The sequence below is a fragment of the Lactuca serriola genome, chromosome 2 (genome assembly GCF_051521515.1).
Source record: "Lactuca serriola cultivar US96UC23 chromosome 2, Lser_US96UC23_V15, whole genome shotgun sequence".
Classification (NCBI taxonomy): Eukaryota; Viridiplantae; Streptophyta; class Magnoliopsida; order Asterales; family Asteraceae; genus Lactuca; species Lactuca serriola.
This window is the reverse complement of record NC_136409.1, coordinates 150,471,184-150,542,226: the sequence shown is the minus strand read 5'-3', so window position 1 is coordinate 150,542,226 and position 71,043 is coordinate 150,471,184. Positions and strand designations below refer to the sequence as shown.

General features: G+C 35.8%; 7 protein-coding genes across 10 annotated transcripts in view; 5 read left to right on the top strand and 2 right to left on the bottom strand.

Annotated features, from left to right (window-relative positions):
- Positions 1 to 1,896, top strand: part of LOC145087005 (glycoside hydrolase family 2 protein) — a 6,472-nt gene extending 4,576 nt beyond the window's left edge. For both annotated transcript variants that reach the window (XM_079024895.1, XM_079024896.1), the window contains 3 exons: positions 486 to 605; positions 691 to 1,374; positions 1,512 to 1,896. In XM_079024895.1, coding sequence (XP_078881021.1) covers positions 486 to 605; positions 691 to 1,374; positions 1,512 to 1,676 — 969 coding nt within the window. In that variant the 3' untranslated portion in view covers positions 1,677 to 1,896. The remainder of the gene's footprint in view (positions 1 to 485; positions 606 to 690; positions 1,375 to 1,511) is intronic.
- Positions 1,897 to 16,551: 14,655 nt separating this feature from the next.
- Positions 16,552 to 18,646, top strand: LOC145090494 (mevalonate kinase-like). The gene is made up of 5 exons (XM_079028673.1): positions 16,552 to 16,761; positions 17,092 to 17,335; positions 17,409 to 17,662; positions 17,755 to 18,168; positions 18,266 to 18,646. Exons 1-5 carry the CDS (start codon positions 16,605 to 16,607, stop codon positions 18,382 to 18,384), a joined length of 1,188 nt encoding a protein of 395 aa, XP_078884799.1. The 5' UTR covers positions 16,552 to 16,604; the 3' UTR covers positions 18,385 to 18,646.
- A 2,455-nt stretch (positions 18,647 to 21,101) lies between these two features.
- GSH2 (glutathione synthetase 2) lies at positions 21,102 to 24,453 on the top strand. The gene is made up of 12 exons (XM_079024894.1): positions 21,102 to 21,473; positions 21,586 to 21,755; positions 21,847 to 21,922; positions 22,056 to 22,186; positions 22,283 to 22,405; positions 22,494 to 22,575; positions 22,831 to 22,910; positions 22,994 to 23,063; positions 23,149 to 23,270; positions 23,357 to 23,496; positions 23,859 to 24,054; positions 24,149 to 24,453. The coding sequence occupies exons 1-12, from the start codon at positions 21,123 to 21,125 to the stop codon at positions 24,270 to 24,272; spliced, it is 1,665 nt and encodes a 554-aa protein (XP_078881020.1). The 5' UTR covers positions 21,102 to 21,122; the 3' UTR covers positions 24,273 to 24,453.
- A 2,211-nt stretch (positions 24,454 to 26,664) lies between these two features.
- On the bottom strand, positions 26,665 to 29,210 carry AMI1 (amidase 1). The gene is made up of 9 exons (XM_079024892.1): positions 29,040 to 29,210; positions 28,410 to 28,562; positions 28,183 to 28,307; positions 27,984 to 28,109; positions 27,689 to 27,871; positions 27,478 to 27,628; positions 27,234 to 27,402; positions 27,021 to 27,155; positions 26,665 to 26,955 (listed from the first exon to the last, which is right to left on the bottom strand). Exons 1-9 carry the CDS (start codon positions 29,153 to 29,155, stop codon positions 26,803 to 26,805), a joined length of 1,311 nt encoding a protein of 436 aa, XP_078881018.1. The 5' UTR covers positions 29,156 to 29,210; the 3' UTR covers positions 26,665 to 26,802.
- Positions 29,211 to 30,303: 1,093 nt separating this feature from the next.
- On the bottom strand, positions 30,304 to 32,626 carry LOC145087002 (RING/U-box superfamily protein). Of its 2 annotated transcripts, none has more exons than XM_079024890.1 (7): positions 32,485 to 32,626; positions 31,647 to 31,741; positions 31,452 to 31,531; positions 31,302 to 31,357; positions 31,011 to 31,123; positions 30,852 to 30,910; positions 30,304 to 30,787 (listed from the first exon to the last, which is right to left on the bottom strand). In XM_079024890.1, the coding sequence occupies exons 1-7, from the start codon at positions 32,576 to 32,578 to the stop codon at positions 30,472 to 30,474; spliced, it is 813 nt and encodes a 270-aa protein (XP_078881016.1). In that variant the 5' UTR covers positions 32,579 to 32,626; the 3' UTR covers positions 30,304 to 30,471. The 2 variants fall into 2 exon arrangements, with proteins under 2 accessions (XP_078881016.1, XP_078881017.1); XM_079024891.1 differs by having other exon boundaries at positions 30,304 to 30,784.
- A 22,762-nt stretch (positions 32,627 to 55,388) lies between these two features.
- LOC145087001 (gamma aminobutyrate transaminase 1, mitochondrial-like) lies at positions 55,389 to 59,358 on the top strand. The gene is made up of 19 exons (XM_079024889.1): positions 55,389 to 55,557; positions 56,160 to 56,263; positions 56,355 to 56,439; positions 56,537 to 56,609; positions 56,692 to 56,789; positions 56,877 to 56,969; positions 57,049 to 57,122; positions 57,217 to 57,255; positions 57,345 to 57,433; positions 57,520 to 57,596; positions 57,699 to 57,773; positions 57,873 to 57,920; positions 58,011 to 58,094; positions 58,175 to 58,262; positions 58,349 to 58,427; positions 58,533 to 58,623; positions 58,714 to 58,792; positions 58,886 to 59,001; positions 59,077 to 59,358. Exons 1-19 carry the CDS (start codon positions 55,525 to 55,527, stop codon positions 59,149 to 59,151), a joined length of 1,500 nt encoding a protein of 499 aa, XP_078881015.1. The 5' UTR covers positions 55,389 to 55,524; the 3' UTR covers positions 59,152 to 59,358.
- Positions 59,359 to 65,138: 5,780 nt separating this feature from the next.
- On the top strand, positions 65,139 to 67,590 carry LOC145087000 (increased DNA methylation 2-like). 2 transcript variants are annotated; one of them, XM_079024887.1, is made up of 3 exons: positions 65,139 to 65,314; positions 65,905 to 66,933; positions 67,075 to 67,590. In XM_079024887.1, the coding sequence occupies exons 2-3, from the start codon at positions 65,919 to 65,921 to the stop codon at positions 67,326 to 67,328; spliced, it is 1,269 nt and encodes a 422-aa protein (XP_078881013.1). In that variant the 5' UTR covers positions 65,139 to 65,314; positions 65,905 to 65,918; the 3' UTR covers positions 67,329 to 67,590. The 2 variants fall into 2 exon arrangements, with proteins under 2 accessions (XP_078881013.1, XP_078881014.1); XM_079024888.1 differs by having other exon boundaries at positions 65,827 to 66,933.
- The last annotated feature ends 3,453 nt before the right edge of the window (positions 67,591 to 71,043 follow it).

The window sequence follows — 71,043 nt, the reverse complement described above, 5'->3', positions numbered from 1 at the left end:
GTTCTTGAAATCTTGTTTAAAGACCATCTTAGGTTTTGTTTCTCTTCCTTTTCATTAAGTGTTGTCTGGATAAAGGATGTTTAATAAATATTGGAGAAAATGAAGGAATGGAATTGTAAAAAGTTAGCACTTAATTAATGGGAAAGCCTCCTTTCCAATACTTTCTCTTTTAACTATTAAGTTCTTTCTGCATTAAGTAAAGAAACACTCATATATAGCTTACTGGATTAAGGGCTTTGTTTCTTTCTTTTTCCCATTAAGTGCTGTGTGTATAAAGTGATGAATGGTTATAAAATGTGTGTATGAGTAAGTTTTGCATAGACAAAATCTGTTTCGTGGACCGAATGCACTATCGGAATGCGAGTAAATGACCATTTTATTCTTTTGTTTACCCATTAAGTAAAAAATTAAGTCGTGTTACCATTAAGTCCATAAAGTTAAAAAGAAATAAAATAGCACCTTACACTCTCTTATTGGAGTTACAGGTCCCCAAGACAAAAGAAATCACATTGAATTGGGAAACTGTAGACCACAAACTTATCATCCACCAAAACGTCTCAGAAATAACTTTCAACATTCAATCTGGTGCAATAGAGAGCTGGAAGGTAATCACTTCTTCTATGTTATATCTCCATGAAACACGCAAATTTGTTTAAATTTTTAACTAATGGTTATAATATAAACAAACAGGTTGAAGGAGTTCCAGTGATGCTTAAAGGCATAACACCATGCTTCTGGCGTGCTCCCACAGACAATGACAAAGGAGGAGAAGCCAATAGTTATTTCTCTAAATGGAAAGCAGCTAATTTGGATAACATTTGTTTCACTAAAGAAAACTCAAGTGTTACAAAGATCTCAGATCATCTTCTTGAAGTAAACATTGTGTATCATGGTGATAATACTCCGGAAGGATCATCATCATCATCATCAAACAATCTTTTCAAAGTTGACATGAAATACTCGTTCCATGGTTCAGGAGATGTTGTGTTGTTTTGCAATGTAAAACCCAGATCAGATCTTCCACCTTTGCCACGTGTTGGTGTGGAATTCCATTTGGAGAAATCGATGAATAATGTTAAATGGTATGGGAGGGGCCCGTTTGAATGTTATCCAGATCGTAAGGCGTCTGCTCATGTAGGGTTATATGAGAAGAAAGTTGATGAGATGCATGTTCCTTATATAGTTCCTGGAGAATGCTCAGGTCGAGCAGATGTTAGATGGGTCACTTTCCAAAACGATAAAGGTTCCGGAATCTATGCTTCTATTTATGGCAACTCTTCTTCACCAATGCAATTGAATGCAAGTTATTATAGCACAAAGGAGCTTGATCGTGCAACACACAATGAGGAACTTGTTAAGGGAGATGACATTGAGGTAACTTTTTGCTTTCATGCATAATGCATACATACACATCTACTATATATATATATATGCATGCAACAATGTTTCATTCACCTTTTTTTGGATATATGCAACTGATATTAATGTTTGCTTTTATTGGTCAACCACAGGTGCATCTTGACCACAAGCATATGGGTATAGGTGGTGATGATAGTTGGTCTCCTTGTGTTCATGATAAGTACATGCTTCCTCCTTTGCCTTGCGCTTTTTCCATCAGGTTTTTTCCAATAACTGCTGCAACCTCTCCCCATGATATCTATATGCCCAGGAATTGAGATGGTCAACAAGTCAACTCTCTCTCTCTGTGTTTTATAAGTATAGCTTTGGTTGAATAACAGATGATGGTTTGTAACCAAACCAGCTGTGTGTAGTAACTGACGCAGTTCACTGTTTGTGTGCTCGGTTTATATTTGGATTTTGGGTTTTTGATGTTGGAAACAATAATTCATTCCACATTTAATTTAAATATAGAAATAAAATCATCTTGCGATAAAATCATCTTGCAATGTTAGCTATATAGTTATATTGAGAGAAACAGACGTAAATAGTCATATTTGGGGAACGCTTTCCAGAAAAAAGTTCAAACATCCCCTAGTAACATGAATTTATTAGATCGCGCATAAGTGCAACTCAAATTTCTTTCTTAAATGCCAAAACACACTCGTTCAAGAATACTTGATTTCTCCGGTGTTTAAAACACAATGGTAATGATTAGTTTAGAATAGAAGTGCAAATACATCCATGATGCTACTAATTACTAAAGGTTGAATTTAACGTAATTGTTCATCAGAATAATGATGACCATGGAGCATATATTGATTATGATTTAATTAAACAAACAAACACGAAAAAAGCATGTCATAAACTAGGAAGATCAATAACAATAGAAGCCAAGCTTGTAGAGTTTATTTGGCAATCCGAAAGTCTTTATAGCAAACATAGAAACATTGACAAACATCCTTATTGCGATCATCGCATTTTCCCCATCCTTTATCATGCAATTTTGCACACAATTGGTCGCATGACTTTGGTGAGCATGAAAGAGGTGGCTTTGACACTTGTTCATCTTTACATATCAAAGTCAGCTTGCAGTTCACACCTATTTGATCATCAAATATATGTAAATCTCGTTATGAATGGACTTTGAAGGCCAAAGTTCAAAATTTCGTTCACAAAACCAGTATGCATGCCTTAGTTTTCTTTTAGTTTTTTTTTAAAAGAAATATATCAAAATATATACTAAATACATGACATATAGAAAAATATATATTGATGTGATCATGAACTAGACTGTTTCAAACTTGTATACACATTCTATATATCTTTGTAATTTCTTTATTGAAATATACCACCATACACTAAATTTACAAGAGAGAAACATTGGCTTTATTGTAAATGAACCATATCACATTTTATTTCGTAATGCGACATGTTTGACCTTAAAAACCCCTTAACCCATAAGTTACTTTTCAAGGTCAAACATATAGAAAAACTGGCCATGAAATTTGATACACATTAGTATAAAAGCTGTTTAATTTTTTAACAGTATCTCATAAGATATACTAAACATAGAATAGGATGTGCAATGTTGTCATGATTTTTACAGAAAATAGATAAATTTTGAAATTCTAAGGGGGTGTTTGGCAAAAAAAGTTTATTGCTTGTTATCTTATTAGCTTATAAGCTAATAAGTTAGAGTGAAGTTACTTATGAAAAAATAACTTATTAGCGGTTTCCCACCGCAATAAGTTATTTTTATCCAAACACTTTCTTAGCTTATAGCGGTGTGGAACCGTTAATAAGCTAATAAGTTTTTTATAAATAAACTTAGCAAAACACCTCTAAATAAAGATTTTTGACTTCAAGAAGCCAGCCACATGTTAATGTAACCAAGAAGATCTCTAAACATGTTTACCACGAAATGGGTCAAATAGCATGAGGATTGCCAAAAATGCTACAGATAACTTCATCATCTTCATTAATGAAGGTTTTAAGTTTTGTTTATCACTTCAAAGATATGGAGATTGGGTGCTTCTCTATCCGATGAGCTTTTAAAAGTTGAAAGATTTCAGTTTCTTAATAACCTGAAACTACATTATTTAATGAATAGTTAATTCTTTTGTCTGTCGGTTTTAGTTTATAGCTTAATTAGGTGTTTTAATGCAAAAATTGTATGTACAAAAATTTCAATTTTTTCTTTAATAACAATTTAACCTAGTAAATTTAGAATACGTGAATCTAGTAAATTAGCACACATTCGGGTTAAAATCTTGGAAATAAGCCACTTAAACCCTTGTGTATTAATTCTCAGTTTCAAACGCATTTTGAGTATGGGACAATACTAAATAACACGTTTGGCATGAAGTGACTAAAATTGATTTGTGTTTGGCATGTATTGGATGAGACAAAAGTGACAACTTTTTACCCATCAGGACAACAAAAGACTTGAATGCCCTCTCATTATTATATATATATATATATATATATATATATATATATATATATATATATATATATATATTAAAGTTACGAAAGATTTTAACAGTAAAGTGATATTTTTTTTGTCAATTTTGGTCCTCCAACTTACAACATTGACAATTTACCTTTATTCTTTTGTTCACAAACAACCCTCTCATTTTTGTTTGAATTTTTCATAACCCTCACCTTTTATTACATATTATTAGTATTTAGTCTTTTGGTAGAAATGGTCCCTCATCATCATTATTATTATTGTTAGACAAAATTACACGATTGGTCCCTATGGTTTACCAGATTTAGCATTCTCTTTTTGGTTTTAAATTAATGTTTTATTTATTAGAAAATACTCACCCAATATCATAAACCTACCCACCATCTGCCATGACCACCACCACCACCGCCGCCAAAATTACATAAATGGTCCATATGGTTTACCCATGGTGACAAATTCAGTCCCTACTACCTGAAAAAACCAAATTACCCTCACATTAACAGACAAAAAGCAACGATACATATTTTTCGGATTGGTTTTCTGACCGCTGCCATACATGGTAATAAAGTTCAATTTGTGAGACCATTTCTTTATTTTCCTCATTTATTGCAAGAAATAATGATTTAGATTTCTTTACTTATATAATTAGATGACATTGTTTATCTTCGTTTACTAGATTATTTCAATGCAATTCAACATGCTACTTTACTTTACAAAGCAGTACCTTCCGACCCCGGCAACGCCGGGGAATCTTTTATAGTTATCATTAATATTCTTAGAAAGTTAGTCTAGTTGTATCTTACATCTTACATCTTATATCTTACAACTTACAACTTATAGAAATGCAACAATGGGGACCATAACATGAAATGATAGCCGGATAAAAGCAGCGGGCCGAAGCCCCGAAAGGTGCATGGATGGAAAAAAATTTCATGGTAGCTCAGTGTTTTCTTTGACCATGTAAGCGGTGATGACAATGATGAGAATAACCATAATGGTGATATTAACAAAAAGTAGTGTTTATTGAGTTTTCTATTAGAATGAATTCGTTTAATGTTAAATATAAACGGCTTCCCCACTGCACATTGTGGCTTCCAAAACTAGGTTATGCTTTCTTCTCATGGTATCTTTTATTTAAAATCCCTAAAGTTTGAATTTGAGACCTCTTCCGTTTGATGGTAATTATACATTTCTATAATGTTTTGGGTGTATTATTTTCATATTTATTTTTATTATGTGGGAGGATAAGATGAAGATTTTTTTTTGTTTGTTAAAGGTACGCTAAAAGCAACCTTATGGAAATAGATACAAATCTTGTCATCACAGATTAACCTATTTGGGCATAGGCTTGGGTCAAAACTGGCTAACATGAATAAGATTCTGATTGTAGAAAGCTTGGTTTTTCTAGTTTTTTTTAGTGCAACTTTTAAGCAAAACGGAGTTGTTAAACTCCATTTTTAGCAAAGTTTTGACCATTTTACGGTTCTAGGATGTGTGTAAATATAGGTTAAGTTGTTTGGTTGAAACACAATGGCTATAAGATTCTTTTAAATAGTTTTTTCTATAAATCGGCTAATTAAGATCTTAAAACAGGTTACAAAGGCCTAATTATAAACCCAAGTACATATGTTATGGATTTTATGTAGCACCTAGTTCCTATTACGTATGACCTATCTAAGTAATTTACATTTTTAGCCTTGAACTCGGCGAGTTGTAGGCCCAACTCGCCGAGTAGAGCCGAGATACTGAGCACGTTTAAGTTGGTGACTCGGCGAGTCCCCGCTGTCTGGATGAAACCCTAATTTCAAGGGTTTGCACCCTATTTAAACCACCTTATGCGCCCCCAAGCTCGCCCCCTTCACTCTCAGAGAAACCTTAGCCAAACCCTAACCTTCCCCTTTGAGATTTGAGTGTTTGTGTGTGCTTCTTTGAAGTTTTGAAGAAGAGAAGGAAGGAAGATCAAGGAGAAGGAGGAGGACAGAAGTTGTGAGCTCATTTCAGAGAATAGTAAGGTAAAAACTCGACCCTTTCTTCTGTTTCTATGGTTGAACCTTCATTAGAGCATCTTTAAGACTTTTTGGAACCATTTATTGGCTTGGTTGTGGTTTAGAGGACTCCTTGGTTCGTTTAGCCTTCAGATCTGACCACATCTGAGCTCTAGAGGCTCAGATCTACAACCTTTGTGGGCCATTTTCATGAACAAGCCTAGATCTACACTTCTAACCCCATAAAAGTCCTTAAATCGCTTGTTTGAGCATGCATGCACGTAAAGTTGGAAGCTTTACGTGTAAAATCAACCCTAGGAACCCAGGTCTATAAATCGCATGCACTGGATTCAAGCAGAATCGAGTATACAGTTTTTGCATGCATGCGACTCGGCGAGTCGTTCTTCAGACTCGGCGAGTCGAGTCGCGAGTCCCTGATTTTTCCCCCTTTTTGCGTGTATGCTGAGTAACAGTGAGTCATGGGTGAACTTAGTGAGTCGGAAGCCAGACTCATCCGAGGAGAGCCTCGGCGAGTCAATGCCCTAACTCGGCGAGTCCAAGGCAATCTTCTTACCTCAAGAACAGACTCGGCGAGTCTCAGCATAGGGTGTTCATCGGATGAAGATAAACTCGACGAGTTGTTCATACAACTCGATGAGTAGGATGAAGGACTTTTGGTCATCAGTTTAGAAGGAGAACTCGTCGAGTCAATGCCTAACTCGACGAGTAGGGTCGGGATTAAGGACAATCGAATGGGACGGGACTCGACGAGTTGGCAAGCCAACTCGGCGAGTCGGGTCAACTAGAAGTTGACTTTGACTTGTACTTTGACCTGGTCAAGGGTAAAATGGTCATTTTACCCTAAGTTCAGCTAGCAGTGTTTGACTGAATGTTTTGTGGGAATTATAGCCAGAGGACTTCCGGAACAGCAGTAGACAGTCAGTTCTCGCCCAAATCAGCAGCTACTTTGAGGTGAGTTACCTTCCAGTAGCGGTGGGTCTACGACCATAATGCCGACCCACCGGTAGGAATTGTATGTTAGATGATCGTCTTTGTTATATCATCTAGGTTTGCTACTACCTGATATGTTATATGCTGGCAGGATATGTTATATGTGATAGTAGTAAAGTTCGGTTGTTAGGACCGAAGAGTAGGTCAGACTCCCCAGATATGTCTGACAGTATGTGATGATATGTTTGTTGGATTAGTGTCTAAGTCCATAACTATTTTGGTATGTACTTGACCCGATGGTGCATGGTCCTTTTGGGTTGCCTTCACCAAAGCAACTTGATAGGATGAATTATGGAGAGAAAGGATTAAATATTATTTATTAATATATTATGAGAATAATATATTAAAGGAGAAATCATATTGTTTAATTAATATTAGTCAAGAATTAATAAGAATTAAGTTTGTGGCTAAAAGAGATTAATTAAACTTAAGGGACTAGAATTGTAATTATAAGATAATTGCAATTGGGCCATGGATTGCCTTATATTATAAGGTTGGACGAATTCTATGGGGAAACCCATTAGAAATCGTCCAAGGCCTTTAAGGAAAGGAGTCCATGGGTTGCTTAGGGCTTAAGCATCCAAATTAGGGTTTCCTTGTTAGATAACCCTAATAGCCTCACTATATATAGAGCTCTTATGCCCCAAAAATGTAAACAAGCTTCCTTCTAGGGTTTCCACAAGTTTTGGGCAGCCTCCTTCTCTCCTCCTCTTCATCCTCTTGCTCTTGGTGTTTGTGAACCATTAGAGGAGTGACATTTGTGACTCTAAGCTTTCTAAAGCCAATACAAGAAGGATTTGAGATTGTTATTGCTACATAACAATCAAGGTATGATCTAAACCCTAATTATATGTTATATTGATTATCATACACTAGATCTAGGGTTTATAGTCTTGGATGAATTGCATGTACAATAGAGAAACCTAGATCCAAGCATTAGGGTTTGTATGAGCACATAGGATGTTCTTATAGCTAAAACCCATCAGTGGTATCAGAGCCTAGATTGGTTTCTATTGTATTGATGCATTATGTAGCTGAAAAATGCTTTATGGCCTTCTGTTCGACCTGACTCGGCGAGTCACTACCTGGACTCGACGAGTCAGCCCTACTCGGCGAGTTCCAAAGTGTGACTCGGCGAGTCGGAGCGTTAGACAGAGGAAACTTCGGATTTTGTTGCTGTTTTGCTTAAGGATTATTACCATATTCGTTTTAAACCTATAAAATACGAATTTTATTGTTTCTTAAAGAATATCCTTGCCAAAACACAAGATAATTACCAATTGATTAGATAATAACTTCCTTATATGATAAAGATTGGATTATTTGTATTAATTGGGTAACTTATTTTGCAAGAAATTGAAATTAGGTCAAATATAGATAATGATGAAATTAATTGTTTAATTTATATTATTTGTTATTTGATCCTTGTGTTATGAAAAGTTTCAATTTTCCCCTTTAGGTTTTATAGTTTAAATTTGAACTCAAATGTTTAGTTTTGAAATTTAAATAGTTGAAACCCTAATGTTTTGAAAAGGTTTCAACACTTGCCCTCAAGTTTTGGAATTTAAATTTTGATTAAAAGTTTAATTTTGATGTGTATTTAAATTCTAAATCTAAATGTTTTGAAATGTTTCAAAACTTTCCCTCAAGTTTTGGAATTTAAAAGTTGATTAAAAGGTTTAATTTAGGAATGTTAAATTCTAAAACCCTAGTATTGTTTTGAAAAGTTCAAATCACACCCTTATGGTTTTATTAATTAATTAAGGTGTATAATTAAAAGAGGTTTAATAAATCCATAAAAGTTTAGGTTTACAATTTAATTGAATTAAAAATATAATTGTTAAATTTGACCTCCTAGTATTTTAAAAGTGTAAAATACACCCTATACTATATATAACATTAAAAGTCTATCGTTATATATATGTATGAGTAAAAGTCAGTCTTACCGTTAGTAGGCCTCATTCACGAAGCCGGTCTATAAGGGGTGTTTAAGGAAATTGCCTATAAAATGGCGATTGAATGGGTATCCACTCTTACTCACCGCACTCTTGACTAGTGGAGGGTCGTTAGCCGAACGGGTAGGATAGGGCAAAACCTTCCATTATAAGTATAATGAAGTACAAAAGTAACTAAATGTTTTACAAATTCCCAATCTTAGTTACTTAGGCGAAAGTGAATTGATGCAATTCCATGAAATTACACTTTGTGCCCTTGCAAAGACGTTAGTGGAGCGTGTGTGGTTTACCGGCACACTAAATGGTTCTAAGCAAAGGTAGCAAAGGGTGACTCAATGTTTGTCATAGTTCGGTGGAGCGTGTGTGGTTTACCGGCACATCGAATAGGTGACTGTAACATGTGAGGGCACCATGTAAGTTTGCATGGTTATTCACACCCGCTTTGTGATCCTCGGCATCCCAGTCACAAACTAGAGGGGCATATCGAGATTTAAACATGCCATTGAAAAGTTCAATGAATCTCAAAGGATCTAGGAGTTTTCATAGATTTAAAACTTAAATTTCTTTTTCGTTTTTCATAGTGGAAATTAGTGAATCGTCATTCACTTACCTTCAAATATTCTGCAACTAGATTACGGCATCCCTTTTCTAGGTTGTAGCATATTGTGTTGGGTCCTAGCCTTAGTATCTCATTTGGGTGATTTACTAAGGACTCAATCAATCAACTAACTTGAAATCGTTTTCTCCCGTTTTGTAGATGTCAAAGTGCGACAACTATGGTCTTCCCAAATCCCGTGGAACAAGCATTCCGCATGAAGATGATATTCCACGATTCGATCGAGGAACAAGATATTATGCTTCTCTTCCTCCACCTCCTCCAATTATTCTCCCTAACCCACAAGTTCAAAGGCTTGAAAAGTTCAAGCTCACTCAAGCCCTTTTGGCAAGTAAACATAAAGAAGGAGAGTCAGTGTGTGCACACGTCCTAGGGATGAAGTCACACATTGATAGGTTAAGAATGTTGGGATCCGTTGTCTGTGAGGAGATGGCTGTTGATTGGGTTCTTCAGTCACTTCCTAACTCATATAGTGAGTTCGTAAGAGAGTATTATATGATGAACTGCGACGTGACCCTTATAGATCAATACCTATATGCTTATTGCTGCTGAATCAACAATGGTTTGGCACAATAGAAAAGAAAAGTGGATTGGTGAATCTGCCTTCAAGACCTCTATGGATATAGACAATGGCAATGAAAGACATGCTATGATCGAAAAGTTTGATCATAAGAGAAAAGCAATGTCTGAAGTAGTTCCATGTCCTGTTCCAAAAGAGTCAATTTGCTTTTATTGCCAAGAGAAGGGGCATTGGAGACGAAGCTGCCCTATTTACCTAAGAGATCTAAGAGATGGGAGAGTCAAAACGTATGGCTCTGCTTTAGGTAAAATCCATTGACTAACTCTTTTAAGCTCCTATTATATATTCTTAATACATAATGTGATAAGATTACAATTGATGTTTTGTAGGATCAAAGAAAAGAGAGGAAGCTTAAGGGAAGAAGTGAGCAGAATCTAACCGTGAAGAAATGGATTCCGATCGCATTACTTGAAGATTAGATTCTTGAGCTACTACTTAGAGTTAGAATTAGATTGCTAAGAAAGATGTATTAACATAGTTTTTCAATGAATTGCATTGTAAGGACAAATTTTTTCCGCAATAAAATAAATTTTGATTTTATATTATTTATTTATCCTTGCAATGGCGTGTATGAAAAATTAATGTTTGAATGTTTCTAATATTAGCAATAATGGATTTGATTCTTAATTATGTAGTTTGTGGAAATGTTGAAAATTTACCAAATAGGGAGAGTTTCTCATCGCCCAAGTTTCAATTGGACAGAAACTTGGAATCATGCAACTTGGTTGCACAATGAATGAGAAATTTCATATTTGGAAATTAGACTAATTCATTGACAAAGTATCAAGTGAAAGACTAGGAAATCGAGTACACAAAGTTGTGTGTTGATCAAGTCCACCACAAGAATAACAAAGATATTCGTCATGATTTACTAAAGGCTTAGTAAATATGATTATACTTATAAGATTAAGTGTAATTCTGAATTGATTGAAAAGGTTTAAATCAATAGCAGAACGAATAAGAAGAATCAAGTAGGCAGAAAGATAAAAGTTTCTCTATTCTAAGAAGAAGGGAGAGTACCTTTTATGCTTTATGATAGGTCTTAATGATTAAGAACCATATCTCAATTGATCCTCTAAGTGAGTCTCAGTACAATTGCATGTCTAAGAAGGGGAATCAAGAATTGAAGAAATGGTTAAATCAAGAATTCAATCATACTTCGTTCCAAAACAAGTCTTAGAGTTAAGATTGTGACATTGAGTAAAAAGTATTAAGAAGGTTTATAACATTCATCATATGTGAAAAGTTGTGATGTCTTGGACAAGACAAAGATCAACTAGGACCAATTTATGAAGTGTTTTGATAAAAACTACACTAACTCTTGAATATTTGTTTGTCAAGAAATGTTTATTGACAAGAGAATCTTATATGTCAAGGAGTCAGTGGGAGTCTTAATGGTCTTGAAAGGTTTCAAGAACAAATCAAAATAAACCTTATCGATCATCACTAGCACACGAGTTAAGGTTTACAACCTATCGTGTTGACACTATTTTGTTTTTGTGCCGTTCCAATTGAGTTAATTATGCATGTGAGTTCTATGAGTTCTCATTTGAATGCATAAAAGGCAAGGACCTTGATCAATGGAAAGTACATTGATAGGAAAGGGTGAGCTGCTTAACTACTTGGAAGACATGGTGGGCAGCTGTATTACCATAAAGCAAGAAGTCAAGATTAAGAAAGTTCGGTCCATATGAGTTTGAATTTGTCGTAAACTTTGGTTTTGACAAATTCACATGGATAGGAACACATACACCATTAAAATCTAAGTGTCAGAAGATTCCCTCCTTCATGAAAATGACTGTGAGGAAATGTTTTCGCTAATAGAGATTTTAAGAAGATAGTGATTGTGAATTGTATTCTCGAATTCGATTATGGTTACGGTATCCCTTTCCATGATTCAAATTGTGAGATTTGGCAATTAGTCTAAATTGTTGAGACACACATATGAGCTATCTAAGGGAAAGGTGTATAAGCTTAGATAAAGGATTATCAAAGCATTAGGTGTTAGAAACATGAACTTAAGAAATTCAATAAGTATTGTTTTCTGGAAGTTAAGCTGGTTTCTGAGTACATGTCAAAGCTAGTGGGAGCATAAGTGTTATGTTTATAATAATTATCATGATAGTGGGAGCATAAATGTTATGATTACATGATTATTATGGAAAGTATTGCAAGTTAGCAATATTAATTATAGAAAAACAAAAATCATACTTTGCAAAGTTGTAAAGGTTGAATAGTTGTTTTGCTATAATTAAGGAAGAGAATATTATGCTTCATTTCAAATTTAAAGGTTTAGGTTGTGAAAGGTTAATAAATTTAGTCAAGGAAACATAGTGTGTTCTCAAATTTCGATTATGATTACGGCATTCCTCTTCATAGTTCAAATTTTGAGAACGTAGCACATAAAATATTATGGCAGAAGATTGATAAAGTATCAAATCTTTATGTAAGACATTATGCATTGTGTCCCATACGCTTCGGGTATAGGATCGATTGCAAATGCTATAATATTTGACCATTCTAAAGTTTTCCAAATGTCTAGCGCATTTAGAGGGAAAAAGGACAAGAATCGGTTTTGACTAAGATAATTAAACAACTATCAAAGGACAATCCAAAGTTCGCCTAGGATTGGTCGCTTGTGAGTAGTTGGAAGTATAGTATTGGATGGACCATATCGACATTATTATGAATAGATAAGATTCTATTGAGAATGAGTTGTCATATGGTAAGTATGGAAAGTTTTCCATATTGGGAATTGAATATTGAAAATCTATGTCTAGATTAGAAACTTTTATGCAAAAGGATGTTCAAAGGAATGTACTTTGAGTGAGAGACATCATATCTAAGGAATTGTATTGTAACAATCTCTGATGGAGGGCTTTGAAATATCATTAGCAATAGTCACTGTGACTTTTGTGCTATGACATTACGAAAGGATCATTGCATAAAATGTTAGAATCTAGCATATTCCATAAGTGGCAAGAATTTGATATTCTTTCACTTGTGAAAAGGATTGGGAGTTGTGAAATGAGTATGATTGGAAATGTGTTCATTTGAGGCCATATAGGATTAGTATTATTCTTGTGTTTCACTTTGCATGTTTTGACTTCCTGAATAATTTAATTGGTTAAGAACAGTCAAATTATTCGAACGGGCCACAGTCGTTCATATGTTGGAAGTAGGTATGAATAAAGATTGTCGTGAATTGGTGTGTGGATTGTCTAAAGAGTATTAGACATAAGAAAATGTTTGCTGCAACGTTCATGAGTGCTTATGAATATGATTTGAGCATTGGATTAAACCCACGCTCACTTGGATCACTCCATGAATTGTATCACGAGTGATTGGTGAGACGATAACATCTTATATTCTTGAAACCGAGATGTGTGAGTTGTATCTTACAAATCGGTTGCACATTGATAATATGTAAACGCACCAGTAACTTGGTGTCATAAAACATATTGTTGTGTGTGATTTGGTGAGTAAGTACAAGCGAGCATTGAATCAAAGTTTATCCGTTCCTTTTATCCAAAGTAGGATAAAAGCGATATCTTTGGGCCCCTCGATGATTTAGTGATGACAAACGTAAATGTCGGCCGGGCTAGGGCTAATTTGATTTGTTCAATTAGTCAGTCGTCATAAATCAGAAATCGAGAAATAGTACAGAGAAAATTATTAGAAATCATGTCTCATACGATATGTAGAATGGAGGAATATATGATCCCTTATCTAAAGGACACGCGTATCTGATAAGATCAGAGTTGACAGCGGCTTTGGAAAGCTACGATTGCAGATCAGGATCTGAAGTCATACGCATAATAGTTATTAGACTTATCCAAGTGGGAGACTGTTGGATTAGTGTCTAAGTCCATAACTATTTTGGTATGTAATTGACCCGATGGTGCATGGTCCTTTTGGGTTGCCTTCACCAAAACAACTTGATAGGATGAATTATGGAGAGAAAGGATTAAATATGATTTATTAATATATTATGAGAATAATATATTAAAGGAGAAATCATATTGTTTAATTAATATCAGTCAAGAATTAAGTTTGTGGCTAAAAGAGATTAATTAAACTTAAGGGACTAAAATTGTAATTATAAGATAATTGCAATTGGGCCATGGATTGCCTTATATTATAAGGTTGGACGAATTTTATGGGGAAACCCATTAGAAATCGTCCAAGGCCTTTAAGGAAAGGAGTCCATGGGTTGCTTAGGGCTTAAGCATCCAAATTAGGGTTTCCTTGTTAGATAACCCTAATAGCCTCACTATATATAGAGCTCTTATGCCCCAAAAACGTAAACAAGCTTCCTTCTAGGGTTTCCACACGTTTTGGGCAGCCTCCTTCTCTCCTCCTCTTCATCCTCTTGCTCTTGGTGTTTGTGAACCATTAGAGGAGTGACATTTGTAACTCTAAGCTTTCTAAAGTCAATACAAGAAGGATTTGAGATTGTTATTGCTACATAACAATCAAGGTATGATCTAAACCCTAATTATATGTTATATTGATTATCATACACTAGATCTAGGGTTTATAGTCTTGGATGAATTGCATGTACAATAGAGAAACCTAGATCCAAGCATTAGGGTTTGTATGAGCACATAGGATGTTCTTATAGCTAAAACCCATCAATTTTTATATGCTAGCCTGATGTGTTATATGTGATAGTGGTAGTAAGAGGGGAATAGTCCCCGATTTCGGTTGATAGGACCGATGGGTAGTCAGCACCCCAGAATGGCTTGACACGGGTAGGACGGCACCCCAGAATGGCCGCACGGGTAGTCGGCACCCAGAATGACCGCACCGGGTAGTCAGGCACCCCAGAATAGCCTGACAGTATGTATGTTATGTGATCGTATGGTATGTGGTACGATGGGGGAACTCACTAAGCTTCGTGCTTACAGTTTACAGTTTTGGCTTCAGGTACCTCTTCGTCGAAGGGGAAGGAGCTGGCACGGTAGCGGCACATCATACACACACACACACACACACTGTTTTTCCACATTCATGAGATTGTTCTGGGATTCATACTCTGATATTTTGATAGTTCACATGTTTTGGTTTTCAGACGTAGTATATGTTTATGAAATGGTTCGATCGGACAATGTTTATTTGCAAATGATTTTACTAAATATTAATTGAAAAATGAAATTTTTGGACGTGAAAAAATAGGTCGTTACATTTTAAGGACATGGTCTAGTTAAGGTTTTGGATCAGATTTCTCGTCCCAAGGTTAAAGATTTGATATTGGGTATGGACATATGTTATAATGCATTTATATCATTAAAAATTATGGGTGTCAAATCGGAAAATCGTGTCGTGTTTTTGTCTGACACGACACAACAATGTTTTATGTAACATGAACACAACATGCTATCGTGTTTATTTTCATTAAAACGAACGAATCTATTAAAAATGAAATACATGATACGACGCAACAAATATAACATAATACAATTATTAGTTTTATTTTTTAATTCAAATCATATATAAAACGGCAAACACGAAAAACACATGCTAATCGTGTTAATTTCATGTGAAATTTTGAACATGGACACGACACGACATCGTGTTTTGATACTTGATACGAAGAACAAGAATTTAAATTTTGATTTCGTTCCAATTTCATTTCATTTCATGTATTTTTTTTTCATCAATTGACACTCTATTAAAAATATGTAACAAACTATACATAATGTAATAATATTAACTAATAATCAAATATCTTAATGCCTTGAAACAAGTAAAAAAAAGATCAAACCCTTGGTCATTAGATATGGTAATAGTTATTAATTTTAATAAAATTTTATTTTAATTCATATCCATTTGAATAACACAAAATAAATGTTATATTTTTTTATATAACTAAAAAAATATAAATAAAATATATAGTATTAAAACTAAAAAGGGTTATATGCTTATGTATATAATAATTATTTTATAGTTTTTTTCAAATTTATACTACCAAATCAAATATGCAAATAACATTTCATTTTGAGATCAAAATATACAACTTTTAATTAGATAAAATTTTACAAATGGTAGTTTTGGTTTTAAATTTGTCCCAAAAATAGTCTTTATAAATTTTTTCTATATTAATAGTTTTTTTGTAGGAAACTTCACACGTAAATTATCTTTATGACTAACATCTGATTAGAGAGACATTAAGTCCTAATAAGATTCCTAAAGTTTCTGAAACTAAAGATCATTCATAAAAGAAAAATCCATATTATTTTGTGAACAAATTTAACCAAAATGACTATTTGTGAAATTTGATCATTTAATTGTAACCTGTGTAATCAAACGTGATCATACAATTCATCTCATGATCGGTTGCATAAATCGGTAAACACATAATAATGTTACAAAATTGATATAAAAATGCATTATATATAGATAAAAAAAAAAAAAAAAAAAAAAAAAAAAATAGTTTTTTTTTTTTTTTTTTTTTTATAAATAAATATGGGAATACATATGTATTTATGAATTATGATAATTAAAAAATGGGAATACATCATATGAAGAGAAAATTTAAGCTCCGGCTCCAACCGTAACAGAAACAGCCATAATCATAATCATAATGAGCAGCATGTTAACCAGGGGTATGGAAGTGAAAGCCAGGGCTCCAGGCAAGATCATACTCTCCGGCGAGCACGCCGTCGTCTATGGATCCGCCGCCGTCGCTGCTGCCATCGACCTCTACACTTACGTCTCTATTACTTTCCCTCCACCTTCCCGTAATGCACTCGCCGTTTCCCTTCTCTACTTGTACATTACGTTTTCACGTACCACTATTTTCTTTTCGAATCTCGCTTTATTTTCTTTTTCTCTCGATTACTGTATCATAATGTCAAATTCATCTTCGTTTTCTTTTACGAATCTCATAAATAAATAAACTGATTAAGATGCGTTCCAGCTGATCGATCGAATGACAATGTTGCATTCTCTGTCTAGGGTTCATATCATGAAATTGAATCTATAGCAATTGTTATTCTGTTTATGAATTAGGTGATCTATTTACAGAGAATCTCATTTCTTCCTTGTATATTTTTTTCTTGTTTGGATAGATAGCTCTGAAATACTATCACTCCAGCTCAGAGATGTCGGCCTGGAATTTTCATGGCCGACTAAAAGAATCAGAGAAACATTATCTCAAACAATCGATAGCCCTGCATCCGCAACAACATCATGTTCTTCAGAGACCATGAAACTCATCACCACACTAGTGGAAGAGCATTCAATTCCAGAGTCAAAAATCGAAATAGCTGCTGGAGTTGTTGCTTTTCTCTGGTTATACACCTCTATCCAAGGGTAAGTCGATGGATCTTATTCTTATAAACCTTCAAACCTGTTGATTAATTGTCTATGCATGTGGTTAATTCAGGGATAAACCAGCAAGGATAGTTGTGAGTTCTGAGCTTCCTCTTGCTTCAGGATTAGGATCATCTGCAGCATACTGTGTTTCACTATCTGGCGCCTTACTTGCTTCATCAGATTCTGTGAATCTTGACTTCAGCAGTGAGGATTGGCTATCACTTGGTGAAAAAGAACAGAAATTGGCCAACGAATGGGCTTTTGAAGGTGAAAAGATTATTCATGGAAAGCCATCTGGGATAGACAATACAGTTAGCACAATGGGTATGTTACTTATGTTTGAGTTTATTATATATGTGTTTATTATCCTTTCTTTTTTCTGATTGTATATCTATAAGATATAAATTGTGGTATAGGAAACTTGATAAAGTTAGAATCTGGTGCTTTAACCTCCATCAAATCCAATATGCCACTGAAAATGCTAATCACAGACACAAGAGTTAGTAGAAACACAAAGGCATTAATCACAAGTGTTGCAGAAAGAAGAGACAGACATCCAGACACAATGACATCTGTTTTCACTGCTGTTGATTACATCAGCAATGAGCTGGCATCCACAATCCAATTATCTTCTTCCAATGATCTTGCAGTTGTTGAAAAAGAAGAGAAAGTTGAAGAGTTGATGGAAATGAATCAAGGTCTGCTTCAATGTATGGGTGTCAGCCATGCTTCTATTGAAACAGTAATTAGCACAACCCATAAATACAAATTGTCTTCCAAATTGACAGGAGCTGGTGGAGGTGGATGTGTTCTCACTTTATTACCAGCATGTATCCTTTTCTTTATTACATGACATGACATGACATGATTGAGATTATATGAGATTATATGTTTATTTATAATTTCCTTAACTATATATTGGAAAAGTGTTGTCTGCTTCTGTTGTTGATGCAGTGACTGCTGAGCTACAGCAATGTGGATTCAGATGTTTCATTGCTGGAATTGGTGGAAAAGGACTTGAGATTCGGTTTGGAGGTCGTTTGTGATATTTTTCTTAACAGTTGCAAAATAACAGTTGTTCATGTGGAGATATAGAAAAGGATGTATGAGAGTACAAAAGGGTCAATGAAGTTTGACATCATTTTGGATGTTTTATTTGTGTAAAGAAACATAATATTTGATTTAAGAGGTATTGACCTCATTAACCACATAGAAAAGATATGTCGTAATGATCATTTTTTCCATGCTTTTTGAAAATGTAGTATGTATTTGGAACGTGCTACAAAGTATTAATATGTTTGAAGTATAGATTTTCAAATATCTTTTTTTTTCTAAGTGGTCCCGTTCTATTCAAGATGATGTCTTTTTCACGATTTTCTCATGACTTCGAAATTTTACCTTCCAAGTTCCAAAATCATTGACTTTTGTTTTCCTGAAGAATATGTTCGAAAATCAGAATATATATCTTCTAAAATATGTGAAGAAACTCCATTTTCGAAATCATTTTGCATAAACAGAAGTAGGTTCTATCTTTGATAACCTAGAACTAGTTTGGAAATTTTCGAAAATCTGACATGAATTTTAGAAATACTCTTTGTAACTGATATTTTTTTCTTTCAAAATTATTGAACTAGTTCGAAAATCATGAAATTTATATCTTCAAAAAATTAGAACCGGTTAACATTAATTTTCGAAATACTTTTGTATCTTTATTCATCTCTTTTTGGCAAAAGAAAAACAAGTTATATGTGATCGAGCGCTTATTAAAACAGGAGAAATGAAGTCAACAAATCAGTATTTATGTTTATGACATGGTGCTTTTAGGCTCCCCTATAATAAGACGTCAACCATTAGATAAAACTTTTATTTAGAGGTTAAAATTAATGGAATAATCGGTGACGATGATTTTAAGTCATAGTATAGTTTGACCATTAGAGATGTTTTTATAAATTAAATTTTAATGTAAAATACGATTATATGATGGTTGTATTGGCTTTCTTTTTTAATAATATTTACTCATAAGTTAAAAATTGAAATGAGAAATCATTAAAACATAAATTATTATTAATGTAATTAATATGTAACCATCACAAATTGAAGCGAATAAGATAATTATTTCTTACAAAGAATTTCCTAATAACAATTTTTTTTAAAAATCTAGGAGTAGATAACTACTTCTTAGACAATGGCAACTCACATAAAAAGATTAGTCTCTGATACACTAGAGTTGTCATGAATTAGTTCGATTTTGATTACACCCCTAGTTGGAGATGCTCTAAGAGCTTTCACTTATGTCTTTGCAAATTTGTCGCATACACACATCGCCTCCATCCTGCTGGCAACTCCTCCGCCCAGCCTCTACAACACGTCGGCCACATCATTGTCTCCCTCAACCACGAACCCTTGTGTCCAACCTCAACGCCGCTTTCACACCTATTGATTACACCCATAATTAGAGATGCTCTAATATATAACATGTTTTAGTGTAGAATTGCTTACAAAACGATCGATTAGGAAACAATTTATAATAAAAATGATAATAAAGAAAAACTGAAAAGAGTTTGGGAACATGTTATTGCATTGATCTTGTTGGATTTTTTCCGTGAGAGAGAGAAAAAAAAAGATTAATTTAAAATCTTAAATAATAGAACATACAACAAAAATAAAAGAATAATAATAAAATGGGATAAATAGTCAAATGAGCAAATGGATCAAGCATGATAGATATAGGGTGTTTGAGATTGCTTATTTACAAGGGTGCATTTTTATTTGTAAAAGTGTTTATTAGTTTATTCGGTGTAAGACAAAGTTAAAAAAACATTTGAATTAGCTTATCCGATACCAAAATATAATAAGTTGATAAGTTGTTTTTTAGTGTTTGATAAATTTTGTTTATTCACATAAAATGACCCAAAAAAAACACTTAGATATATGTATATAAAAGTGTAGAGTTATAATAAGGTTAGCATTTTTTTAAGTAAGTTATAAGATGTTTTGAATAACTTACGATGTATCCATTTATGAAAAACTTTTTGTTTAAGTAAATAATGATTGTATTTTTGCTTTATCCAAAAACTAAAAAATATTTATTAGTGGTGTCAAACTACAATAACTAATAAGCATCTTAAATAAGAAATCATAAATATCTACATAAAATCATAAAAACTAGCCATATAAATTATAAATGATGACCCCATTGCTAAATATACATCTTTTTTTTTAAATCTATTTTAATAAAAGAATAGTTTTATTCTTTTTTTGTCGTGTGTCATAATATTAGGTCTCCTAATTAATATTATAACACTTGTCAACCTGTTAATTCTTTATGTTAAATTTCAAATTTTAAATTTCTCATTCTAATTATATTAAATTAATAACATTATAATAAAACTGATACCGATTATAAGATGATATAATTTCATTTATTTATTTAAATCAACGATTATAATTTTATATAACTAAAAAAATATCTCTTAATTAATCATTTATTTAAAATAATTGATTAATAATTTTGAATTTTTTTCTATAAAAAATTAATTAATTTTATAACCGTAGTTCTCATATATTATAAACTAGTTTTTAATATTTATTTCACTAAACATCTTTAATTACTTATTTACACCTCTTAATTTTTTTATCAAATAAAATGAATAAAAAAAATATATGAATAGACACCCATTCTAAAAGTTAAACCAAAAGAGACAAAATGTTGAACTTAATTCAGACAAATATTATTTGTAAGCACTTATAAAGATGGGATGTGTAAGTGGGACACAAGGTCAAAATGGGTGCTGGCTGCTCTTCCTCTTCTTCATTCTCCCTTTCTTTACCCAATCACCATTGCTTTTCATCCACTCTCCATCACCCCAAATCAACATCAACATTCATTCTCTCCACTCACACTTATTCCCAATTCCACAAATCTTCATCAAAGTTCTCAATAAATTCGCCACCCAATTGCGGCAGCGGCAGCGGCAGCATTCCAGAAATCAAAACCACCCAACAAAAAAGCTTCGTGAAAAACCCCATGTCTGATCCTCACACAATCGACTCGGAATTACTTCAAAAGCTGGTTTATGATGCTCTCGTTTGGAGCTCTCTTCATGGACTCGTTGTTGGAGATAGAAACGTCCAGGTTTGTTCATCCTTTTGTGTAATTTTAGCTTCAACCAAACACTTATCGATTTCAGTCGATTTGAGGACTGATATAATGATATGTATCGTTTTGATTATAACTGAATTTGCAGAGATCAGGATCGATTCCTGGAGTCGGTTTGGTTCACGCCCCAATTGCATTACTACCATATTCGTTTCCAGAAAGCCACTGGAAGCAAGCTTGTGAGTTAGCCCCCATTTTCAACGAGTTAGTAGACCGAGTTAGTTTGGATGGCAAGTTTTTGCAGGACACTCTCTCAAGGTTTCTCTCTGAAATGATTTATGTTAACTGTTAAGCACTTAATCTAAATTCAATTTGGATGAAATTGATCACATTCTCTTTGTAATTTCAGAACAAAGAAAGTGGATGCCTTCACCTCCAGACTTTTAGATATACACTCCAGGATGCTGCAAATCGGCAAGAAGGAGGTATCATTGTAGGGTAATCAACCCTTTAATCTTTATGTTGTAAAACGTTAGGACATTTTCTATTAAGTGAATACATAGTTTACCAAATTAGGTTTTGTGGAAGTTAACTAAATTTTCTAAATCTTGCCCCTAGGATATTCGCTTGGGATTACATCGCTCTGATTATATGCTTGATGAAAATACAAATTTACTTCTCCAAATAGAGCTCAACACAATATCATGTTCATTCTCAGGGTTAAGTTGTCTTGTTAGTGAGCTTCATAGGTAAGTATTTCTATTTTTAATCAACTGTTTTTCTGTTTCTGATTCTAATTCTTAGTTGTTATGAATAAGATTATAAATACATATATCATCTTGCAGGAGCTTACTCTCTCAATATAAAGAACACTTAGGGATTGATTTCGGAAGGATTCCGAAAAATAATTCAGCAACTAAGTTTGCTGAGGTGTTGGCAAAGGCATGGATGGAATATAACAATCCAAGGTTGGATCTTCTTATTGATTTTTTCATGTTAATTTTATTTGTTTTATTATTATATAATGTTGAATGAGAAGTTAATCATGTGATACAGTGCTGTAGTTATGGTGGTTGTTCAACCTGAAGAACGGAATATGTATGACCAACATTGGCTCAGTGCAACCCTCACTGAAAGATATCCTTTTTGCATTACTACAGATTCCAGCGGAATTGGAATTCAAGATTCCATTCCATGGCTTGTTTTGTTGCCATGCCAAATGGACGGAATTCAATTCCATTTGATTCCTTCAAATGGGAAGAAGTTGAATTTTGTTGTTTCTTTTGTTATTAAAGACCATAATACCCTCATTATATATATTGAAATGAAGAAAAATAAAAAAAATTCTTTTAATTTTTGTTAATTGAAATGTGATCCTGAGCTCATCAACACACATAATGTTAGAACTATTCGGAAGACATTGGCGGAAATTGATGCACAAGGGAAGACACTTTCAGATGGAACTCTTGTAGTGTATGTCTAGAGTATAGGGGTATTTCCGTAATCTGGTCAAACTATCTTCAAACACAAGCTAAATGTTGAAAACTAACTTGCAGGGATGGTGAAACTGTTGCAGTCATATATTTTAGAGCCGGATATGCACCTAATGATTATCCATCTGAATCAGTGAGTATATATTTCTTGAAAAAAAAAATTAATCATATTCAATTATTTTCAATTTAATGTTTTAATGGTTTTATGAATCTTGTAGGAGTGGAAAGCTAGGTTGCTTATGGAGGAATCTGTAGCTATCAAGTGTCCTTCAATCTCTTATCATTTAACTGGCACCAAGAAAGTTCAGCAGGAGCTTGCAAAACCTAATGTACTCGAGAGGTAAATATTCTTGATTTCATTGTTGCAGTCATATATATAGGGGTATTTTGGTAATTTGTGTTTGTATTTATTTCATGTGGGAGTAGGTTTCTTGATAATAAAGATGACATAGCAAAGCTTCAGGCATGCTTTGCTGGATTATGGAGTTTGGATGATTCAAATGCTGTCAAGAATGCTATCGAGCAGCCAGGAGCATTTGTCATGAAGCCACAAAGAGAAGGCGGAGGTCACACTCACACCTCACCTGTTATCTGTTATTTGTTATCTGTTATCTGTTTTCTGTCATTGTTTTGTGGGACGGGGACAAATGTCAAATGGACAAAAGTTGTAATCTTTTAGTCCCACTTACAAAAGTGGGACAAGACAGATGCTTCCTCTTGATTTTGTGTGCATGAAAAAGACGTAAATACCCTTATCATCAAAAATAGACGTAGAAAGCTTGTGTAGTCACGTCCAGTGTAACAAAAGCAAACCAAGTGATTGGATCTTGCTCATGAAAGCCTAGATTCTTTATAGTTTGTAAAAAGACGTGAATGCCCTTCTGATCGTCTCTAGTCTAGTAACGAAATATCTTTTCATTGAAATCAGGTAACAACATTTATGGGGATGAAGTGAAGGAAACGCTTGTAAGATTGCAAAAAGAAGGATCCGAAGAAGAAGCAGCAGCATACATTCTCATGCAAAGGATTTTCCCAAAAGATTTCCCGACACTTCTTGTTCGAGAAGGTATCTGCTATAAAGAACAGGCCATTTCTGAACTCGGGATATTTAGTTCATATCTAAGGTATTTATATATATGAATAAATAAATCTAACTTTTATTGCTTTTATCTATACATATTGTGTTTTAGACATATTATGCGATTGTAAATGTGACAGAAACAAGGAGAAGGTGATTGTTAGTGAGCAATGTGGTTACCTGATGCGTACTAAAGTTTCTTCATCAAACGAGGGTGGTGTTGCTGCTGGATTTGCGGTTTTGGACAGTTTGTATTTGACTTGATTTCACCTTTCTTTCCCCTAATAATAATAATAATAATAATAATTGGTGGCTTCATCAAGACCTAATCACTTTCTGTTTTCCATTTTCTCTTATGTAACATACTTGTACTTTATTCTTATTGCAACATTTTGTAGACTGTTTTTTAAAGGAATAGAATCTGTCACAGGAATTGGAATCATAATTTGTCATGCTCATGCTCATGCATTTGGTTGGAGGGAAATAGAATGAAATTCAATAATAATAATAATAATCTTACTTGCTGGTTGCATATACATATACATATAACTGTGTATCTATATGTATGAATCTATTCATAAGTATCAAGCGATTTCAATTACAATTAGGCATTTGAATCTTGTAACTCACTTTCTTAGCAATGGCAACTTGTCATTAAGGATTTCAACAAAGAAACAGATACGAAGTAATTGTAATTAATTATGATTAATGATGGTTTTGGATTTTCAAAGTAATTGTAATTAATTAGTTATTTGTTTAGATTTTAACTTTTAACCTAACTTTTGTTTGGTAATTTTAAAAGCCCTAATTTTTCGTACTTAATAATATCGTTTTGTAATGCTTTATATCTTTATATAAATACATATGATTGTTTTTAAAATTATCTTCTTAAATTTGATTTGTAATAATGTAATATGTGTTCGTAAATAATTAATTATGAAGTCAATTTTGTCTCTTACAAAAAATTATGAAGTCAATTTTTATATGATTTTGTTAAAAATTTGAAATTATATAATTGTTTCAACTTTGAATATAGGTTATGTGATGTTAGATTGGAATGAGATTTTTAATTTGTGGATTACATGCACATCAATTGAGTTTTTGAAACACCTAATTTGAAAAGGTGAATAAATTATTAACAAGACTTATATAAGGGGAGTGAGGTGTGGTTTCTTTACACATGTATTAATTCCTGTGATAAGATATTAAAATGAAAAAAAGTTTATTTGTGTTCATGTTGTTCCTTGCTCTCTTTGCTACAGACATTTTGCTTTATTCGTATTTTATGCCTTTAAGATATATTCTTTTTGTTACAGGTCGATTATTTAAGTTTTGTTTTTAATAATAATTATGGAAAGTAATGATGGTTTTGGATTGTAAAAGTGGATTCATTATTATAGAAACAATATTAATATCGGGCCCTTTATTCATTATATAGAATTATGATGAATAGAAAGGATAAGTATTAAGTATAAGAGATAAAACTATTAGGAGGAAAATGATGAATTTGAGAGAATAAATAAATAAATGGTGATGGATTGTTTTGTTGCATATGAGAGTTTGATGAGTTGGACAGAAGCTAAGAGTTGTACATTGTTAGACTTGGGATTAACTTGTGTATCTGATGCGCATATGCTCTATATCTTTATATAAATACATATAATTTTTTGTAAAATTGTCTTAAATTTGATTTGTGATAATGTAATATGTGTTTGTAAATAATTAATTATGAAGCAAATTTTAAAGTGATTTTGTTAAATTTCTGAAATTATATAATTGTTTCAACTTTGAATATAGATTATGTGATGTTAGTTTGGAATGTGATTTTTAATTTGTGGATTACACGTCCGTCAATTGAGTTTTTGAAACAACTAATTTGAAAAGGTAAATAAATTATTAATATTTGTTGTGTCATCCATAGATGGATGTTTATTATACATAACAAGACTTATATAAGGGGACAGAGTGTGGTTTCTTTACACATGTATTGATTCCTGTGATAAGATATCAAAATGGAAAAAAGTTTATTTGTATTCATGTTGCTCCTTGCTCTCTTTGCTACATACATTTTACTTTATTCCTATTTTACGCTTATATAATGTTAGAGCTTTTATATTCTTTTGTTACATGTTGATACATAGAAGATTTTTCTCATACATGTCGATTCTTTAAGTTTTGTTTTTAATAATAATTATGGAAAGTAATGACGGTTTTGGATTTTCAAAGTTGATTCATTATTATAGAAACAATATTGATATCGAGCCCTTTATTCATTATATAGAATTATGATGAATACAAAGGATAAGTATTAAATATAAGATATAAAACTATTAGGATGAAAATGATGAATTTGAGAGAATAAATAAATAAATGGTGATGGATTGTTTTGTTGCAGATGAGAGTTTGATGAGTTGGACAGAAGCAAAGATTTGCACATCGTTAGACTCGGGATTAACTTGTGTGTGTGTGATGCGCAATGTAATGAACAAAAACCACTTATACTATTTATACACGTACACCACTTACATCACTTAGTTTCGTGTGTATTTAACATCAATAAAAAATTTGTTTGGGACTCAAACTTGGTATTTTATCAGCATCATATATTTTGACATAAAAAACTGGATATCATTTTTTGGAACTAGAAGCATCATAATAATTCTGTAATAGAGTAGATCCATACTTGTATTTTACTCTTACTTGCTGCTTTCATATACATATAACTGTGTATCTACACGTATATTCATACATATCAAGCAATTTCAATTTATCAATTACATTTAGCCTTCTGAATCTAGTAATTCACTTTCTCAGCAATGGAAACTTGTTCTTTCAAAGTGTCATAAATGGTTTCAACAAGATTTAGTAGGAACCCATCTGAACCATGGTTAGCCAACATAGAAACAGACACAGGAAGATCCTCATATTTCCCTAGTGGAATTGTCACCTATAAACCAAACCATGTTTTAAATCTCTTAATAAATAAATAAATAATGGTTTTTAAATGCTGACCTGGCAGAATCCAGATACTCCAGCTATAGACAGCAAGCTGAATGCCCTGGCACGAAAAGTCTCCAATGAAGTTGTCTCTGTTTGCAATTTAGGTGGAGGTCCAGGAACAGTAGGGAAAACAATTATCCCATTTTCCTAATTAAAAAAAAATACTTTTTACTTTTTTTACCCAGAAATAAAATAAATGTATTTCAAGAGGGAGAGGAGTGATACCCCTAAGAGAGAAGAGAGAGCTTCTTGTAGTTGGGTCTTAATGGAGTCAAAGGGGCCTATGTCTTGTTCTGATGTGTTAAGAGCATCAAATACCCTCTCTGATATACCTGGACCCAAGTTAGGTTTAACTGTGGTTACCCACTCACCATGGTTCTTCTTGAATTCAAATCTACACAACAATGGGGGAGTTAAAATGTTATATCACAATGTTAATCTTCTAGAAGATGAAATATTAAAATCACACCTTTGAAGCAATCGCATGGAAGTAGATAGAGCAACCAAAGATTTAATGCTGAATTCTTTGTTTTCTGTAATATCATTCTGCATGAAGTGCTTCAGACTTGGAACTTTGCTTTCGATAATGTCTCCAAGGTTAATAGACTGTAAAATATCACCTGCAATACTGAAGTTAGATATAAATCAGGGGCAAAACGGTCATTTTACATAAGGATTACCTCCGAATAACTTCTCGATTGATGTAGCAACAACTTTGGTCACACGTGTGGTTGGAATACTAAGAAGCTTAAAACAATCTTCAGCAATTAAGACTTTATTAGGGTGCACAAGTTTTTCATTTGGTAACCCTAATAATATCTTCCCAACATGGTTTAAAGTCCCAGGATCCCTAGAAAACCATCCTGTATTGAAATTCCAAATTACAAGTTTTTATAACATATTTTCCACATGATTTAATCATATCATACATTATTTGATTTCCTATCAATGAAAATAACAATTATTAAAACTTACCAACAGTATCAAAAGTCTGTGCCATGGGAATAACTCCTTCAGTGGAAACAATTCCATGAGATGGACGAAACCCAAAGATTCCACAGTATGATCCAGGAACTCTTACACTTCCACCTGTGTCAGTGCCTACACGTATAGACAAAAGGGCAAAATGGTCATTTACTCTCGTTTCATTTACTCCAAAAAAGAACTCACTCACCTAAAGAGAAATCAGCAAGTTTGGCACTAACTGCTACAGCAGAGCCACTTGAAGATCCACCAGGAACACGATCTGGTGCACATGGATTAAGGGGTGTACCATAATGTATATTTTCTCCATTTATGCTGTGCTCCAAAACATTAATTTTAAGATATTTTTCTATTTCATGTAAATTGGACAGATATTATTATGGATGTAATGATGTATTATGGTATCATGTATCTGACCTGTAAGCCATTTCATCCATGGCAGTTCTTCCAATACATGTGGCACCTGCATTCAACATGGCCAAAACAGCAGGAGCTGTGGAGGTTGCAGCAGAATGAGTCTTCAACCAATCTGGATTCCCAAATCCACTCACGTATCCATCCATGTCAAATCTGATTTCCAGTTCAAAAATAACTAAATTGAATCAAGTACAAAGTACAAATGCATTGAGTAATGAATACGTAGGTTTTCAATTAAAGTGGTTTTGACAGAAATCAGTTCAATCAGGCGCAATTGAAACCAATCATTTGATTAGTCAGTTGGCCATTGAAATCGTGTAAGAGAATTAAACCGAAAGGATTAATCGGATAATTTGCGATTTCCTGCTTTTAATCTACATTTGTTCACGTGTTGCAAACAAAATGTAGAAACACTGCATTCGTTTGCTTGACAAACATAAAATAAAAAAAGTAGTACCAGTTAATTAATTAATCACTGTTGTAAATTGATAATGAAACCAGGGGAACCACCGTATCAGACTATCAGTAAACAGTTGTATATAATAAGTACGTTAATAGATAGCATGAGATGATGAGAGGTTGAAAGTCAGCGACCATGAGACATGAGTGGAGGATTAAGAGAAAACTCACATGTCTTTGACAGCAAAAGTGAGGCGATTCAAGGGGAGCTGCGCCGGAGAAGTTGTTGGCAACGGCGGGAGAATAAATTTCTCCATGAACGCTCCGTAATCGGAGCTCACTGCCATGTTATCGTCTGTGTATGCGTAAATTTTTCAGTTGGAGAAGATAAAATAGAGGATTAGGAGTGGAGTACATCAAGTTTTGGATGAAGGATAGGGGTCCACAACTTCTTTATGTCCAAAACATGCATAACAATTAGTATTTTTTTTAACTAATTTGCTCCATTTTAGAGAACTTATTTACCGATCTCTAATAGATGTGAAATAATATATATATATATATATATATATATATATATATATATATATATATATATATATATATATATATATATATATATATAGGAATGAGTTCTATGGAAAACAAATAACTAGGGCAACATCTACCGGAACCAATAATCAAATGTAGGGATGAGCATATGGACCGGGGAACCGGCCGGAACCGGAACCCGATGGAACCGGTCGGGCCGGGACCGGGACGTTATTTTTGTGGATTTTTGGAACCGGAACCGGTAGAACCGGCAAAAACCGAAACCGTATGATGCTATTTTTCAAGGAGCGGTTCCAACATTTGAAGACACGACAAGAACCGGTAGGAACCGGGAACCGGTAGAACCGCCGGGCCGGTTCGGTTCTTGATTTTGGCCGAAGCCAGTTCCCCGGTCCGGTCCGGTTCGGTCCTTTTGCTCATCCCTAATCAAATGACATGTGTCCATTTCTTTCTTCACAAGTAATGTATTGTGGAAGTTATTGTGGAAGAGATGTGTTGTCATGTTTTCATTGGTTCAAATATCTGTTGCCCTAATCATTCATTTTCCATATAACTCTTCCCTATATATATATATATATATATATATATATATATATATATATATATATATATATATATATATATATATATATATATATATATATATATATATATATAAAGTTATAGAAAACAATTTGCTCCACAACTTCTTTATGTCCACACTCACCATGATAATATTTACATCTAATTTCATCAAATGATGTAAAAAAAACTAATTAATTGTTTTTTCATGTTTAAAGCTCCCACTATGGTTTTGCAAGATCTAGAACAAATGAGATAAAATGCACAAGAACTCGGTTTCTAATTCGGTAGTCGATATTGCATTTTCTTAGTTATCATCTAGATGAAGAAAATTTTAGATTTCTTGATGAGATTGAATTAAAAATCCACTTGTAACATGACGTGATAAAGTATTTTTTATTTTATTCACCAACTCCATGCTAGTTGTTTTAATATATACAATTGGTTGTTCCAAAAAAAATTAATAAACAATTAACAACATCGACATAGACACATAGTTAACATTTTCATCAAAACAATTATTTTTCTAATTCTAAAACCCGAAAACCATTCAACTAGTTTCATCAAGCTCATCATCATCAGAAAAAGACAACAACGGAATCACCGGGTTACAATCAACATGTTCTTCATCATCATCATCATCAATATCATCACCCACTATCTCCGGAATTTTCCATCCCAAATGTTTGACATAAACTTTATCATATGCTTCAATATTCAATCCAGAAGCTAAAAACATTTCCACCTCATTCACAAATCGATCCACTCTCCCTCTCAAAAAAGGCTTCGCAGCATCCACCACCATTCTCTTAAACCCTTCTTGTTTTAATTCAGCCGAAATTTTAGACCCCTTTGGCTCGTTTCTGCTAAATTACCAATTTGCCATTACTGAGATATTTGACTAATAGTCAACAAAATGGTAAAACCTACCTTCTCCATGAATCAATGACTCCAATAATATGATGCACTATTATATCAACATCTTTCTCCTACACAAAAAGAAGAATCAATTATAAGTAAATTATAATAGCTTCTTATGGTATAAACTATAAAATATATCAAGAATATAAGAAAAATAATGAAGTGGACCTGAATCAAAGCTTGAATTTCCCTTCTAACCCAATTATATAGCCATTGATTCGGTTGAAGATATTTATTGGATTTCCAATAACGTGATATGTTAATATTACCAATTGAGTTACCTGATACACACAATTTGTAAGTATAGAAGAAAATATGCAAAAAGTGTCACATTGGTCATTGGGTATAAAACAGTTTGATTTTCTTAAATTATCTCATCAATATTGTGGTTTAATACAATAATACAAAACCATTTGCAAAGTATTTAATGACCTTATCCGTATACATAAAGGAGAATACCTAGCTCAATGTAGTAGCACTGTAATCTGTACTTATGGGCTTTTGTGAAGAAAATGCTACATTTACAACAGATAGAATAAGTAAGCTTACTAAATATCAAAAACAAGAAGATAGAAAAATAATATAATATAATATAGAAAGAAAAATTACCTATTTTCTGAATTCTCATAAATAAGATGCTGTTGGAAAGAACTTCCATCATACCCATATATTATTGATGAACTTTTTGTCTGCAAGATAACCATAATTGTAAAACTAGTTCACCAAGAATGCATTTTTATAAATCTTTTCCCATTTTCATGGAATTAGTTTTTATACATCAGAAAGTTATTATGTATGACAAACCTTACAAAGAGGACACTTTATGAAGGGTTCACGAGGAGAATGCTTACTAGCAACTACTTTTATCCATTGCAGGATGCAACTGTAGCAAAATTTATCTGCAAATAGTCATCACAACACATGTAAAATACACAGGTTTAGTCTTCATGCACATATAAGAACATACTTACATTTTTTACTATAATAGCATTATAGCAATTTGTAAATTGACCATCTTGATAGTGAAATATATGGAGCTAGAGTTGCAACACAGGAACAGAAAAGAGAAAAGATAATGGAGCCTTAACGTTGAATTTCAAACTCGATATTGAATTTTTACCCACAAGTTTAGTTTCTTCTTCATACTACTTCCGAAAATTGCAATCGATTAACAAAAATGGTTGATCGTTATGTGTAAATATCCTGAAAATTATGAAATAAGTTGCAATTTTGGCAAAGGACTAATTTTGAAGGTTGCAATTTTCATGGGACCTCCCTGTAGTGATTTGATGGAAGGGAGGGAATAGTTGTCATGAACTTCGACAATTACTTTCCAGCGAATTCATTAGAGGTAAATCAACTTTGAAGATGAATAATGGTCCGTTTTACCTAAAATTATGAAATTACGTCTTTTTGGTTGAAACTGAGAGAATACGAACAATTGGGGTGGTGATTACAAAAATCATACAAGAATACAAACAGTTTAGTTGGTGATTCACAATTCGTACAATCTAGAAAGAAGAAAATCAAGAGAGCTATAAGCCACCGGATGATATAATACGAACGAATTCTCTGTATATTAAAGATTCGAACAAGGTGAGAAGAGAAATCAGAAAGCAAGAGAGGAGAAGATGATACGTACGAAAACATTGATCCAAGTAGGATTCTTGATTAATCGGTGAGAGGCAAATGGGGCAAGGGTCGAATATGGAGCTGCTCTCCTCTTTTTGGTCCATTTTTGGTTTTGGGTCTGAAACCCCGAGTTATGAAAAAATCTTTATGCAAAAAATGGAATACTACGTATAATTTAGGTTATCATCACTATTTTTTCTTTGAAAGGTATTGATGTAATTTTTGGGCACTTTACATCCGAGGTTCATTAAAGAAAAAAAAAATGAAATAAAATATTGAGAAAAAATAAAGGAAAGGTAAGTAAAGTGAATTTTTTTATTTCCGAGTTCGAAAAAAATAGAAGCATAATTATTTTATATTTGTGTTCTGGAGTTGAATCTAAAAGAAATGAATCATAAAAGTGGACAATTATATCATTGTCATGTTTTTACCACAATTTCAAATTCATACCATATGATTCTCTTGAAAAAAAAATTATGCCTAAACTTTTTTTGCCACCTGTTGCTTACTAAAATGTTAAAATCTCATTACTCTTTCAACCAAAATCAAACGAATTCAAACAAAACAAACTAAAGACAAATCAATTAGATGTTATACATTTGATAATTGGTTATTTGACTGCTTACTCAAACCAAAGGTAGATTCAAGGGCAAAAAAGTCCATGAATTTTGAGAAAGATTGAAGAACAAAAGGTTAAAGAGATGTTTAACAATATGGATTGGTTAGATCTTACTCAACGGAAGCATATCATACATGATCGAGCCAACAACGAAAGCATATGGTAATCGACTCATCTCAGATATCTCAGCCTCTGTACTCAGACTCTGAGTCTTACTCAGTTTGGCATTATGCTGGATCGGTAAGTCCCCTTTCTTGGAATTCTGCATGTTGAACATTTTCAATACCTTATCCAAGTAGGTACTCTGACTAAGTCCAATTAGTCTTTTACTCCTGTCTCTCAGTATCCATATCCCTAGGATATAGGTAGCTTCTCCAAGGTCCTTCATTGCGAAACACTTCCCAAGCCAAGACTTAACCTCCTGCAAAGTCGGGATGTCATTTCCTATGAGTAGTATGTCATCAACATATAGTACCAAAAAGCTAATTATACTCCCACTAGCCCTAACATATACACAGGACTCATCCTCACTCCTCGAAAAGCCAAACTCTTTGACTTTCTCATTGAAACAAAGATTACATATGTGAGATGCTTGTTTCAACCCATAAATGGATTTATCAAGCTTATACACTCTATTAGGGTACTTTTCATCAACAAAACCCTCTAGCTGAGCCATGTAAACATCCTCAGCCAACTTTCCATTAAGAAAAGCGGTTTTGACATCCATTTGCCATATTTCATAATCATGAAATGCAACAATGGCTAGCACAACCCTAATAGATTTAATCTTTGCTACTAATGAGAAGGTCTCATCATAGTCAACTCCTGGAGTTTGAGTAAAGCCCTTCGCCACCAGTCGCACTTTATAAGTGTGTACCTTCTCATCCATGTCGGTCTTCTTCTTGAAGATCCATTTGCACCCAACTGTCTTACGACCCGGTACATTGTCAACCAAGTTCCAAACTTGATTGTCATACATGGATTGAATCTCGCTATCAATACCCTCCTTCCTCTCAGCAGACTCGGGGTCTACCATGGCTTCCCTGTAGTTATTAGGTTCATCCAAATCTACCAGTGTACTATCACTGATAAATGTATCACCTTCTGCGATGATATGATAACCATAATAAAAATCAGGTGTGTTCCTAACCCTAGTGGAATGCCTCGAAGGTACAGACTCATCTATCGGCTCAACAAGAGTTTCCTCCTCAGGTTGATCGCTAGTGTTTGAGGTTCCTTCACCACTTGACTCCTGAAGCTCTTCAAGGTCAATTTGTCTCCCACTATTTCCTTGGCTTATAAATTCTCTCTCTCGAAAGACTCCTCTCCTTGCCACAAAGACCACATTTTCACTAGGTATGTAGAAGAGGTAACCAAAGGATTTTTGTGGGTAGCCGATGAAAATACACCTGTCACTTCAAGGTTCGAGCTTGTCGTGAGTCTCGTGCCTCACGAAAGCCTCGTAACCCCAAATCTTAATGTATTCTAAAATGGGAACTTTCTCAGTCCACAACTCATGAGGTGTTTTGGCAACCTTTTTAGTATGGACTAGATTAAGGATATGGGTGGCAGTCTCTAAGGCATACCCCCAAAATGAGATTGGTAACGAAGCTTGACTCATCATGGAATGAACCATGTCCAACAAGGTTCGATTGCGCCTCTCAGCTACACCATTCAGCTTTGGTGTCCTAGGAGGTGTCAGTTGTGAAACAATTCCACATTCCTTAAGATAGTCAAGGAACTAGATACTAAGATACTCTCCTCCCTGATCGGATCGGAGCATCTTGATGTTCCTGCCCAGTTGATTATCCACTTCTTGCTTAAACTCTTTGAACTTTTCAAAGGTTCCTGACTTATGCTTGATTAAGTAGATATAGCCATATCTTCTGTAATCATCAATAAAAGTCACATAGTAGTGAAGAGTCCACACACATCTGTGTGTATGAGGTGCAACAAACCTTCACCCTAGCACAAGTACCAGTGAATGGTGATGTAACGACCCAAAATTCAAGTCTAAAAATTTATTTTAATAAAACATCACTTAGAGCAAAAACGTCAATCCAAAACATAATCAGAGTATTAATTCCCAAAACACATGTTCATTTTCAGAGTAAAACATTCCCAGACTGTCTAGTCTATGGTGTGTGCCATGCGATCACCCCGAGCTCTCCCCTCCGCTACCGGAAGTACCTGAAACCAAAACTGAAAACCGTAAGCATGAAGCTTAGTGAGTTCCCCAGATACCACATACCATACAAACCATTCATAGCTAAGAACCATACATAATCGACTTATCCATAATCAAGTAAGGTGCTATGTGCCAAACATAGTCTTGCCATTATGCCACGGGCCGCGCGTGGTCTTCCTGGTCAAGCCTGGGCCGCTCCCTGGGTCTTACAGACAAGTGCCAAGGGCCACCCCCTAGTCTTACAGACATGTGCCAAGGGCCACCCCCTGGTCTTTTATGCAAGTATCACAAAGACAACCGTACATACTACTCTACTTAGCTAAACAGCATACAGTGTGCCAGAAGCCACCTCCTGGTCTTTCATATATAATATCATACAATGCGCCAGGAGCCACCTCCTGGTCTTTCATACATATTGCCTAGGGCTAACCCCCGGGTCTTCCTATCATCCTTAATAACATACTGTGTGCCAGGAGCCGCCCCCTGGTCTTTCATGCATATTGCCTAGGGCTAACCCCCGGGTCTTCCTACCATACATAATAACATACTGTGTGCCAGGAGCCGCCCCTGGTCTTTCATGCATATTCTAAATGGGCCGGCATTGGTGCCTTAGACCCATACAAACAGTGAGGAGACTCACCTCGCACTGCTGAACTCTGTTGATAATCCTCTGGATGCTGACCGACAACTCTCTGAACTCCTGCTCCACTAGCTCCCCGAGCTACCAATATCAATGCAACACTTAGTCTAACTATCCCCCGAAAGTCAACTAAGTCAACTCTGGTCAAGGTCAAAGTCCTGGTCAAAGTCAACCTTCCAGGTCAACCCTACTCGCCGAGTCACCCTATTGACTCGCCGAGTTCATATGTTCAGAGTCCTCCTCTTAGCGACTCGACTCGCCGAGTCAGTCCATGACTCGTCGAGTCTATCGATTACCGAGTCCTGACCTGTCCAACTCACCGAGTCTCCATTCGACTCACTGTTTCGAGTCTCAACTCGAAGGGTTTGGGGTTTCGCGACCTGACTCGCCGGGTCCAAGAACAGACTCGCCGAGTCCAGGACAACCTTCAACAGACTCATCGAGTTGTTCATCCAACTCTCCGAGTTCCTGCCCAACATCATCTGACTCGACGAGCTGTTCATCCCACTCGTCGAGTTCCTCCTCGTCTTCATGCTACTCGCCGAGTCAACTCAAAGGACTCGCCGAGTCCATTCAGATCTTCAAACATGCAGAGGACTTTTTAGTCATGCATGGACTCCAAACTGTAGATCCACCCTTCCTGTGCCTATTCCTCACGTAAAGTTGCAAACTTTACATGTAGAGATGGAGATCTAGGAAAAATACACCATAAACTAGGGTTTAAGGCCAAGGGGCTTCAAAAATTGACTCAAGGGCTGATACTTTATGCTTCTCTAGACCATAACACACTTGGATCTGAAGTAGCAACTCCAGATCCGGCTTCTAACTCAAATGGGTGACAAACCATGGCTTAAAAGCCCCAAATCTCACAACCATGGAAGATCTAAAGGAGAGAAACGACTTATTACCTTCAATATCTCAGAAAGGCTCCACAAACTCCAGATCTGAAGCCAATCCTTGAAGTTTCACTGATTCCCCTCTTTTTTCTTCCTTCAATCCACCCAAAAATGGCTTGGAAGCTTGAATGCACAACAATGGAGGCTTAGGGTTCGCTTTCTGAATGAGGGAGGCTCTAAGGAACCCTAATGGAGAGAATAAGGAGCTTAAATAGCGCCCAAAGTCCCAGATTTAGGGTTTTCCTCGCACAGACCAAACTCGCCGAGTCCACTTGGCCGACTCGCCGAGTTGGTCACTTACACCTCGACCCGGATCCCGCTCGGACTCGCCGAGTTCCTCCTTGGACTCGCCGAGTCGCCCCTAAAAATTAGGGTTTTCTTTCCTTTGTTGACCTTCAAAACTTTGGGTGTTACAGGTGACTTTGTCATTTTTCCAAGTAAACAAGACTCGCAACTATCATCCGACTTTAGGTCAAATGATTCCAAAACTCCAGCCTTTTGGAGTTGGCCTATGCGCTTCTTGTTAACATGTCCAAGACGACAATGCCACAAGGATGCGTTATCCAAGCTAATCGAAGAATCAATATGTAATACATTATTTCCTAGGTTGTCTACAATCGACACAATTTCATATACACCATCACAAGGTAATGCTTTAAAATAAAACACATCATTATAAAAAGCATTAATAGCACCAATTTTATTATCAATTGAAAATGTGAATCCTTGCTTGTACAAACTATGAAAGGAAATAATATTTCTCGCTATTTCAGACGAGTAACAACATTTATTCAAATCTAAATTTAACCCATTACTAAGCAATAAAGAATAAACTCCAATCTTGGTCACAGGTGATGCTTTCCTATTGTCCATTATTAAGTTTATCTTCCCGTGCTCCACTTCTTCACTTCTTCTTAGGCCCTGCAAATCAGTACAATTGTGAATACCACAACATGTATCAAGAACCCAAGAAATAGTATGCGATGAGTTATTAGACAATATAGTGTAACTACCTGCATGGGTGGGTTTTACTTTCCCATCCCTAACATCTTGCAAGTACTTGGGGCAGCTTCGCTTCCAGTGCCCCTTTTCATGGCAGTAGAAGCATTGTGCTTCCTTTGGGTTTGAATAAGGAGGAATGGAACCACTTTTGGTTCCACTTGAAGAGGAGCCATCAAGAGACTTTCCCTTGGTACCCTTCGAAGGGGTCTTCCTCTTCTTCCCCTTTTCCTGCCCAATTGCCAGAACAGGGGTTGTAGTAGGAGTAGGAGTAACAACCGATTTACCTTTAAAGCCACTTTCAGCAGTCCTTAAAAGTCCCTGAATTTTTCTAAGTGTAACTTCCTATTTGTTTATATGATAAGTCATGCGAAACTGATCATAACTTGGAGGTAATGAATGGAGAATGATATCAACCGCCATGTCCTCAGGAAAGTCCACATTAAGCTTTAGCAACCGGTCCACGAACCTTTGCGTTTTCTGCAAGTGGCCGGTGATGGGTTCACCATCCTTCATCCTAGTTGTTATCATGGAGGAAATGACTCCATACCTCTCTTGACGAGCACTCTGATGGTACCTTTCCATCAGGTCCTGGTGCATCTCAAAAGGGTAGAAATCTTCATAGGAATTTTGGAGTTTTGTTGTCATTATGGCCAACATGATGCAAGACACCTTAGTGGCATCTTTCTCCTAGGTAGTGTACTCATCAATCTCCTCAGGAGTACCAGTCGTGTAACAACCCATTTTTCACATCCAAAAATTTCATTTTTTTTATAAATTACTTTAATTAAAACGTTTGTAGGAAAACATTGTCAAATCATAACATTTCATAAAACTGTGTATAATGTCTGAAAATCCAAATCATAAAATAGTGATAATATCAGAGTACAATCCCAAGGAAAACTCATAATGCGGAATCTGAGGTGTGTGTATGATGTGCAGCTACCGCACCGACTCCTTCCCCTTCGCTAGAGAGGTACCTGAAACAAAACTGAAAACTGTAAGCACGAAGTTTAGTGAGTTCCCTCATAGTACCACATACCATACAATATACTGTCAGGCAATTCTGGGGCGCCTGACTTACCCAGGTCAAACCATTCTGGGGTGTTTGACGTACCCAGGTCAAGCCATTCTGGGGTGCTTGACATACCCGTCGATCTATTTCACCCGACTACCGGGGACTATTTCACTCCCTACTACTACTACCACATAAACACATATCGAAAGCACATAAACATAACAGGTAGCAGCATACCTAGATGAATATCACAAAGACAATCATCTAACATACAACTCCTACTAGTGGGTCGGCATTGTGGCCGTAGACCCACCACTACTAGAAGGTAACTCACCTCGTAAGGCTGACTTCTGAAAAAACTGCTCGGCAATTGACTGACTACTGCTCCGGTAACTCTCCGGCTATAATCCCACAAAACACTCAGTTAGAATATGATATCTAATCTTATGGTAAAATGACTATTTTACCCCTAACCAAGTCCAAATCAAAGTCAACTTCCAGTTGACCCGACTCATCGAGTTGGGCCGCCAACTCGTCGAGTCCCTAACTCTTTACCCGTCCTTATCCATGTCTTTACTCGTAGAGTTCAGCAAGGACTCGACGAGTTCTCCTTTCTTTATGAACATCAAATGAATCTTCATCCGCCTCGCCGAGTCGTATGAACAACTCATCGAGTTCACATTCATCTGATAAACAAGTCCTGTCCTCGACTCGCTGAGTTGCATGAACAACTCGTCGAGCTCATCTTCAACTGTAAGGAGATTGCCTTGGACTCGTCGAGTCCGCTCTTGCACTCGTCGAGTCCCATGGACTCCAGATCTAAGGCTAAGTCCAATAAGTTGGGTCACTTCCTTGGACCCTCTAAAAACCCTTCTAGAGCTCAACTGGGTTCCTTCAAACCTTAACAGAAAAGGGGAGTTTTGCCTCGGACTCGTCGAGTCGGGCATGTCCAACCATGATTGACCAAAAGGTAGATCTAAGCTCCTTCAATCGTTCTAGCACCTAAAGTTACAAACTTTACGTGCATGCATGGGACTTTGAGCTCAAAAGGTCATAAAATAAGCTCTTATGATGCATGGGACCTTAGATGGGTGCAAGTAACCCCTAACTGCCTTCTGACTCCCTTAATGGCTTGATTCTGAAGTCTCAACCCCCAACCATGCTTGCAATCATGGTTGGTCACCAAAAATGGCTTATAAAAGCCCTAACTCTCCCCAAAAAGGGATCTAACAAATGAAAGAGCAAGGTTACAGCTTTATACCTCCAATGAACCGTGGAAGATGCACAAACTCGGGTTCCCTTGGTCTTCACTTGTTTTCGCAAGCCTTTCCCTTCCTCCTTATGGTCACAACTAGAAAGATCCACCAAAAATGCCTTAGTTCTTCTAAAAAACGGTTAGGGTTTGCTTAAGGGGAGTTCTGGAAGCATTGGGGACGAAAGGGAGGCTGAACAAGTGGTTTAAATAGGATGCAAACCCTCATCTAGGGTTTTGTCCGGACAACACCTACTCGCCGAGTCTGGACGCGGACTCGTTGAGTAGGTCATTAAACTTCTGTGTCCAATACGCTCCGACTCGACGAGTTGGACCTCAACTCGCCGAGTCCAAGGCCAAAATGCAAGATACTAGAATAAAATACATACCAGGAACCAGGTGCTACAAGTTGACTCATCAATAACCCTCAGTTCCTTATCAAGGACATACTCCTTCCCCTCGTAGCGAGTAATCATTCTGATGCTCCTAATCCATTCATTGAAATTAGACCCATCAAAAGTGACTTTCCCACACAAGTTCATGAGGGAAAAGGAGTGTGTAGGGTTTGAGACAGTAGCGGTGTTGGAAGACATCTGAAAATAAAGAAAGACAAGTTTAGATTAGATAAAGAATCCTTAATAAGTCACCCAAATGAATTATTAAGGCTAGAACCCAACAAACTATTTCATAACTTGGAAGAGGGATGCCGTAATCCAAGCTATAAAATATTTGAAGGTAGGTAAATGACGATTTACCAATTTCCACCACGAAAAACAAAATAAATTATTAAGTTTTAATTGGATTTGAAACTCCTAGATCTTTTGAGATTCATTGAACTTTCAATGGCATGTTTAAATCTCGATTGTGCCCTCTCAAGTTTTTGACTGGGATGTCGATGATCACAAACAAGGTGTGAATAACCATGAAAATTGACTTGGTACCCTTAACTTTATCACCTAATCGATGTGCCGGTTAACCACACACGCTCCACCGATCTATCATAAACATTAAGTTACCCTTTGTCACTCTTACTAGTCCTTGTTAGTGTGTCGGTTAACCACACACGCTCCACCAACGACTTGGTAAGGTACAAAGTGTAATTTAATGGGTTAGTAGCTATTTCATATTTTTCCTAAAGTAACTAAGATTGGGAATTATTAAAGTCTTATTTACTTTATAATTTCATTATAATTTTTATGAGGATTAAGGTCCTATCCTACCCGTTCGGCTAACGACCCTCCACCAGTCAAGGAAGCGGTGGGTGAGAGTGGACACCCATGAAACTGTCATTTTATAGGCAGTAACCTTATACCCCCCCCCCCCCCCCCCTCTTATAGACTGGCTTCGTGAATGAGGCCTACTAACGGTAAGACTGACTTATTCTTATATATATATATATATATATATATATAATTAAACTATTAATATAATAATAGTATAAGGGTTGAATTTTCAACTTTTAAAATTCTAATGTTCAATTGGGAATTAAAGCATTAAGGTGTGAGAGTTTACAAATTCCAAGACTTGAGGGCAAGTTTTGAAACTATTCAAGACTTTTCAATTTCATAACTTATGAGTTTAATTGTCTATTAAAATAAAGACTCCTCATTTTATGTAACCTATGGTTCTTTAATAACTCTTTTAAAGAAGTGACTTTTGGTAATCCATAACTTGAGGACAAATTATGAACTCCATCAATAGGCATTTAGATCAAGAATTACACTAACAAACAAGTTACAAATAATTTCTATGATCTACTAAAACTCATAAGTATGAACACTCATATCAACAATTTCAAGAATCATATAAACACATATAAAACTTGAAAATTTGATAATAACCATTGAAAATGGATTAACATAATCATTACCACATCAAAAACAGGTTTTATAAGTCCAAAACAGTTTAAGGTAATGATTCTAGTCCATTTCCAACAGCAAAACACGAAAAACTACATGCATAGCCTTCTACTCGTCGAGTGCATGATCCTACTCGACGAGTAGGATGAATTTACACATGGAATTAGCAAGTCCCCCCATGGACTCGGCGAGTTCACACGAATAGTGAACAGTTTTCCGATTTTTCAAGCATTTTGCATCAAGTATAAAGAAAACTGGCCTAGGCTCTGATACCACTGATGGGTTTGAGCATTCTAACACCCGTATGGTGTACATGCAACCCTAGAAACCTTGGATCTATGTTTTCTCTAATATACATGCAAATTTGATTTTCCAAGGTTCTCAACCTAACCAGCATGTTATGGGGTACTTGTTATATAAAACTTTAGTAGAGTAACATACCTTTACTTGTGGTTGATTGCTTGGAGTCTTTAGAGCCTAACACCAATAATGTGGATGCCTCGAGTGGAATCACAAATCACCAAAAACAAGTTGGAATCTTTGAGAGAATATGATGCACTCTAGAAATTGGCCCACCCTTGTTCTCACACACACTAGTGTCATTTCAAGTGTCAAGGACATCTTTATATAGTATGGAGGATTAGGGTTACATGCATGTAAATCCTAATACCCATGACTTTTCATTTACATAGGATACATGAGTTAAAAGATTCATGGACTATCCATGGACTTCCATACACTCTTAGCCCATCCTAAATAAATCTTAGCCCAATCCATATATATGTAAGATTCCATATTTAATTAGCCCCTTTTGATCACTAAATTAATTCCAAATTAATTCTTGATCAATACTAATTAAATAATATGATTTCATATTAATATGTTATAACATATAATATATTAATAGATCATAAATATCTTATTCTCAAAAATATATCCATACAAATTGTTAGGTGAAGTGCAACCCAAATGGACCATGTCGAGTCGGGTTATGTTCATACCAAATATAGTTACAAACTTAGACACCTTATCCAACACTTTCAATGGTTGAAACATGCAAAGCGAACTCAGCTTCAGATCTGAAATGCTTCTCGAATATGATCAAATGGTATCTTAGTGTCCGAAACGTGCTTCTGAATTTAATGCCCAAACTTTTCAACGTGCAGAGAAGACAACAGTGAAGACTCTCATTCGGAATTTGACACAAAGGGGGGAGATTGTTGGGTTTAATTGTATGTGTCAAATGTATGCATAATATAGCTTGTTTCATTATGGTTTGAGCCTATCCATTCTCGGGTCTGCTTTGTAGTTTAGACTATATATATAGTGCATGCATGTAACATTAGGGTTAACGTCTTGGAACCCTAATTGCCGTTTGTACGCTCTTACAGAGAAGTTTTTGAGAACTCTTCTAGAGCTTTTATAATCAAAGCATTTGACACTCTTTTGATCGTCATTGTTCTTATCATTTAATTCATGTTCTTTATTATAGAATCTATTGATCTTGATTATTGTTCCCACAAAGATTTGTAAAAGTCATATATGATTATATTAATATCCGATTGTATTCAATTCATACATATACCCCAAAATATAAATTAGAAACCAAAATCACATAAATATACTAGTAACATGAAAACTCTTGGACGAAACTTGCAAACATCAACTAGAAACCAACATCACCAAACTATACTACTAACATGATAATGATAATTCACTTGTAAAACTAAAATATTAAGAAGTAACTAACAAGTCCAACTTCAAAATCACAATACCAATACCAATATAACACCAAATCCTCCATTTGAAAAGGTATATGCGTTAAAATAGTGATGGTTAGTAGATGATTATAAAATTATAAGTTAAACAATATGTAACGTATTATACCGTCGCCTAGGTTGATTTCATAGCAGGTTGTACAACTTCAGTAACCATTTCTTCCTTGATAAGCTTTGTCCAACTTTGAAATCACAATACCAATATAGCACCAAATCCTCCTTTTGAAAAGGTATATGCATTAAAATAGTGATGGTTAGTAGATGATTAAAAATTTATAAGTTAAACATGATGGGTTTGAGCCATAAGAACATTCCTATGTGCATATGCAAACCCTAATGCTTGGATCTAGGGTTCTCTATTATATATGCATTCATCCAAGAATATCTAACCCTAGATCTAGTGATAACAATTTGAAATTGTAATGACCAAAACAGATCTAGAAGATTACCTCTTGTTTCTTGCTTGAATCTTCTTGTCTTTGATGCTTAGAGTCACAAGTGTAACTCCTCTAATGGCTTACAAACACCAACTAGCAAGAGGGTAGTATTTGAGAGATGGAGGATGCACACTAAATCGACTCTAGGGTTCTTAGAGAAGCAGTGGTCGATTTCTGTAGCCTGGGGGTCTTATTTATACTGTAAGCAGCTAGGAATTCAGTCAACACCAAATTAATCTCTTTTAGTCACCAAATTAATTCATAATTAATCTATGACTAATATTAATCAAACAATATGATTTATCCTTTAATATATTATTCTTATAATATATTAATAAACCACAATAACCTCTCCCTCTATAAATTACCCTGTCAAGTTGCTATGGTGAAGGTAACCTAAAAGGACCATGCACAACCGGGTCAAATACTTACCAAATATAGTTACGGGCTTAGAAACTAATCCAACAGTCTCCCACTTGGATAAGTCTAGTAACTACAAATGTAAACACAATCCATTAGCAATCGTAGCTCTCAAAAACGTTGTTGAACTCTGATCTTATCAGTAACTTGTCCTTTAGATAAGGGATCGTATAGTCCCCCGTTCTAGATATCGTGCGGACAATTACATGGAACATGGTCATACTTATTGTCCAGCAGTTTATTTCTTGATCTCTGGTTCATTTGACATAGAACTTAATTGAAAACATCAATCCAGTCCTGACCGGGCCCAACAAATAAGTCAAACCAAATCATCGAGGGGCCCTGATATCGCTTTTATCCTCTCCGGATAAAAGGAACAGATAAACTTCGACTTATATGTAATTACTATCCACTAATCAAATTATACACAACAATGCGTTTTATAACATCAAGTTACTGATGCGTTTACGCATTATCAATGAACAACTAATTAGCAAACAATAAACTATATATCTAGGTTTTAAGACCATATGATATTATCGTCTTGCGATCACTCGAGATAAATTCCATGAAGTGATTCCAGCAAGCGCAGGTTTATTCCAATGCTCAAATCAAACTCAAAAACACTCATGAACGTTGTAGCAAACCTTTGCTATGCCTAATACATTTTAGACAATCTACACACCAATTCATGACAGTCTTCATTCATACTTACTTCCAACATATGAACAACCGTGGACGGTTCAAATAATTCTTATTATTCAGGAAGTCAAAACATGTAAAATGGAACAATAGTTAAACAATTAACATAAGATAGTAACATTAATAATAAATAATACTCTTTTATTTAATCATCAAATGTTAATTACAACTTATCTATTACACGTTTCTAAACTATCTAATATAAACTAATATCGTCCTTCAGCCCGATGCTCCTAGCATGCTGCAAGTGCTTAACCCTGCTCAGTCCCTTTGTAAGAGAATATGTTGGGTTATCCTCTGACAATACCCTCTTTACTACGAGGAGTCCCTCTTCCACCCGATGTTGAATAAAGTGATATTTTCTGTCGATATGTCGAGATCTATTGTGATCCCTCGGTTCCTTGGTCAAGGCAATCGCTCTTTCATTATCACAAAAAATTTCCATGGGCTCTTTTATGGCTGGCACAACTCCAAGGTCTCCAATGAAGTTCTTCAACCTTATTGCCTCGTTTGACGCTTCGCTCGCTACAATGTACTCTGATTCGCACGTTGAATCAGCTACGGTCTCTTGCTTGGAACTTTTCCAAGTCACTGCTCCTCCATTAAGGGTAAAGACCCAGCCCAACTGCGAACGGTAGTTGTCCCTGTTGGTCTGAAAATTGGTGTCACTGTACCCTCACACCTTTAATTCATCACTCCCACCGAGGACTAGAAACCATTCCTTGGTCCTCCGAAGGTACTTAAGAAAGTTTTTTACTGCGGTCCAATGCGCTTTGCCAGGGTTCCCTTGATATCTGTTGACCATGCTCAAAACAAAGGCCATATCAGGGCGAGTAAAAGTCATAACATACATAATCGAGCCAACTGCGGAAGCGTATGGTACTCGCCTCATTTATGCTATCTTGACTTCGGTATTCGGGCATTGAGTCTTACTCAACTTGGCATTACTTTGGATCGGTAACTCCCCCTTCTTTGAATTCTCCATACTAAAACGTTTTATTACCTTGTCCAAGTAAGTATTCTGACTAAGTCCTATTAGTCTCTCTTACTTCCGTCTCTCACTATCCTTATTCCCAAAATATAGGAAGCCTCTCCGAGGTCCTTCATAGCGAAGCACTTCCCGAACCAGGACTTAAACTCCTGTAGTGTCGGGATGTCGTAACCTATGAGTAGTATGTCATCGACATACAATACGAGGAAGCTAACAATACTCCCACTGGCTTTGACATATACACATGATTCATCTTCACTTCGTAGAAAACCAAACTCTTTGACTTTCTCGTCAAAACAAATATTCCATCTGCGACACGCTTGGTTAAGTCCATAAATGGACTTTTGATGCTTTGCATTGACAAAACCCTTTGGCTGATCCATGTAAACATCCTCAGCTAACTTCCCATTAAGGAAAGCGTTTTTGACATCCATCTGCCACATTTCATAATCATGAAATGCAGCAATGGCCAACATCACCCTAATAGATTTTATCTCAGCAACCAGTGAGAAGGTTTCATCATAATCAACTCTGGGAGTTTGAGTAAAACCCTTCGCGACCAATCACGCCTTGTATGTGTGCACATTCTCATCCATGTCGGTCTTCTTCTTGAAGATCCACTTGCACCCGACCGTCTTACGTCTGGGCACATGGTCAACCAAATTCCAAAGTTGGTTGTCATACATGGACTGAATCTCGCTGTCAATTGCCCCTTTCCACTTTGCAGACTCCGGGCCTGCCATGGCTTCCTTGTAGTTGTTAGGTTCGTCCAGATTCACTAGTGTACTATCACTAATGAACTTATTCCCTTCGGTTGTAATATGAAAACCATAAAACTGGGGTTGAACCCTAACTCTACCGGAACGTCTAAGAGGTAAGGACTCGTCAATCGGTTCAACTAGAGTGTCCTCCTCAGGTTGAGCACCAGTATTAGAGGTTCCCTCATCGCTCGAATCTTGAATCTCTTCAAGATCGATTTACCTCCCATTGTCCCCTTGGCTTATGAGTTCTCGCTCTCGGAAAACCCCTCTCCTCGCAATGAAGACAACATTGTCACTTGGTCTATAGAAGAGATATCCAAAAGACTTCTGCGGGTAGCCGATGAAAATACACCGCTCACTACGAGGTTCAAACTTTTTTCGAGTCTCTCGTCTTACGAAAGCCTCGCAACCCCAAGCCTTGATATGTGCTAACGAGGGAGCCTTCCCTGTCCACATCTCGTGAAGTGTTTTGGTAACGTTCTTCGTAGGGACTAAGTTAAGGATATGGGCGGCAGTCTCTAAGGCATACCCCCAAAATAAGATAGGTAGTGAAGCATGACTCATCATGGAATGAACCATGTCTAACAAGGTTCGATTACGCCTCTCAGCTACACCGTTCAACTGCGGTTTCCTAAGTGGCGTCAATTGCGAAACAATTACGCATTCCTTAAGATAGTCGTGGAATTCAAGACATAGGTACTCTCCTCCTCCATCGGATCGAAGCATCTTGATTTTCCTGCCTAACTGATTCTCCACTTCTTGTTTAAACTCTTTGAACTTTTCAAAGGTTTCTGACTTATGCTTGATTAAGTAAATATACCCATATCTACTAAAATCATCAGTAAAAGTTACGTAGAAGCGGCTCGCATCCCTTGTGGTTGATCTAAAGGGCCCACACACATCGGTGTGTATGAGATCCAATATACACTCACCCCTCTCAATGGTGCCAGTGAAGGGTGACTTGGTTATCTTTCTACTATGGTTTGGTACAGAGCACCCCACGATCAACTAACTGAATTCCACTATGCGCTGCATGCTCGCACTGCCACTGCCTGACAATTCTGTTGTTCCTTTTCTGACTTCCGGATGAACTGAGACCACCTTGGTCCCTACCAACCTATCAATGACTGGATTACCGGTTCCTACCGGTAGCTAGTCCCAACACCACCACTAGTCGCTCCCAGCGACTTCCAAAGAACTTCGATCACCTATAACTGCTCAATCTACTCTGCCATTCAGGCACTACAAACCTGGGATTCTCGATCCCCTAACTTGACACTAAGGTCCCTACCAGGTCCCACCTGTGCTGCTAAAACTCACGGGCCTCGCCCACGGGTCCCACCCGCCTCCATCCTTCTTTTCCCACTAGTCTAATCACGCTCGCTCGGGCCTCGCCCACGGGTCTCACCCAACCATACTACTGAGCAACCCTGCTCCCAGGTCTCATCTACACTGCTAATCTCCTACGGGCCTCGCCCACGGGTCTCACCCAACTATATCCTGGAGCGGCCTCTCCCAAGGTCTCACCTCTCTAGGGCTATACAGGTAAACTCCATATCATTCTCATCCACTACCCATTCCTGATCCCTATCTGATCACTAGGAGATAAGGGCCTCGCCCCAACTCCGCTAACAAAACTACTAAGGAATGCTACGGCTTACCCATAGTCTTACATCACCATCCATTGCTGACTGCTAGTACGAAGGCACCCATGTGCCATTAGCTCTCAAGATCCTCATTCCGACTCCCTCGAGTCCTACGGGCGATCCACAACCTGAATTCTCAACCATAACTAACCATTACCCTCACACGCACTAGCTGATGGGGGGTTTCTCAAACTCCCAACCCTGAAATCCTCAATCCATCAAACGCTGAACTACTTTTCTTCCCTCTCGGAGGTCACGTACTCATTCTGGGTCTGCGTGCTCCTCTCTGGGCACACCCGGAGGATTCTCCCCCACTTCGATCCTGCTTACCCCTTGTTGCTCAATACTCAAAAGAGATCCCGATCTTGGCTACCATTCCATAACCCATCTACTGAGGAACCCAAGCCCGCCATAGCTAGGGATTTAGCCAATCCATCACAATCACTGTACCACTCCGAACTAGCGAGACATACCAAATCTCTCCCAAGCATGCTACAGTTACTGCATCCTTCGAAACCTTCTTCATTAGGGCACATACCCTAACTACCATACAAATATCCAAGGTATGCAGATGGCATATAACTCGATCACAATCGACCACTCAAAATAAAATACTTTTACCAATAATGATGCAGAACCATAACAATAAAATCATGCACAAATAAAAGAACTGAAAATGGGAAATTGCATACCTGCAACGTCCGGCGTTGCTCGCGTCTCCAAGGTCGTCATCTGAAAAGCCCTGCTCCCCACCGCAGGTGCCTCTACCCGGCCCTGACAGCCATCCGTGATCCTCAAAGTTGCAGGGGCGGGTGCCATCACCCGTCCTGCTGAAAACAAACTGGGACACTGGGCCTTCTTGTGGCCCCGCTGGTTGCAGTGAAAACATATCAAGTTTGATCCCTGCGCGGCGGTAACAGTACAATCCCTGCTGAAATGACCAGTCCGACCGCACTTGAAACAGCCAGACTCACCACCGCTACCACTCCTGCACGCGCCCCCGTGCGCCCTGCCACACTTTCCGCACCGACTGCGGTCCTGATGATCCCTCGATCTCGAATCCGATCCCTTGGGCCTTTTGCCCGAACCCGCAGCAACCTGAACCTCATCCGGCTTCCTCTTCCGGATTTGCTCCAAATCAATTTCCCTTTCTCTAGCCCGAGAAATCATATCTTCCAGCGTCTTACAGCTGGATCTGCTCACGAACTCCCTGATGTCATCCCTCAACATCTCATGGTACCGAGCCTTCTTCATCTCCTCATCCGCGACATACTGCGGTACAAGAAGAGCCATCTCCCTGAACTTGGCGGTGATCTCCGCCACAGTCTCAGTAGTCTGCGTCAAATCCTGAAACTCTCGTGCCAGCTGCTGCACCTCAATAATCGGCGAAAACTCCGCCCTGAACCTGGCCGAGATATTGCTCCAAGTCATCGCGTCCAACGCGGCATCATCCCCCAAAGCATGACCAATCTCCTCCCACCAATCCCTCGCTCTGTCCTTCAGAAGACAGGAGGCGAGTCTAACCTTGTCCCCCCCGGGACACTTGCTCGTACGAAAAGCGTTGGCAACATCAGCCAACCATCTGCTGCTAGCAATGGGGTCCCTGGCCCCATGATAATCTGGTGCCCCGCAAGCCCTGAACTCTCGAAATGTCAAGGTACGCGCTCCTAACAGAGCCATCATCTCTGTACGGAAGGCTCCCAGCCTCTCATCCAAGATCTCCAGTATACCCTCCTTGACCGTGCCAAAGATCACAGGAGTCTGAGCTAGAATACTGCACGTAACCTCAGCTGATATCAACTCTCTCATCCGCTCCTCGAGCTGCTCGACCCCTGAACCCAAGCCTGATCCCTCTCCGGCGCCTGATCCGCCCGCTGGTCTCTCTCGCAACGTCACCATGCTGAAACATATAACACAACCACTATCAGAAAACTCATCACTGCTGCGAGACCGAACACACCCCCTACTAGGTTCCCGGTCTTGTCTTGGCCCTTCCCGAATCAAGTACGGATCTTCTGCTTTCAGTAGTACGGGCCCATACTACCTTCCACATCTATCCGTACTTTCCTCAGGAATTGCTTTGACTCCACCAGGTCCCTTATCCACTACTACTGCTCCCAGCACTATCTCATCCTAGGCTTACCCTAGGGAAACCTCTGACTCAACTCAAACAGTCCTCAGCTGCTGAAGGTCTCCTTGTGATGCCAATTAGCCATCACCTGGATACCATCACATGTGACGAGGCTCAGATAATCCTTCAAGTAAAAGACTCGTCCCTACAACGGTTGGACTCAAACAAGAGCTGCGCAATAGGGCCAAATCTAGCACTCTGAGATTATTCAACCCTAATCACATGTGACGTGACGTATCCACCTAATGGCTAACTCCCATCACTCAAAATCCCACAATGCACAAAGCAAGCAGCATTCGGACAAGGGGAAAATCTAACCACAACATACTCAAGCAATCATATCCAAACAACAAGAATCTGAACTAACATGCAACACAAACTCATAAACTCAGGCATAACCTAAACAGGCTATCCTACTACTGTCTAATCAGCACTATCATGCAGCTCAAACACATATAATAGGCACATAAGGCATCATTCCTAGATCCTTAGTCCTAATCTAGCATACTGTTCTATCAACTGATAATCATAACATAAACTTGTATGGGTATTTTGGGGTACTTACTTGAGCTCGGTTGATTGCATGCACCACACCCTTTTTCTCTTTTCAAAGTTCTTTTCTTTCTGAATTAATTTTGCCTTTCTAAAACTGTTTTCTTTCCCAAAATTCTCTTTTTACAAAACTGTCTTTTTATTTTGAAAACTTCTATACCAATCCCTCAGTTTGAGTTTAGACACGCTCGAGAGCATGTCCGAATCCCTCAAACCAAGGCTCTGATACCAACTTGTAACGTCCCAAAATTCAAGACTAAAAATTTCATTTAATAAAACATTACGTTAAGCAAATTCATCGTTTTCAAACATAAACAAAGTATTAGTTTCCAAAATACATATTCGTTATCAGAGTAAACATTCCCAGGCTGTCTAAGTTATGGTGTGTGCCATGCGATCATCCCGAGCTCCATCATCTGCTACCGGAAGTACCTGAAACCAAAACTGAAAACCGTAAGCACGAAGCTTAGTGAGTTCCCCACCCTACCATATACCATGCATAACCACATACTGCACATACTGGGCCGCACCCGCTATCCTGGGCCTCGCCCCCTACCTCGGGCCTCGCCCGCTACAACGGCCCCGCCGCTCCAGGCCCCGCCTGGCTTCGATCCCCGCTCGGATACAGATCTGTTTCACGTAGGCCTCGCCCACTAACATATAATAGCACATAAACATCTCACATAAGCTAAACACATACTAACGGATCTTGTCCTAAGGCCTCGCCTATCTCTGGGCCCCGCCCCTGACCTGCTACTGATGAGTCACAGAACCCCGTCCATGCTCCTACTGGTAGTGAGATACGGGCCCAACCCACACTCACTCCTTTCCTGACTTGGGCCTCGCCCCTACTCTGCTGCTACTGAGATGTGGAACACCATCCACACTCTGCTATTGGTGAGATACGGGACCTCACCCACACTTACCTCCCTACCAGGCACATACAAGTATCACACAGACAACAAGTATAAACTATCATTTAAACCATTCCTTGGGCACCCGCCCTCTATCATTGGACCTCGTCCCGAATATCATACTAGCATACTGGGCCTAGGGCTAACCCCTGGGTCTTCTACTCATAACTACATGGGTCGGTATTATGGCTGTAGACCCATTCATACACAGGGAAACTCACCTGATACTGCTGAACTGCTGCTGCTAATCCCTTTGACCGCTACCTGACCACTGACTCTGAACTGCTGCTCCACCAGCTCCTCGAGCTACCAATATCAATACAACATTGAGTCAAACTGACCCCTGACAGACAACCAAGTTAACTCTGGTCAAGTCAAAGTCCTGGTCAAAGTCAACCCTTCCAGGTCAACCCTACTCGCCGAATCCACTTACTGACTCGCCGAGTTCACATACTCAGGGTCCTTCCATCGCGACATGACTCGCCGAGTCTACTGATTCCCGAATCCTGTCCTGACCAACTCACTGAGTCCTTGCTCGACTCGCTGACTCGAGTCTTAACTCGACGGGTTTGGGGCTACAAGTTGTTCATCCAACTTGTCGAGTTCATGCCCATCTTCATCCGACTCGACGAGCTGTTCATCCTACTCGTCGAGTTCCTCCTCATCTTCAAGCTACTCGCTGAGTCCACTAGAAGGACTCGCCGAGTCCATTCAGATCTACATACATGCAGAGGACTTTCGAGTCATGCATGGACTCCAAACTGTAGATCTACCCTTCCCAAGCCTATCCCCCACGTAAAGTTGCAAACTTTACGTGTAGAGAAGGAGATCTAGGCACAATCCACCATAAACTAGGGTTTAAGGCCAAGGGGCTTCAAAATCGACTCAAGGGCTGATACTTTATGCTTCTCCAGTCCATAACACACTTGGATCTGAAGTAGCAACTCCAAATCCGGCTCCTAACTCAAAATAATATCATTATGGCTAAAGAGCCCCAACAACCACACATAAATCTAGATGCAAAAAGGGTCCAGGAACTAGTTTATACCTCCAAAAGCTCAGAAATGTCTTCCCAATCCCGGATCTACAGCCCCTTTCTTGCACTCTCAAGATTCTTCTTCTTTCTCCAAGCTTAATGCACTCTTGAAGGCAATAAATGGCTCAAAAAGAGGATATGACGGCTAGGGTTTGATATCCAGGGCTTAAGAGGCAGTAAGGAACCCTAGGAAGAAGATTAAGACGTTTATATAGGCTCCAAGTCCCGAATTTACGGTTTTCCACGCACAGACCAGACTCGCCGAGTCACCTTGGCCGACTCGCCGAGTCGGTCACTTACTCCTCGACCCGGATCCCGCTTGGACTCGCCGAGTTCCTCCTTGGACTCGCCGAGTCGCCCCTTAACATCAAGGTTTTCTTTCCTTTCTTGGCCTTCAAAACTTTGGGTGTTACAGTGAGAAGCTAGGATTTCAGTCAAAACCCTAATGGACAACTTAAACATTAAGCAGCCCATGGAACTTTCTGGAATAAGGCAATGGACGAAAATATGATGGGCTCCCATCATAATTTCGTTCACCCCTTAATCCATTAGGTTTCCCAACCCAAAATACAACTATCACACAATTGATAGTTTAAGTCCCCTTTCTTCAATTAATCTCTTTTAGTCACCAAATTAATTCCTAATTAATCTATGACTAATATTAATCAAACAATATGATTTCTCCTTTAATATATTATTCTTATAATATATTAATAAACCACAATAACCTATCTCTCTCTCTATAAATTACCCTGTCAAGTTGCTATGATGAAGGCGACCCAAAAGGACCATGTAGAACCGGGTCAAGTACTTACCAAATATAGTTACGGGCTTAGACACTAATCCAACAAAACAATGTGTACTGTATTATACCGTCGCCTAGGTTGATTTCATAGTAGGTTGTACAACTTTAGTAGCCATTTCTTCCTTGGTAAGCTTTGTCCAACTTTAAAATCACAATACCAATATAGCACCAAATCCTCCATTGAAAAGGTATATGCATTAAAATATTGATGGTTAGTAGATGATTAAAAATTTATAAGTTAAACAATGGGTACTGTATTATACCGTCGCCTAGGTTGATTTCATAGCAGGTTGTACAACTTCAGTATCCATTTCTTCTTTGGTAAGCTTTACATTTTGGGTAGATATCCAAGTGCCGTCTATATGTTGTTGTAGTGCCAGATCTAACTTTAGCCAATTGCTTCTTGCAATGAACACATTCAAGTTTTACCTTGCCATTAGGAAGAGTCACTTCAACAAATTCCTTCCATACTGCAGAGGTGCTCTGTCCAATATGACGATCCACCTCGCCATTGAGGTTAATGCCTTCATGTGCATTTTTGCAGGGCGATCGAGGTTAATGCCATCAATATAGAGACAACATCAATAAAAATGGATAAAATGAACACCAAAAAAAACAAATCTAACATGGTGTTAAACAAAGATGTGTAGCCATATGAACAAAATGGAGAGTGGAGTATGATCGTTAGTGAGAGAAAGAGAAGTATTTATCGGGGTAAAATAGGGTTATGGTAAAAACTACACTATACGACAAAGCCCAAGCCCAAGAGTACTCATGTAACTTTTGTATGGTAATTATTAATTAATAATAATATATAAAATAAAGTTGTAGAATTTATATTATACAAAAGTCCGTTAAGGCTCGCGAGCTTAAACGAGATCTTATTCGACGGCTCAAGATCGGGCTCGTTAACTAACTAAGCTTTATTCTAGACTCGAACTTGGGCTCGGACTCGTTAAAGCTCGGCTTGGTTCAAGCATTTATGGATCCGAGCTCGACTAACTCACGACTAGCTCGACTCATTACATTCCTAAAGAAAATAGACCAAATTTGTAATTATCCAATGTTTTCTATGAAATCTGTAATGTATTTTTTTGAAATCTGTAATGTATTTTTTTAATCAACCTGTCTATCTTCTAATTATTTAAGTAATTATCTTCTTATAAAAAGCTCAAACAAATAAGAATATATCAAAAACGTATCTACGATCCGATCTTTATCCAATTTCGATTATTAAAAGCCAGCTATGAACACCGCATCTCACTGCACGGTCGACATACTCTCCTTTTTATTTTAAGTCGACTCCCTCACTGTCTCTTTCAACGGCGTATAAAAGGGAAATCATATACTGCTGTTGAAAACATTCACTCGAATCTTGGAGCTTTTTCACTAAAATATAGGAGAAGATGAATAATCTGTTTCGAAGGGCGTCATCACAGGTCAGGTCCTCTTATTAGTTGTTCCTCCCATTCATGCACTGAATCGGAATCGGAATCGGAATCGGAATCAGTTTATTACACGAGTTAGAATCGAATATATAGCTTATTGAACTGTACATGGTCCTTGTTAACATTAGTATTCTGCTATCGCTATTACTAATCTGATATCGGCTAGGGTTGATATTCTCCATCCTACTAGGACTAGAGGATATGTTTCAGATGATTGAGATCTTATTAGTTATGTTAATTATAAAATTTGTTGGATACCGTTTCTACTGTGGTAGAAGATAAGGTGATTTGATTGTGGTCCAGTAACCTAAGTAAAGAAGACAATTACGATATGGATAATTGAAATTTTAGAAACGAGTATAAGGAATGGAGCATAAGATTCATGTCTGGAGCACCTTACCCTTTTATGATCTGCTGATTTTGTTGTTCTTTTTCAAATGAATAATACACAATATTCCTTTGAATGCAACTTAATCTAATTATGATTATCTTACTCAAATTTCTTTAATAAAAGGTTTTTTTTAGCTAAAAACATGTTTTCAGAATAAAATATATTAGAAATCTTATGCACAATTTTTTTTTTTCATGTATAGATTTGTTCATACACAAAAAATGTTGGAGGTTCTAGAAGTGTCCTGGTGAGGTGGACTAGTACAGAAGCTGTACAAACTGCTGATTCTGCAGTTGATCATAAAGGGTATTATGTTATAGCAATGCATCTTTAACACTATGCTTCAAAATATTGCATTTTCTTTAAAAAAAAGTTATTTTTTCTATTCGAATATCAGGTATAAGGGACATGACATGTTGGCTCCTTTCACTGCTGGATGGCAGACTGATGATTTGCATCCCTTGGTAATACACAAGTCTGAGGTAAAGAATATTATTAACATTTAAAACTATTGAATTTTGTATATTCTATAATCTATATATACCTATTGTGAAAAAGGTTTGATTCTTGTTATGATAGGGTTCATATGTGTATGACATTAATGGGAAAAAGTATCTTGATTCTCTTGCTGGTTTATGGTGCACAGCTTTAGGTATACATACACAAAACCCTTTTATAGATTAAACATTCTCCGAAAAATATTTATTTTTTATATTTCTTTTTGAAACATTTAGGGGGGAGTGAATCAAGGCTTGTTGATGCTGCAACTAAACAGCTAAATACGTTACCTTTCTACCACTCCTTTTGGAATCGTACCACAAAACCCTCTCTGGTATTTAGAAATTTAATTATTTAATAAAGTGGAATAATTTGAGTATATTAAAAGTTAAATCTGCTTTCTTTTTTGTATTATATTTAGGATCTTGCAAAAGAGCTTCTTGAAATGTTTACAGCAAGTAAAATGAAGAAAGTCTTTTTCACAAACAGTGGCTCTGAAGCTAATGACACTCAGGTTTGCTTATGGTGTGTATAAGTTGATTCATAGTTTTATAAATTTTTTACTTCTCTCAAACATTTTATATTTTTTTTAGGTGAAACTTGTATGGTATTATAACAATGCACTTGGAAGGCCAAACAAGAAGAAATTCATTGCTAGATCTAAATCGTAATATTATTTCTCAAAATTTTTATCATATGCTTTTATTTCTTCCAAAAAGATTCATTTTTTTTTTTTAAATTTGATTTTATGTATTTTATAGATACCATGGGTCAACTCTCATATCCGCTAGTCTTTCTGGGTAATCTTTTTCTATCTTCTACTAAATATTTAAAATCTTTATTGTTTATTATTGTCAATTTTTTAATTTTTTTTATTATTATTTTAAAGTCTTCCAGCATTGCATCAGAAATTTGATCTGCCTACTCCATTTGTTTTGCATACTGATTGTCCCCATTATTGGAGATACCATCTTCCAGGTTTTTCTTTTTCTATAAATTTATCATTTTATTTACTTTTCTTTTTATCTACTTAATCATTTATGAGTTGGATAAATTAAATATAGGTGAAACAGAGGATCAGTTTTCCACAAGATTAGCAACCAATTTGGAAAATCTAATTCTCAAAGAGGGACCAGAAACGGTAATTTGAAAAGATATATCTGTTATTCAAATATCATTGGTGGTTATTTTTAATGATATCACATTTTTTTAAAAATTATTATTTATATTTTTATTATTTCAGATTGCTGCATTTATTGCAGAACCAGTTATGGGAGCAGGAGGTGTGATACCTCCACCTGAAGGTTATTTTGAGAAGGTTGGGTTTTTATAAATTTACAGATTTGCCCCTGTGTTATAGTTAATGTAAGCAATGACTCACTCTCACATGTGTTATATCTTTTTAACAATTATGCAGGTCCAGGCTGTTGTTAAAAAATATGATATTTTATTCATAGCTGATGAGGTAAAGTGGTAATTTTTAAATTTTTTAACTTTATATTTTTATTTTGTTGAGTTGTAATAAGTAATAACATTTTGCAATTGTAATTTACAGGTAATCTGTGCATTTGGAAGAATTGGAACTATGTTTGGATGTGATAAGTACAAGATTAAACCTGATCTTGTCTCCATAGCAAAGGTATAATTATAATCACTAAAACATTATATAAATAAAAACAATTAAACTTAGATACAATAAAAAAAGCCAAAAAATTTCAGGCTCTTTCCTCTGCATATATGCCTATTGGAGCTGTTCTTGTTAGCACAGAAGTTGCAGATGTCATATCTTCTCAAAGCAATAAACTCGGTAAAATCCAAAACCTTATTCCGTCGGAATCGGTGATTCCCATCATTGTCTGGAATTACATTTTCCAACGTTTTTATATTCCTTAGGTGTACTTTCTCATGGATTCACCTATTCTGGACATCCTGTAGCTTGTGCTGTTGCATTAGAAGCCCTCAAAATTTACCAGTACTTTCTTACTTCACATCTTCAAAACAATAATAATAATAATAATAATAATAATAATTATTATTATCATACAATAAATGTTTCTCACATTTTATATATTTTCAGGGAGAGAAACATTGTTGATACAGTAAATAAGGTGGCACCAAAGTTTCAAGAGGGTTTAAAATCCTTTTCCTCAAGTCCTATAATTGGAGAGGTATGCTATATGCCATAATCATTATATGATTTTGGTTATTATAATTTATAAAATGTAGAAAAAATACAAATGTTTTTATTAATTTTGTAGATAAGGGGAACGGGATTAATTTTGGCGACAGAATTTGCGGATAATAAATCACGGGACACTCCCTTTCCTCCTGAATGGGGTAAGAATGTTTAGTTTAGTTTTCTAATGTTAATAAATTACTATTGAATCCCTTACAATGTTATGTAATGTTGTTAATGTTTGGATTTACTAGGGGTAGGTGCGTACTTTGGAGCAGAGTGTCAGAAACATGGGATGTTAGTACGTATTTCGGGTGACATCATCATGATGTCACCACCATTTATAATTACATCTGGTGAAGTTGACGAGGTATATAAAATGATGTTTAAAAAAATATCTGAGAAAATGACAGATAGTTGACAATTGATTGTTGACTTGTTGCAGTTGATAAGCATATATGGGAAAGCATTAAAGGCAACTGAAATGAAGGTGGAAGAACTGAAAAAATCTCAGCAATGAGCGCTACTTGACAATGATGAAAAGGGTAGTATTTTGGTATAGGGAAAAACAATAAGCAAAAGATTTACGTCGTTAAATGGATATTATATTATATTATATATATACTTTTGATGGTGTATATGTGCATGTAATTAGGAAACGACATTTGTTAGGAAAAAAAAATTATTTGACAAGTAAAAACATTTTTATGGCTCTTTATTTGTTTGATTATCGTATAGTATGTCAGGTTCAAATTGCCTTTTATAATCGTAATAGTGATGTCCTAAATAAACAGATGTGATGACCGGTGTAATATAGTTATTGGTGGTTAAAACTCTTATGCTAATGTTTTATATATTCTTATTATTTCAATGGATGCATATTTTGGTGTAATACCGAAAAGTTATAGTGGTGTTTTCATGGATTTGGGTGTGTTGATAGATAAAGTTGATTCTCACTTGGAATATATTTGGACGATACTGAGTGATGTTTGAAATTTTGGTAAGATTGTTGCATATATGATATAGTAAATATATAAAAATGTAGTGGATGTAAGGATTTGTAATTTGTCTAAAATATCCAAGCTAATTTCTCAATTGACAAAATTGCAAGAATGGTCCCTGTGGTATGTCCAAAATTGCCACTTTGGGCCAAATGGGTTTGGACTAGCACCAATGGTCCAAAAGTTTTCATTTTGTTGCGGTTTTGGTCCAAAACAGCTTTAAAAATCTTAAAATGACGGATTCGCCCCTTTCTATTTGTTTTTTGCTTTTCTTTTTGTTATTTAAATATTTTCTAACTAAAAAAACATAAATAAATGAATCTCTCTCTCTCTCTCTCTCTCTCTCTCTCTCTCTCTCTCTCTCTCTCTCTCTCTCTCTCTCTCTCTCTCTCTCTCTCTCCAGTTAAGAGAACGCCACCACCCTCACTCCTTCCCCCAACCCTTACCCTCACCGGAAAGCATGAACACCATCGCCGGAAACGATGAACGACACCGTCACCACCAGAAAAGATGAACGCCACCAACACCACCAGAAAAGACGAAACCTTCGTTGGTGATGAAAACCCACTGTCAGAGACCTTCGTTGGAGCAGAAAATCAATCGTCGGAGCTGCCTGTTATAGCAAACCCTAGCGCCACCACTTCATCTTGGTCCTTCTCCGGTAACGCTAACGATCTGTCGTCCTCCCTCCCAAACGACTTTATAACAGCTTAGGGTTTGTGATGGCGGCGGCTAGGGTTTTCATATGGGGCGTTTTGCGACTGGAAATTGAGGGGGATGGCCGCCACCTTCGTTTCTCCCCATCTCCGACGTTTCATCTATTCGTCGAACTTCAGATCCGGTAAGCTCACTTTTGTCGAACAATGGTGTGGCCATCTTCCTCAGTATCGTCGTCCTTATGCTCTATTCATCTTGAAATTGTCGTCGCCTCGTGGCCTCCCTCTTTATAGATCTGCAACACCATCAGATCGTCGTGGGAATCAAGGGGTTTATTGAGGAAGATGGGTTTGCTGAAGAAGATGGTCGCCTGAGAAGGTGACGTGAAATGTGTTTGTTGAGGAAGATGGCGACGCCTTTCTGATTCTTTGGCGGTGGTCGCGAGATGTAACCTAGATCGACGGTGTGACTAAAGGCGGTGGTGGTACTGATCGGTGGTCATGGTGACGTTTATAACTCTGGCCGGTGGTGGTTGTGGTGGTATTTTTTTCTATGTGAAAATTAGTCTCTGAGAGAGAGAGAGAGAGAGAGAGAGAGAGAGAGAGAGAGAGAGAGAGAGAGAGAGAGAGAGAGAGAGTCTTTTCTATTTTTCTTTTTTAATCAGAAAAAAATTTAAATAAATAAAAAATAGAAAAAGAAAGTACCAAAGGGCAAATTTGTCATTTTAAATATTTTTTAAACAAATTGGACCAAACTTGCAACAAAATGAAAACCTTTGGACCAAGAACGCTAGTCAAAACCTGTTTGGCCCAAAGTGGCAATTTTGGATATACCACAGGGACCATTCTTGCAATTTTGTCTTCTCAATTCATGCTTCAAATTTCTATATCAAAGTTAGGGTGTGTTCAACACGGAGTTCTAGCGTTTCACAAAATGTTCCGTTTTGAACTGAAAAGTCTCGTTTGACACTATAAGCTTCTAGCATTTAGTTAAATAAAACGCTACAAACTACAAGCTATCCGCTACCAGTTAATTTTGTCGAACGCGCCCTTAGACTTTGGAAGCCTATTGAGTAAACTCGGAATTGACTTTTAAATGAAATTGGACAACGGTAATAACCCAACTTTGAAAAATACTTTTAAAAACACTTAATATTTACAAGATGTATACGGGGATAAGAAGCATTAATAATATTAATCAATTCAAAATCAAACCAAAATATGCAATACACATGTTTCTATGTTTAACTCAAATTCTCTACACTCAACGAAGTCTTTTTTTTCTAAAGGTCCGATGGTCCAATGACATAAATAATATAGTAGTATCAAATCCAAAACCAATTTAGAGGTCTGATAAAAAATGACTACATTTTGAAAACATGCGTCTCACATGAATCCATTAAATGAGTATGCAAAGTTCATCTCTTAAAATTTTATCTTACATGGTAACTTATACCAAAAAGTGGTAATGAATACTAAAAACGAGATTAAATCCCAAAGATGTTCAAGAATCACTGAAGTCAACCCATCCTAAGTGATATGCATATATAGGGTGCCTAAACCATTTTCCACGTTGAGTTCAATATTTCTCCAAGTGAAATAATCTTTAAAAATAGATTATATGCATGCAACAAGTTGCATGTAATAGCCATTTAGCATTCAAGAGTATTATTCTATAGAAATAAATCAAACATATTACAAATGACCAGGATAAGGACATGTATTATTGGTATTTAATCACCTTTACACTTCAAGCTTCTTATAACCACCTTACTCCACCCAAAATGTTGTATAAACACTTTCTAACTACCTATGGTAAATAATTAAACAATTTATCTAGAACTAATTATATAAATCAAGTTCTAAACAAAGTTTATAACCATATTCAACTCATCCAATCATTGCATAACATTAAGGAAGTATTAAGGAAGGTATGGGATCAATTTGAGTCAATATGTACTTGTTTGAAAATTTCATGTGACCCAAAAGGGAACACATCCCATGTGGTGTCCAAGCCTTGCCATTTCGTGGTTATTGACTAATTTGGGTAGTGTACTTTGGCGCATTTGCTCTCAAACCTTCATAACGACTTTCATATGTGTAATAAGTCTTGAAAATGCATTTTATTACTAAAATGTACCTTATTTCATTAATAATTTGATGTTTTAAAAGTCTTAATGCTTAAGAAATTGAATGAACTTGATAGAAATCATCAAACTCCCAACTTAAGCATTAAGCTTCATTTAATCTCATAGATTTATCTAGGTTGATTCTATTCTCTTAATAACTTAAATGGTATCATAAACATGTTATTAACCCCTTTGAAAACATAATTATACATAGATTTATGATTCAAGTGTGATGTTCTAGTAATTTGAACAATATAAGTTTGATTAAATTCCATATAAATCATTTAAACTTCAAATTCTCACCAATCCTTTTAAACATAGATAATAACCAACTGAGCTTTTAGATTAAACTTATAGCATTTCAATAAATTTTAATAGATCAAAAGCTAGGTTATGTCATAAGTCAAGCTTGAATCACCATTGAAGCCCTAAGTCAAAGTGAAAATCTCAAATCAAATCCATAAGTATAATTACCAACATATGGTGGATTGCTTACTTGAAATAGAGTTTTAAAACATCAAAATTAGGTTAAAGTTAACATCAATTTCATGATAGTTTTTAAAATTGGATTTTTACCATTGTTAAAGCTTTGAAGCTTTCAAAATGGCATTTATACTCAAAAATCAAACTATGAATGAGAAGAATAAAAGTAAGTTGGTGATCTAATGACTAAAACTAACCTAAATCATTAGTAAATTATCCCTAATGTTTAAATATTTAGATTTCTCCATACATTGAATCGATTTTAAGATAAGGATAACGAAGAGTTACACCTTCTTAGTGTTTCTAGCTTAAATCTAACACTTCAATCTCCACTTCAAATCCCTCTCAAATTCTCAAAATCAACATGGATTCTCCCTTCCCTCTCTCAATCTCGTTTAATCCAAATGGAGACGGGGAGAATGTGATTAGCTTTTAACTTATGCAATTTATCAACGATTACCCCTCAACCTTTTATTCTCACTTTGACCACTAATAGACACCACAACTAGTCTCTCTTATATTTACATATCTAACAATGTTTCTATCATTTGGTCGACAAGAGGTTAATTTGTTAAGTCTTAGTCAAATACTAAGAGGGTGTTTGGTTTAACTTCTAAAATGACTTTTGACTTTTTCTTTTAGAAAAAGTCAAAAAGATGTTTGGGAATATGAAAATAACTTTTGAAAATGACTTTTTCAATAGAGTAAATTTGGTTTTTTTGAAAAGTCACGAAATAATGACTTTTCTAACTTTTCAATAGTGTTAAACATTAAAATTACTTTTATATCTCCATCTACCCCCAATAAATATGTAAACATATCATTTTTAGTCATTTTGCATGTAAAAATTAAACAAAACACTTTAACTTTGATTTTTTCCCTTCAAAAGCTAATCCAAACATATTTTAAAAAAACAAATTTTGTAAAAAATCATTTTACAAAAAGTCTTTTTACAAAAAGAACTTTTGCCCCACAAAAGCTAAGCTAAACACCCTCTAAGTTTTTTCATACTTTACCAAATTAACCCTATTTTTACCAAATTGGTTATTTAACCTTATTAAATTATGAATTTCTCCTTTCAAACTAATAAATAAAATATGTTATTATTATTGTCTGTTTATCTCACTATTTTATTTGTTATTTAATAATTAATCGAACAAAGTTTAAATTTAGTCTTAAAATGAGGATGTTACGTAGGTTCCACGATGAATATTTCTCTTTTGTTTATATCAAATTCATTTCATTCCTTGGTTTAGAAACAAAGCATAAATCTTTTCTATATGAGGCCTCAGTGTAATGTTTAATTTTCTCATGAATTTACAATCAATTAGTGAAGCTTAAAAACAAGTTCATTATAACCACTGGTGCTTCGAAGTTGAGGTACGTTACAGATATCTTCACTTGACGTAGTAAATTGCCTCACAAAAACTTACAAATTAGTTCATTGAAGGCATATGAAAAGTTAATTTAACTACCATTAACAAAGTGTTTGGAAGTGTTGTAAAAATATTTTCTGGTAACTAACAAAAGTGATTGTAGTTTATCATTTTGTGATGTTTTAGCATCAAACTAATCATAAGCAACACTTAAAATGTTGTAGTAAAAATGTTGATTTTTAAAATAAACTATAACATCCCTAATAAAGGTAGCAATCTCAACATGTACATTAAAACAAGTGAATATATTTTGTATTTTATTGATAATTAATCAAACAATTCTAAATATATATATATATATATATATATATATATAAAAATAAAAAAAAATAAAAAAAAAATAAAAAAAAAAAAACTCAAATGGGTTGAACAAGTCAAAAGTCATGTAAAGTACATATTCAAATGCTTATAGCATCCTAAATCATTGTATTTTTTTTAAATAGATTATTAATTGAATAATCAATCTAACTATTCAATGTTATCCAAAAACAATTTTTTTTAAATGGTAATAGGTTAGATTTTTAAAAATATAATTTCATAATTTCATAATATGAATAAAATAGAAAATACAACGTCAGAATCTGATAATTTTTCAAAATATAATACTTTGATAAAAAAAATATTGAAAATACATTGATTTAACAATAGTAAAAAAATAGCATATAGCTTTTAAATTTATCATCATTAATTTATTTTATAAAAAAAAATATGTTGATAATAAATAATTATTTTAGAAATAATAAATTCTGTTGTAAAAATTTACAAAAAGAAACAAATAAATTTGGAAGGATGGGTAAAAGCCAAAGCATTCCACGTTTTAGAACTGTTTCTTCCTCCTGCCGGCGGCATCATGTGTGCTCAACTACCGGAGCTCACAACCCCTCAGCCTTCAACCCTCAAAAATCAATAATCAAAACGCTTAATTTCACCTGAAAACTGCTCCTTCGTCGGAGGTTCCACGATTTTCATCTCGTAAAGGTCAGATTTCCCCCTTCCCTCACTTGCTATTCTTAGTAATATCGTCTCCACTTTGATTTCTTACGCTTCTATGTTTTCCGTGCAATTTGATTGGCATTCTCGACATGCATTCTTGTTTTTCTTCTTCTATTCATGTTAATTAATCATTACCGAGGCATTTGTTTTCTAATTATTCGTTTTGTTTTTTATGAGAGATTGTGGTTTTCGGGAAATTTCCATGCCCTTACGATTGAACATGTGAGATTCTAATGCAGTGAGTCGATGATTTTTTACAAAATAAAAATGTTAATTACGTTTGATTATACTAATACCTCTCTCAATTCGTTAAGATGTTTTGGGCTCAAGTTGATTCATTTCCATATTGAAATTGGATACGGATTCTTCCAAAATTTATCGAACTTTATATCATATCCTACAAGTGGAATAAGCTTAATGTTAATTTCGGGACAGAATCTGTACCAATTTTGAATTCAGAAACTAACAGCTTTGACCTCCGTAACACATATTAACAGCTCCATATCTTTTGGATTTGGTTTTTAATCTGCTGCAACTACTTTGGGGATCTCAATCTGGTGATTTTGTCGTTGTAGTTGTTCTTCAAGTAATGGAGGGCTCACTCCCAGTTAGAGAATACCTCATCGACATGGGAACAGACATGGATGACAAATCAAGCGGAAGAACACCAACAGATGATCAATTCTTCCTCTTATATTTCATCATGGGCACCTATTTTGGCCCTGATCTCAAGGGAGAATCACACAAATCTGTTTTCCAAAGACGTGCAGAGGGTCTTCCACCATATCCTCCACAAAAACTAGCAGGTTCTTGCATGAAAACAGTTGAAGTAGAAAGAATCTACTACTATATACTCAGAAAAGCCGATCAATCTGTCACATTAAAACTACCATGGCTGCAAGAATTCTTTCATGGGAAGAATCATCTCTCAACCTCCACCAGAACCCCAGGTCCACCTTTCCCACAGTTTGATGATCTTTTTCCTCCCGAATTACATCCACATTCAATCATGAAAGGTCAGTATGAAGCCATTAACAACATTGTATTCATTAGTGACCCCAAAATCCTTTACATTGGGCAAGAGTATCTTGAAAGGTTCAAAAGGTTGACTAGACTAGAAGATGTCTGTTTGGATAGAGATGATGCTAGGCGTCATACAACCGTTGATGGGAAAGTTTTATACAACATAGATGTACAAGAAATCAAATATCATCAAGACTTAAAGAAACCATCATCTTCTAGTGGTCAAGAAGATGAAACAATTCCTTCAAGTCCTCTACTGAAGCAAAAAGGTTCTTTCAATGGTGTAGCTACAAACAATGGCACAACACCAACACCATCTATATTTGGTTCTGATGATTACGTGTCACCTGGAATGAAAACAAATTCCTTGGCTGATCTTGGATCAGAGATGATCTTTTTTTCATCTTATCCCACTAGGGAAGAATGGAATAGAATCTTGAATTTTACTAAAAGTGGATTTGCTTTGAGTGGAAGTGCTACAATGGGTCAAATTGGGCCAAGTATTGGAAGCATTGACATTGGTGAATGTGAAGACTCCTACCTTTTTCGTGTCTCTCTTCCTGGGGTCAAAAGGGATGAAAGTAAGTTACTTTTTTTTTTCTTTTTTTAAAAAAAGGTATCACCTTTTCATCAAAATCTGTAAATCTTGAACGAAAATGCATTTCCAAATTTAAATGAAAGTAGGATGCTAAAACATAAACATGGATATTTGAATGGTGCAGGAGAATTCAGTTGTGAGGTTGAAGATGATGGGAAAGTATTGGTAAGAGGGGTAACAGTAACTGGTGAAAAAAGTGTGTGTAGATTTGATCAAATATTTGAAATGCAGACACACAAACTTTGTCCACCAGGTCACTTTTCAGTCTCATTTAAGCTTCCAGGTCCAGTTGATCCTCAACAATTTTCTGGGAATTTTGGAACTGATGGAATTCTTGAAGGAATAGTCATGAAAGCTCGTAGAAAGGTGAAAAGATGATTAAGAATCAAGAATTAAGATCTTTCATTTTGATGCATTTACATACAGGTATGTTGTTTATGTATTGCATCATATGCTTTGATGATGATGATGATGATGGGGTTAGGTTTTGGTTTTGTTTTTTTTGCTTTTTTGAAGGTTGTATGGGTGTTTATGAGTAGATAATTTGGGATAATATAAACTTGGGATATATAAAATTATATTTTCTGAATATAGATTTATCTGTGTCTTGATTTATTATTGAAAAATACACATTTGTTAATGATGAGTCTTGGAACCATGACATTGATTTTGATTTGGGTGTTATTGTTGTTGATTCGTGGAATGTGTTTTTACAATTTATTCACTACAATGACATTAATAATGTGTCATTTTATATATAAAAGTTAAATTAGGGTGGTTGATCTGATTATATTTGTTATAATAATTAATTACTTAATCTTTTTAATACAATGTACCATATAATTTAAATAGTTTTGTATAGTTGCTATGAATATTATGATTGCAAAACATTGTAAGTTTATTATAAATAAACAGAAGGGAATAAATGTGAACAAAACCTAAACTATATTACCCTTATAAATAATTAACCCAAGATAAAATGGATGGAACGTGTACTTTTAGATATACTTCATGGACCATGATTAAATATAAAAACTTACATATTTTTTTCTTCAACATTGTATTATAATCTTTTAGCAAAAAAAAAACACGCTAAAAGTGTTGGCTCGTGATGTACAAATATTAGCCCAAAGTCCCCAACATTAGTTTAAAGCCATGAACTCAAATCTAGGCATATTAAGTCCAACGAGGCATACTTTTTGGATAGAGAGGTACTCAATAGTCAATACTAATATAGTAGTACTCTAATCTAGACATGCTTTCTTAACTGGTCTTGGATCGGTTAGAAATGGTATGGTTTTGTTGGTTGATGAGTCTGCGAGTATTAGGTAGTTGGTCAGATAAAGACTAACCAAACCAATGATGCTTAACTGTAATTGGTGTCAGAAGTCAGTGTGAATTGGCTTGACCCGGTTTCGAACCGGAAATAGTTAGACAAAAATGAAGTAGAAACAACATACTACATGTTAAAAAAATCATGTCATTCTAGTTTCAAACGAATGAGTTATGACACCTTAAAGAATATGGGTAGACTAGTAAGCTTTGATACATGTGTAATGTTATGGGGCCTATAACTCAATCAACATATAACCAAATAATGTGTTTCTATAGTCTAAAATGAAGTACAAACATTAAACTACATGTTGAAAAAAATATATCATTCCGACTTCAAACGAAGAAATTATGCTAGTTTAAAAAAGAGGAGCAGATTGTGCATAATGTTGAAATATAAAACAATTAAGCTTTGATATTCTATGTTTCGGAGATTGTAACTTAATCAATCTGTAACCAAATAAGGTGTTTATATACTCTAAAATGAAGTACACACAATAGACTATAGATTGAAAAAAAAATCATATCATTCTAACTTTAAACGCAAGAGTTGTGACAGTTTAAAGAAGATGAAAGATTCAATGGGATTAGACTTAAACTTAAACACTTTTCGGACGGACTAGTCGACATATAGTTTATAGGCATAGAGGACAACCAGAGTTGGCAGGTGATAAGGATATAATATGAACAATTCAAAAAAAATTATTTGGATGTAATGTGAACAGTTCAAACAAGCTCAACGGTAACATGTTGACAAAAAAACTTAAGAGACTAAATATAAACAAAACCTAAAACATGTTATCTACACCAACCGGTGATAAAAATGTAATGTAAACAGTCGAAACACATTCAATAATAATATGTGGACAAAAAAACTTAAAAAGACTAAATATAAACAAATACCCTTATAATTACTTAACTATTTTATTAATTATTTACATTCATGATAATTATGTTTGGGGCTCTTCATTTTGTTACAACCTGCTATAATAATTATTGAATGATTTAACATTTGTATGTATGCCTTGCTACTTTGGCATTTTCACCTCTTTTACCATTCCCGTATACAATAATACAAATGCCAGATGTCATTTATTTGATGTATTTATGTGACACATCACTATACAAACTATCTCATCATAAAGATATAATTGTCGACATTTATCTCTTCTTTCCTATTCTAATGAGATTTATGGGATATGTTGTTATTGTTGTTGATCATTCAGAACATTGGTAACATTGTTATAATTATTACAACTATTATATTGTAAGCACTATTAATTAATTAATACATTTATTTATCAATCTTGTTTATTTATTTTATTAAATTACTCTTATTTGAATTTATTCATGATATGCATGTTCCTGGTGTTTTTCATGTTCAACAATCACCATCACCATCACCATGATCACGCGTCAACAACCACCACACAAACTTCACAAATGTTGCGTTTTTCATGTTATTGATGCTCATATGCAAAAAAATTCAAGAAATTTAAGACTCCAAAGACAATAACTTTAAGAAAAACAAAATTTAATGTAAAAACTATAACCCAAACACGATCAAACAAACTTCACTACCACAAATCATAATGAACGAATTGATTACCAAAATAAAATCTCAATCACCACATCAAAAACAAACCAAGTACAATCTCAAAACCAATTGTTGTTTATATCCTCATTGTAAAAAAAACAGCAAAATTTAACTCCATGAAAATCATGACGAAGCATCTTTACTTGAAAATTAAAGAATATGTGAAAGAAGCATCTTTATTTGATCTTCATAGAGCTCTACGACCTCTTTGTCGTCTTCTTGAAATCCCCATTGCCTTAAAACCTTTAACAAACCTCTGCAATTCATCTTTCTTGTGTAGTGACATACCCACAACAGCAGCACCACTGCAAAAACCTAACACCCATTCAGGAACACATCCATTGCGAAGCAACACCAAGAGCATTGACAAACACAACGCACCTAACAATACATCGCTCTTTAATTCCAATTCTCCACCCAAAATCAACGCCCAAAACCCTAAACAGCAAACTGTTGCAAACCCCCAAAACCAAAACTGTGATTTCCGGTTAACCCTCCTTTTTCTCCCACCACCGCCGTCGAATCCTCCCCACCCGAATCCCTTCCACGAGCCGCCTGACCCACCGCTGCCTGACCCGCCTCCGAATTCCCTCATCACGGAATTCAATGGCTCTGGTAAGACGTAATGGAGATTCGATGCCGCGAAACGGACAAATTGAATTAGGGTTTTTCTGGATCGTTGAGATCCGAAGAGCCCTTTATTGCTGCTCCTTGCACATGTGATTATAGGTTTATGGGAGCGAAATCTATTCGGATGTACATAGGGACAACAGGTTTTCAAAGAGAAAGAGTTGTTTGGAGAAATTGGATCAAAAATGAAGGAATTTGGGAGGAGAAATTGATGAGACTGCGTCATAGCTGTCATCGATTCTTGAGAGGAATGTTAAGTATTTTGAATTTTGATTGATTTCTGTGAGCAAAATGCCATCATTTGTGGCCCTCGCTGCTCTGGAAAGGAAAGGTTGAATTTCAATGCTCAAGGCTCCAAAACGCCAGTTGCACATATATGCTGTAATGCTTGTGGCGGTTGTATATTTGAGGGGTTTTAACTTTTAAGTAAAGAATGTTTGTGGTTTTATTTTTCACAAAAATATTAAATTAACTATTTTTAAATAGTTTTTATAAAAATTTTATTTATTTCGTATACATGGTATTCACAAAATT

Excerpts from the sequence above, each read along its gene's own strand:
- LOC145087000 (XM_079024887.1), top strand. The coding sequence starts at position 65,919 with ATGGAGGGCTCACTCCCAGTTAGAGAATACCTCATCGACATGGGAACA. Across the intron at positions 66,934-67,074 it reads TGGGGTCAAAAGGGATGAAA|GAGAATTCAGTTGTGAGGTT; the intron begins GTAAGTTACTTT and ends TGAATGGTGCAG.
- AMI1 (XM_079024892.1), bottom strand. The coding sequence starts at position 29,155 with ATGGCAGTGAGCTCCGATTACGGAGCGTTCATGGAGAAATTTATTCTC. Across the intron at positions 27,872-27,983 it reads ACAGACTTTTGATACTGTTG|GATGGTTTTCTAGGGATCCT; the intron begins GTAAGTTTTAAT and ends ATTTCAATACAG. Across the intron at positions 27,403-27,477 it reads TCCATGCGATTGCTTCAAAG|ATTTGAATTCAAGAAGAACC; the intron begins GTGTGATTTTAA and ends ATTGTTGTGTAG.
- LOC145090494 (XM_079028673.1), top strand. The coding sequence starts at position 16,605 with ATGAGCAGCATGTTAACCAGGGGTATGGAAGTGAAAGCCAGGGCTCCA. Across the intron at positions 16,762-17,091 it reads TACTTTCCCTCCACCTTCCC|ATAGCTCTGAAATACTATCA; the intron begins GTAATGCACTCG and ends TTGTTTGGATAG. Across the intron at positions 17,336-17,408 it reads TTATACACCTCTATCCAAGG|GGATAAACCAGCAAGGATAG; the intron begins GTAAGTCGATGG and ends TGGTTAATTCAG.
- LOC145087001 (XM_079024889.1), top strand. The coding sequence starts at position 55,525 with ATGAATAATCTGTTTCGAAGGGCGTCATCACAG. Across the intron at positions 58,428-58,532 it reads GAAGCCCTCAAAATTTACCA|GGAGAGAAACATTGTTGATA; the intron begins GTACTTTCTTAC and ends ATATATTTTCAG. Across the intron at positions 58,793-58,885 it reads TCCCTTTCCTCCTGAATGGG|GGGTAGGTGCGTACTTTGGA; the intron begins GTAAGAATGTTT and ends TGGATTTACTAG.
- GSH2 (XM_079024894.1), top strand. The coding sequence starts at position 21,123 with ATGGGTGCTGGCTGCTCTTCCTCTTCTTCATTCTCCCTTTCTTTACCC. Across the intron at positions 21,756-21,846 it reads TTGCAGGACACTCTCTCAAG|AACAAAGAAAGTGGATGCCT; the intron begins GTTTCTCTCTGA and ends TTGTAATTTCAG. Across the intron at positions 23,497-23,858 it reads GCCACAAAGAGAAGGCGGAG|GTAACAACATTTATGGGGAT; the intron begins GTCACACTCACA and ends CATTGAAATCAG.
- LOC145087002 (XM_079024890.1), bottom strand. The coding sequence starts at position 32,578 with ATGGACCAAAAAGAGGAGAGCAGCTCCATATTCGACCCTTGCCCCATT. Across the intron at positions 31,124-31,301 it reads GTGCTACTACATTGAGCTAG|GTAACTCAATTGGTAATATT; the intron begins GTATTCTCCTTT and ends TGTGTGTATCAG. Across the intron at positions 30,911-31,010 it reads AAATTCAAGCTTTGATTCAG|GAGAAAGATGTTGATATAAT; the intron begins GTCCACTTCATT and ends CTTTTTGTGTAG.